This window comes from Diplotaxodon limnothrissa, linkage group LG23, assembly GCF_057381915.1.
Source record: "Diplotaxodon limnothrissa isolate DT_005_m linkage group LG23, D_limnothrissa_male_GT1.1, whole genome shotgun sequence".
NCBI classification, from domain to species: domain Eukaryota; kingdom Metazoa; phylum Chordata; class Actinopteri; order Cichliformes; family Cichlidae; genus Diplotaxodon; species Diplotaxodon limnothrissa.
The window spans coordinates 26318849-26390452 of NC_140617.1; the positions used below are offsets into that span (position 1 = coordinate 26318849).

At 40.2% G+C, this 71604-nt stretch overlaps 3 protein-coding genes across 8 annotated transcripts in view; 1 reads left to right on the forward strand and 2 right to left on the reverse strand.

The window, feature by feature from the left end:
- The window catches only part of stat1a (signal transducer and activator of transcription 1a), a 17679-nt gene extending 2720 nt beyond the window's left edge, over positions 1 to 14959 (forward strand). Inside the window, exons 2-25 of one of the 5 annotated variants that reach the window (XM_085347983.1) lie at positions 551 to 681; positions 1432 to 1576; positions 1662 to 1757; positions 3353 to 3439; positions 3526 to 3604; positions 3982 to 4073; positions 4252 to 4403; positions 4852 to 5010; positions 5116 to 5208; positions 5623 to 5682; positions 5774 to 5794; positions 5891 to 5981; positions 6109 to 6150; positions 6816 to 6905; positions 7002 to 7100; positions 7193 to 7328; positions 7574 to 7629; positions 10429 to 10526; positions 10615 to 10754; positions 11000 to 11188; positions 11274 to 11349; positions 11430 to 11526; positions 13686 to 13736; positions 14672 to 14959. In XM_085347983.1, coding sequence (XP_085204109.1) covers positions 554 to 681; positions 1432 to 1576; positions 1662 to 1757; positions 3353 to 3439; positions 3526 to 3604; positions 3982 to 4073; positions 4252 to 4403; positions 4852 to 5010; positions 5116 to 5208; positions 5623 to 5682; positions 5774 to 5794; positions 5891 to 5981; positions 6109 to 6150; positions 6816 to 6905; positions 7002 to 7100; positions 7193 to 7328; positions 7574 to 7629; positions 10429 to 10526; positions 10615 to 10754; positions 11000 to 11188; positions 11274 to 11349; positions 11430 to 11526; positions 13686 to 13736; positions 14672 to 14704 — 2310 coding nt within the window. In that variant the 5' untranslated portion in view covers positions 551 to 553 and the 3' untranslated portion in view covers positions 14705 to 14959. Of the gene's footprint in view, positions 1 to 550; positions 682 to 1431; positions 1577 to 1661; positions 1758 to 3352; positions 3440 to 3525; positions 3605 to 3981; positions 4074 to 4251; positions 4404 to 4851; positions 5011 to 5115; positions 5209 to 5622; positions 5683 to 5773; positions 5795 to 5890; positions 5982 to 6108; positions 6151 to 6815; positions 6906 to 7001; positions 7101 to 7192; positions 7329 to 7573; positions 7630 to 10428; positions 10527 to 10614; positions 10755 to 10999; positions 11189 to 11273; positions 11350 to 11429; positions 13433 to 13685; positions 13737 to 14671 lie in introns of those variants that run through there. The other 4 variants (XM_085347984.1, XM_085347979.1, XM_085347982.1 and 1 more) reach the window with 4 other exon arrangements.
- A 2527-nt stretch (positions 14960 to 17486) lies between these two features.
- glsa (glutaminase a) lies at positions 17487 to 55555 on the reverse strand. Of its 2 annotated transcripts, none has more exons than XM_085347555.1 (18): positions 55186 to 55555; positions 44165 to 44255; positions 43058 to 43176; positions 39804 to 39933; positions 39546 to 39625; positions 39139 to 39302; positions 36042 to 36100; positions 25019 to 25051; positions 24004 to 24062; positions 23720 to 23786; positions 23385 to 23435; positions 23108 to 23284; positions 22724 to 22855; positions 22253 to 22345; positions 21547 to 21608; positions 20208 to 20284; positions 20067 to 20130; positions 17487 to 19940 (listed from the first exon to the last, which is right to left on the reverse strand). In XM_085347555.1, the coding sequence occupies exons 1-18, from the start codon at positions 55437 to 55439 to the stop codon at positions 19796 to 19798; spliced, it is 1857 nt and encodes a 618-aa protein (XP_085203681.1). In that variant the 5' UTR covers positions 55440 to 55555; the 3' UTR covers positions 17487 to 19795. The 2 variants fall into 2 exon arrangements, with proteins under 2 accessions (XP_085203681.1, XP_085203680.1); XM_085347554.1 differs by having other exon boundaries at positions 44165 to 44261.
- A 9745-nt stretch (positions 55556 to 65300) lies between these two features.
- The window catches only part of LOC146608211 (NGFI-A-binding protein 1-like), a 20065-nt gene continuing 13761 nt past the window's right edge, over positions 65301 to 71604 (reverse strand). The window contains exons 7-9 of the mRNA XM_085347795.1: positions 70485 to 70656; positions 65601 to 65753; positions 65301 to 65377 (exon numbers count right to left, since the gene is read on the reverse strand). Of these exons, the coding sequence (XP_085203921.1) occupies positions 65301 to 65377; positions 65601 to 65753; positions 70485 to 70656 (402 nt within the window). The remainder of the gene's footprint in view (positions 65378 to 65600; positions 65754 to 70484; positions 70657 to 71604) is intronic.

The window sequence follows — 71604 nt, forward strand, 5'->3', positions numbered from 1 at the left end:
GAGAGTTTATTTTATTGGCATCGCTGAGCAGGGGAAGTATGGGCTCAAAATGTGGTCATAAATATTTTGTACTTGTAAAAAAGATTTGTATGTGTAAAAAAAAAAAAAATTTGTGCATGCGTAAAAAAGATTTGTGTGTGTAAAAAAGATTTGTGTGTGGACTTAGCCCAAAAAAAACCCTGCAAGTTACAAGTATGAATTTTGACCCTATTTTTCTTCCTTTAAGCTGATTGGTCAACGTCATGTCAATCACAAATTCTGATTGGATTGTTACATTTGTGATTGACATGACATTCACCAATCAGATGAAAGGAAGAAAAATAGGGTCAAAATTCGTAGTTGTAACTTGCAGGTTTTTTTTGGCTAAGTCCACACACAAATCTTTTTTACACATACAAAATATTTATGACCACATTTTGAGCCCATAGGGAAGAGGCTATCTCACTGCTGGTCATTAGTAAGAATGCAGCTTTTAGACTCTCCCGTCTTTTGCGTAGACTGTGCCACATCGTGCAAAAAATGTCCTGACAGAGCTGCTTTCATTCACCAGAAGATGGCGCAGTGGGGCCAGCTTCAGATGCTGGACAGCAAGTACCTGGAGCAGGTGGATCAGCTGTACGATGACTCGTTCCCCATGGACATCCGTCAGTACCTGAGCAAGTGGATCGAAAGCATCGACTGGTAAGAAGTCCGAATAAAGGGCAGCGTCTTTTTTTTTTTTTTTTTTGGCAAACGTTTCTCATCGACTCGTTTGAACCATTAAAAAGTTGTTTTTATTGTAATACCTGTACTGATTTACCTGAATTTTTTTTATCTGGCATATCCCCTCCATACAATAAAAAGAGGAATAACTAACACTAAAACAAGAAAATCAAAGGTTGCAAAGTAAATCAAAGCAAAGGTTAAACTGGATGTCCTGATGGAAAAGAAAACTGTAGGTGCATTTGTATCGACATCGTAGACCAAACAGAAGCGAGCTCACACTTGTGGATCTGGATCTGGATCTATGGTCCTGCACTGGAAAACAACAGGGTCACCAAGGATATGGAAAGCTTCATGACATTGTATCCACAATGCAGGGATATCTTTGCGCATATTGAGAGTTTTGGTTCAGCTGCAAAAATTTAATTACATGTGGGGGAAAAAGTCCTCACAGCCCATAAAATCCTGGTTGTAAAAGTGCAGAAATACCTGTCCTTCATCATCATTTCAGCATCTGTTCATTAACTGTTCCATTGCTAGATTTTTATCAGACCAAAGCAAAAGTGTTTGAGCTAATGAGACTGATAATCATGGACTTCTCAATATTTGGATAAAGGTTTTGTTGAAGCACAGCATTTGCTGAAAACCAATTTGTAACCCTTTCAAGGTTAACCCCAAACTGAGCGTCTTCTGTTCATGCTACTCAAAGACTTACTGTGGTCTCCTCAGGGACACGGTGGCCATGCAGGACTCTCTGGCCACGGTTCGTTTCCACGACCTTCTCGCTCAGCTGGACGACCAACACAGCCGCTTCGCTCTGGAGAACAACTTCCTGCTGCAGCACAACATTCGCAAGATCAAGAGGAACTTGCAGGTCCGACCCTGGATTCGAAATACTTCTGTGTGAGGCAGGTTAAATTCCTTTATGTAACTAAAAGTACGAGCGGTTCTCTCTCCAGGATCGCTTCCAGGAAGATCCCGTCCACATGGCCATGATCATCTCCAGAAACCTGAAGGAGGAGCTGAAGATACTGGAGATTGCAAAGAGCACAGAGGTAAAAGCTGCAGCTCGGTTTCGTTGTTAGAACATAACTATGACAGCAGAATAACACCCGACAGATCTAAATCCTTCCGTTAATCAGACTCTGGCTTTAAATACACATTTACTTTTAGGCTCACACATCTGGGGTTTAAATTATAGACGAGTGTTCAGGATTCAAACAGCTTATAGGTGGATTACAGCCAGCTTCTGGTGCAGGTAGACCATCGTAAATCCTACCAGATGCAACTTAAAGCAAGAGAAAAGATGCTTTCAAGACAAAAATAGCTGAACAAATGATAAGAATTGTATTACTTTTCCAACTTAATGGCTGCTTGAATGCTCCAAAATCATGCTGATGCATGGTGCGTACACGTCTGCATGCTCTATGAATCAAAGCCCAATATGCACACAGGGACTGAGTTCTCATTCTTCAAAATGAAAAACCAACAGAAACAACCTCAGAATCAGCTTTTTTCTTATGTACTATAACTTTAGTGCATTAAATAAAGCTGTAAAAACCATTTCACCTTCATGCTGTTTATATTCTCTTACTCTCACAGAGTAAAAAAATAAATCATCCTTTTTTTGTTTTTTTTCCCAGTAATTTTTCATCTGCATGTTATCTTTCCACTCAAACACAGAAATTTCTATTTCACAGCCACAAGCCGTAATCAGAAGATTAAAGCAACCTTCTACTAGATCTAAAAGATAGAAAGAATTGGAAAGGATCTACTTCATTACACCCCTTATACCTATTTTTTTTTTCATGTATAAAACTGCAACGCTTGTGGGATAAATTACTTTTAATTTAAAAGGAAATACCATCTGTCCATCCATCTATCTTCTTCCGCTTATCCGGAGCCGGGTCACGGGGGCAGCAGCCCAAGCAGAGATGCCCAGGCCTCCCTCTCCTAAGCCATCCCCACCAACCTCCTCCACTTATCTGGAGGAACACCAAGGCATGCCAGCTGTGTCCTGGGTCTGCCCTGGGGCCTCTCCCGGTGGGACATGCCTGGAAAAGGAAATACTTGCCTGTGATATCCTCATTGATCCCAGAGTGATGTTTTTGGCCCTGATGAGAAACTGGCTAAAATTTGCTCCTCTGCAGACAGATCAGTGGACAAAACTATGACCCAAGTGAAACGTCTACAAGTCAGAACACTTGTCAAATACCTGAAAAGTCTGAACACCTTAAAACTACAGCAAGTGTTCCTTCTTTATTTAGCATGTTTTGCGATTCTGTTTTCTTCCCTCTTCTTTGTTTTTACTTTTAAATGCCTTATCTAGAAATCTGATTAAACATGAGGGTAGCAGCACGGGTTTCTGTTCATCTACACCACATACATTAAGATTGATGCAGTTTTGCTATCAAAACTACGATATACTCTGTGATAATGATGCTTAATGTTAGCTAAGGAGAGCGGATTTTGTCTTAAGATTGAGACACTTGGAGTGGGTGTAATCTTGATCTGATTTCGTTGTTTAGCAGAACTTTAACCTCTATGTCTAAATTAATACCTGAATTCAGTTTCACTTTTCAAGGTACCGAAGAGTCTAAACCTGTTTCTGTTTCAGAGACGTTAAAATGTGTGACCTCTGTTTCGGTAGGATGAGACTGATGGGGCAGTGTCGGCCATGGTGGTGGAGAAACAGAAGCTGGACAACAAAGTGAAAGAGATGAAGCACATAGTCCAGGTAAAACTATTACGCAGCGTGTAGGTCCCAGCTCGAGGTTGGCCCGGCTCTGCTGGAAAATCTCTAACGGGCTCTTTGACTATCAGGTGGTGGATCAGAACATTAAGAACGTAGAAGACCTGCAGGACGAGTATGACTTCAAAGTCAACACACTGAAGAACAGAGGTGAGGAAATCGTCCAGGCTCAGCTGTAGAGCCAAACCCCAAAATGTGATTGCAGTGATTTGGATGGCTGAGGAAGTACTTTTGGTAATACAGTGAAGATCAACATGTCAAGGGGCAATTTGAGTTATGGAGGCAGAGAAATAATTTCAGAGAGCTGACGGAGTTTTGAGGTTTTGAGCTAAAGCGCACTTGTTGCCAAATGCGGTGATCTGATCTTAAAAAATTGGAACAAAGTAGCTCGTGTTGGTAAAATTACAGAGTGAAAGGCCTTTTCCAAACTGACATATATTAAATGCTCTTAAAAGTTCATTTAAAATTCAATCTATGTTGCTTCCAAGTTTTAATTGTGTGCATTTTTTTTCCTTCTTCCTCCACAGAGAATGAAATGAACGGCATGACGGTGAAGGACCTGGAGAAGGAGAAGATGACAGTCGGGAGGATGTGCTTTGAGCTGAAAGCCAAGCGTCAGGTGACGAGAAACACGACTAACATATAATCCCTTTGAGGTCACTGGGCTGTAACAATAAAGTCATTTTGATCTTATAAACTTTTTCTTTCTGAGGAGTTTTAAACGCCATAACAGGACATTTGATGTGACTGATGCGATGGACTCTTGGGTGTGGGTTTTTTTGTTTTGATTTTTTTAGGACGCTGTGCTCGGGCTGAACGAGCTGCTGAACGTCACTCAGGCCCTGCTGGCAGAGTTGATCTCCGAGGAGCTGCCCGACTGGAAGCAGCGTCAGAAGATCGCCTGCATCGGTGGCCCGCCCAACGCCTGCGTGGACCAGCTGCAGAACTGGTGAGCCGCCCTCTCCATCCCATCTCTTCCTCTTTAATCGCCTCTTTCTTCACTTCCTCTTCTGCTTAGCCATCAATCTTAGTGTCTTTTTCATTCTTCCACCTATATTTAATATTTCCCTCACCTTCCTCATCGTAATTTTTCCATCAGTTTTTTTTCATCAGTTCATTTTGATTAAACACCTGCGAGGATGTGAACCTGTTTGAGAAGAAAGGTTAAAGGGGTTTAATAAGATGTTAAAATAGTTTGATAAAAGACGTAACATGGTAGATAAACAGATGAAAGTGGTCACTAAACGATATGGAAAAATCCTAAATGGAGGAGATAAATGACTGAAAGTAAATGGAGAACCAAAAGTAATCCAGGGTCCAGTTCATGAACAGTTCTTCGGTCGACTGGGTGCTTCATCTGGTGTGTTATCTGATCTCCTGTCCTCGCCCTCCTGCAGGTTCACGGCAGTAGCGGAGAGTCTGCAGCAGGTCCGTCAGCACCTGAAGAAGCTGCAGGAGCTGGAGCAGAAGTTCACTTATGAGAACGACCCCATCACATTGAAGAAGGCTTACTTGGAAGGCCGAGCTCTGGAGCTCCTCAAAAACCTGCTGTCCAAGTATGAAACCCTTCACTCTTTATTGTTATCATTATTATTATTATCAATATTATTGCTGAGTGTTGTTATTATTGGCTGTTAACCTGGATTCTGATCTGTGTGAAGCTCTCTAGTTGTAGAGAGGCAGCCTTGCATGCCCACCCACCCACAGAGACCACTGGTGTTGAAAACAGGCGTCCAGTTTACGGTGAAACTTCGGTAAGAAGTTAAATGTGAAGTGTTTACGTGTCTTTCTGCCCTGACCACTAAATCATTTTTACATTTATATAAGTTATATAATAATTCATATAATTTCTCATTTATATAATTTCTAAAAAAATAAATAAAACAGAACCAGTTTATTACCACTCTTGGTCCTGTCATGCTTGGTATTGATCCAATACTGATACCAACATTGGTATCCATACTATCTATACATCCCTGAGCCTGGCTCTGCTGGAGGGTTCTTCCTGTTAAGAGAGAGTTCTTCATCCCACAAAATAAATAAAATAAGAATTTTTCCTTCTTTGTTTTGTACCCAAATGAAATGAAAACGCAGAAATTGCGTCAGGTGATGTTTATCTGTTGGTGAGCGTCAGCTTCCTGTTTCAGTCTCGTTTCCTTTCGGTTCAGGTTTCTGGTGAAACTGCAAGAGTTTAACTACCAGCTCAAAGTCAAGGCCCTGTTTGATAAGTAAGCAAATTCTCACCTTTGCTTTTGCCGCTTTGAATCATCATGCTGCATGTTTCCAAATATGTAACACTTTTTTTTTTTTTCTCCTCAGGGATGTTACAGAGAAGAAAGGGTACGTCTGAAATGTATTCATACACATTGAAATATATAACGTGTTATTCAGTAACGCAGCTGATTAATAGCTTTCCATTGATCATCTTTGAATCAGGTTCAGGAGGTTTAACATTTTGGGGACAAACACCAAAGTCATGAACATGGAGGAGTCCAACGGCAGTCTGGCAGCAGAGTTCAGACATTTGGTAAAATCAGTGTCTTAGTATTAAACCCACAGTATTCCCTTCCACTGGTTATATATTGTTTTTATTATTTAGGGAGATTTCTTAGACACCCTAATAGTGATGCCTTTCCAACTTAATCTCCATACAGCAACTCAAAGAACAGAAAGGACCTGGAAACAGAACAAATGACGTAAGAGCCTTTAAAACTTTATTCCATATAATACACAAACCTGCTCTGTGTGTTTGAGACTGCAGGTCACATACTGGCTGTTTTACAGTCATCATAGAGGCCTTCAATATGCAACAGACTCGTCTACCTGGATGTTTTTTCTTCCTCTTCTTTAGCTGTAGGAGCGCGCCCTCCTTCTCTGCGCTTATTCTCTTGTGTGGTGGAATATAACCATTAAATTAGTAATTCTGTCCAGGCCGAATGTCACATGAAAATCACCGTTTCAGCTTCCCACGGCATGTTAGTGCGAAAGCTTCAAAATAAAAGTTCTTTAGAAAAAACTGAAGGGATTTTATAGAACTAACAGTGGCCTAAAAAATCATTTTATATGTAATGCACACTAGAAAAAGAAAAGAATTCATTGTCCCGCATTACAGCTTACATAGCTATATGAGGAACCTTGTTCTACTTTATATGTAACCTCTGTAAATGTGACGTAAGGACAGATATGGACACATAGTTTGTTTTGTTGGAGAAAGATTGTAAACTACATTTGATGTGGTTTTACGTGTAGATTGGTGATGTGGAGTGAAGTTTAGTTACAGGAACGTTGCATGCTTCCTGCAGAGGCTTGGGGAAGGGTGTTGTGTGTTTTGGGTAAGCTGAGTGTGTCTCTGGGTGTTCAGGGTCCTCTGATCGTCACCGAGGAGCTCCACTCGCTCAGCTTTGAGTCGGAGCTGCAGCTCAACCAGTCCGGACTCGACATCAAACTTGAGGTGAGACCCGCCCTTTGTTCATGCTCAGAATTAAACTGGAGTTGATAGAGGAGATTAAACCCTGCTGCTTCCTCCTGTCGTTTTATTTATTTCTAGGCCATTTCTCTGCCCGTGGTCGTCATCTCCAACGTCTGCCAGCTACCCAGCGGCTGGGCCTCCATCCTCTGGTACAACATGCTGACCACGGAGCCCAAAGTGAGAACACGCTTTGATTTCAGTCCGCTCCTAGCACCTCCACGTACCCTCGCTTTTGTCTCTTACCAATCTCCAACTGTCATATTTTCCAGAACCTGAAGTTCTTCCTCTCCCCTCCTGCGGCGAAGTGGTCTCAGCTCTCCGAGGTGCTCAGCTGGCAGTTCTCCTCCGTCACCAAGCGAGGCCTGAACCAGGAGCAGCTCAACATGCTCGCTGATAAACTGCTCGGTGAGTCTCTGTTTTATTCATAACAGGCTTAAACCTTAACTATAACTAAAGATCTTAACCCTCAATCTGTCGTTTCTTTACTACTGATGAAATATAAGACGATCTGAGGCTCAGAAAGCTGCAGACCAAAACGAATGGCTCAAAGTCAACAAATGGCCGACTGTCACTGCTGTGCTAATAAACTTCTACCTGCAGCACACATGAATAACCTGCAGATGTTTGTACCTGGTTGTTTTTCTGTGAAGGAACCAAAGCTCAGAGGAACCCGGAGGGACTCATCCCCTGGACCAAGTTCTGCAAGGTGAGCCATAGTCTGATAAGCCTCATTTATCCAGCTGATAATGATTTCATTTATATTCAAAACCAGGAGACTCAGAGGGCAACGTAACAATCACAAAGGTTAAAACTTAAAAAAAAAATGCAATTATGGAGGTGTTGATGTAAATAGTTACCAATAAAAACAAAGTCCGTAAAGACTGTTTGATACACTGTACTGCCAAAAGTACTCACTCGCCTGCCTTCACACACACACATCAACTTGAGTGACGTCCCATTCTTAATCCATAAGGTTTGATATGATGTTGGCCCTTTGCAGCTATAACAGCTTCAGCTCTTCTGGGAAGGCTTTCCATAGGTTTAGGAGTGTTTTGAGGAATTTTTTACCATTCTTCCAGAAGCACATTTGTGAGGTCAAACTGTTGATTTGAGGACAGGACTCTGTGCAGGCCAGTCAAGTTCTTCCACACCAAGCTCACTCATCGATGTCTTCATTGACTTTACTCTGTGCACTGGTGAACAGTCATGTTGTACCAGGAAGGGACCATCCGCAAACTGTTCAAAGCTGAGAACATGATATTGTCCAACATGTCTTGATATGCTGAACCCTCTATGTTCCTTTCACTGGAACTAAGGGTCTGAGCCCAACTCCTGAAAAACAACCCACATCATAATAACCGCTCCAACAAACTTTACACTTTGCACAATGCAGTCAGACAAGTACCGTCTAGACCAGGGGTCAGCAACCTTTAACACCCAAAGAGCCATTTGGACCCGGTTTCCATGCAAAGGAAAACACTGCGAGCCACAAATACTTTTTGACATCTAAAATGAAGATAACACTGTATGTATTGTTTTTTACCTTTATGCTTTGTGTGAACAACTAAGGTGTGTTGCTTATGAAATCCATGAAGTGCTACAGAGAAAATTACATTTTATTTATGTAATGAACACATTTTGAACTCTTAAAGAAATATAACCAAAGGAAAACGATCCATGTAGCAAAGAAAAACTGTTGTGTGCCACCCTTATATCGCCTTTGGGCTTTTGGAGCGTAGCAGAGCCTTGACCTGAATTTTAAAAAATAATTGGAAAAAAGCACTACGCTACTATGCAACGGGGCGATTGTGGCTCAAGAGTTGCCGGTTCGAGCCCCGGCTCCGACAATCTCGGTCGTGGTGTCCTTGGGCAAGACACTTCACCCGTTGCCTACTGGTGGTGGTCAGAGGGCGCCAGTGTCCGGCAGCCTCGCCTCTGTCAGTGCGCTGTGGCTACAATGTAGCTGCCATCACCAGTGTGTGAATGTGTGGATGACTGAATGTAGTGTAAAGCACTTTGGGGTCCTTAGGGACTAGTAAAGCGCTATATAAATGCAGGCTATTTACTAAAAAATGAAAAATAAATATTTGCATAAATATTTATTTATTTACTTATATTTATTTTACCTGGTAAATGTGTGTGGCGGGGCGTGGTCTGCAGTGCCGCTGCATGTGAGGAGGCGGACGCACCTGAGCGGCACCCGCAATCATGCCTCGCCGCCTTAACGTCTGTGCTCTCTATGCTGTTGTGTTGGTGTGTGTCGGGCTGTGAGCTGAAAAGCTACAGCCGGCTGTATACGTACAGCAGCTGTGTGTGAAAAGTGGTCAATAAAGAGATGCTGAAAAGCATGTTCATGGAAATATCGTCAGGTCTGCCGTGGTATGTTTACAATGGAACTTCTGCTGCTGAACCTCTGCGCACAGTGAAGTGACTTTCATCTTTGCGCGGGACTGTAAGCGGTCATCTGTGAGGCGTGAGCGGTGTTTGTTTTTAACATAGTTCACGGTGGAGCTGCTGACATAATGTGGATCTGAAGATCCATAATTGACCTACCAGGGGTTGAAAGTCTCGGGAAATGCACGGCGTTTCGGCGGGTATACCGGCTTCCGCGAGTGTGACGCTATTTTGAGCGACGAAAAATAATAAAATATAATTTTATTTTTATATTTCAAAATCACAATAATCTTCCAATTTAGAACTACAAGTTTAAAAAGAACTAACACAAAAAATACACTTCAGCTAAATACTTGTCATTTATTTTCCCAAACCACGCGGAGCCGCAGTATAAGGACTGCGTCTACACCAGGTTGCCGACCCCTGGTCTAGACTGAAAACTGTGATTCTTCGCTCCAGAGAACACGTTTCCACTGCTCTAGAGTCCAGTGGTGGAGTGCTTTACACCACTGCATCTGACGCTTTACATTGGCAGTCTTTGGTGATTGACTTTGGAGAAAGTCTGCATCCCACAGCTGACTGGAATATTTAGTAGTAAGGAAATTTCATGCCTGGACTTGTTGCACAGGTGGCATCCTGTCACGATACCATGCTGGATTCATTCAGTCATTCATTCACTGAGCTCCTCAGAGCGACCCAAATGTTTGTAGAAACAGTCTGCATGCACAGGTGGTGGATTTTATCCAGTCGTGGCCATGGAAATGACTGGAACACCCGAATTTTAAGATTTGGATGGCTGAGTGAATACTTTTGGCAACATAGTGTATTTATATCAGTGTCTTCATCTATATCCATCTAACAAGTGGGTATCTTTGTCATCAGCTTCTTTTCTATTGGCCCTAAGTTTACTCCCAAATAAAGCTTTTAAAGGTTGTTTTAATGTTGAGTATAACTGACGCTTGAGCCACGTTCCCATGGCTGCAGCCTCCTCAGGCAGCTTGCTCCAAAGCCTTGACTCTGGAGCAGCTGCCTCGTGATCTGAGCCAACAAATATTCGCCTGTAATCACTTTTATTCATCGTGCACTGAACCAGACTTTGTGATTCGTCCAGCAGCAGAGCGCAAACGAGAAGGCGTTCCCTTTCTGGTTGTGGATTGAAGGTATCCTGGACCTGATCAAAAGACACCTGCTGTCCCTCTGGAACGATGGGTGAGTGGCGCTCTAGTGAAGCTGCGAGAGTCCGTGGGGGGAGAATTTAAGCGGTAAACATGAGTTTGTTTGTTTTCTCCTCCTGCAGCTGCATCATGGGATTCATCAGTAAGGAGAGGGAGAAGGCTCTGCTGACTGACAAGTGTCCGGGCACCTTCCTGCTCAGGTTCAGCGAGAGCAGCCGAGAGGGAGCCATCACCTTCACCTGGATCGAACACGACGTCCACGGTAATAAAGTCACTTCATTTGACCTTCATTTACACTTTCAACAACACAAAACTTGAAATTTTGAAGGTTTTCATGATTAAACGTCTCTAAAGATGTGGCTGACGAGACATTTTTATTTTGGGAGATTTCTCTACGACTTCAAATCAAACCACATGAACCAATAGCCTTGATGTCCTGTGCAAGAAGTAAATTTGAAGGAGGTTTAGTCCTCAGATTTAATCTCTTTGGTCTCTTTTTCCACGCAGACAAGCCGGTCTTCCACTCCGTGGAGCCGTACACGAAGAAGGAGCTTTCCGCCGTCTCGCTCCCCGACATCATCCGCACCTACAAGGTAATGGCAGCGGAAAACATCCCAGAGAACCCGCTTCGCTTCCTCTACCCCAACATACCCAAAGACAAGGCCTTTGGGAAGTACTACCCCAAACCATCAGAGGGTAAGAGCTGCTGTTACGTTTGGTTTTCGCCCATAAATACTCTGATACTCTGCAGACCTTCATCCAAGCTTCATTTACCTTCCAGCTGCTGAACCGATGGAGTTTGAGGACACGGACAAGACTGGCTACATGAAGACGGAGCTCATTTCGGTTTCAGAAGTGTAAGCAGAGAGAAACAAACGCATCACGACTAAAGAGAAAGACTTAACGTGTAATCATGGTTTGTGTCCGTGTGGTTCAGACATCCGTCCAGGCTACAGGACAACATGATGCCGATGTCTCCGGACGACTACAAGGCTCTGGAGCAGTACGTGAGCCCCAGAGACATTGACGCTGTGGTGAGTCAGCACTGTTTAAACTATAAATTTGGTATTAGCCGAGCAGTAGTAAAACTTCAAAAAAGTACAACGCAAACCAGAAATGAAGGCTGTTCACCTTCAAAGTAAAAGTTGCAATCTTTGTAACCTAGGGTGCTTGGGAAATAAAAGCGTCTGGACTTCTTTAAGTTTCCTTTAACCTCCTAGGACCCGAACTCTTCCAAAGCATGCATTTTTAATTTCTTTTTGATATTTGGGCATATTGGGGCCCGATGAATGTAAAAACAAAGAATTACCAGATTTTTTTTTTTTACCTTTTGTTTTTAAGAAAAATAAGAGCCACATATGAGGATATTCGTTTAAAATTTTGACAGAACAGTAGCAGTATAATGTCCTCGTAGGTGTATATCAGGCCCTTGTAGAGCAAAATTGAGTATTTTGGTCTAAATAACCCAAAATGTGATGTCCACATATGTGGACACCAGGTCCTAGGAGGTTAAGATGTTTCACCTCCTATCCAAGAAGCTTCTTCAGTTCTAATTGATCCTCTATCGAATCACAAAGTCCAAGGTGTGAAAACGGTGTGGGTCACAATCAGCCAAGGTGTCGGGTGTACGCCTTGTGAAGCCCAGCCCCACCCTATCATGTGATTTACTGAGGTCAGATGGCCCAGGGTGTGAGTGGGCGTTAAGGTGTCTGGGAAGGGATCTCAAAACTGGCGTATAGATGGCAGACAGTTGGCGTTGTAAACCATCGCCTCTGTTCAAAGACAGTCGTTCACAGTGGACATAGATGGCGTCTTTCACTCTCTTTTTCAAACCATCTGTCCTCTCTGTCCAAAATGTGAACATTGGCATCCTTAAAAGAGCGACCTTTGTCCTTTAGATGCAGATGAACAGCTGAGTCTTGTCCCGTGGAGGAAGTTCTTCTATGTTGTGCCATGCGTTTATGAAGTGGCTTTAAGTCCAGATGCTTTTCTTTCCAAGCTCTTTAGACTATGATGACCTGGATGACTAAGAACCTTCACAGACACTCTTTGTCACCCTTTGCCAGAGCTTTTATTTTGAAGGCAAACGATCTTGAGCAGTTGGGCAATGTCTGTAGACAAGTCCAACTGCTCACAAGGAGGTCTTTGCCAATCGGATGGGCAATACGCATTTTTCCCTAGCAACAGGTGGTTGTCAGGGACCAAATTGTCAGTACGTTTAACTGAGGCTTTAGCAATTATTTTCCCACCAACTATCACAATTCATTTCTCTCTCACAACTGGTCTGTAAGCGTGTGTGAGTGGAACTTTATTTGCTCGATCCTACATCATCACAATGACAAAATGGCGGACAAGTTAATATCACATGCTTATTGGTCATGTGTCCTCAAATCCTCAGTTTTACCCATCATCACTTGAAGTTGCTGGTTGTCATTGACTCTCTTGTCACCACCTTGCTGCTCTCTGTGTGGATGGCCCTTTCAGCACCACCTTGTGGCAGTATGCAGATTGCAGCGGGCAAGCAGGAGCCCGAGGATTTGGACTGATTCTGGTTCATCTTCACTTTCATTGTTTCCGTGTGTGTGTGTGTGTGTGTGTGTGTGTGTGTGTGTGTGTGTGTGTGTGTGTGTGTGTGTACTTACTTTTTGGTGAACGAGGTCGCCACAAAACCGAGAGGTCCTGTCAGCAAGACCATCAAGTTTGGTGCAACCAGGAGGGTGAACCTGAAGATCAAACCTCCTAAAACATGTTACTGTTGTCTTCTGTCTATGCAAAGATGCAAATTAATGGAAATTTTCTCTGCATGCTCTGAATGGGGACAATTGTCCAAAACCCATCAGCAGTGATTCCCCTCACTTGGCCATCAGTTAGAAATGATGAAGGAGCTTATTGATGGCGTCTGAAAGCAGCTGGCGCTGAATCCTTACACTCTGATGTCATTTAGAGATGAAAAGAGAGAAATTTTGAGTAATCTTTGTCTCTTTTTTTAAAAACATGGCAGTATAAATGACCTTCTGCCCCTGGAGAAACAGTTTTTGTTTTGTTTTTCCTCTTGGCACTGCATGATGTCATTGAAAAGGGACTTCCTTTTATGGACACCAGTTTCTAGTGTTGGGACAGGCTCCAGCCCCCCTTTACTGCATCAGCTGTTCCTGTTGTCTATCCCTCTACAATGTTTCTGTCTGTCTTCTAGGTCTGCTTTCAGGCCAACAATCTGCTGGATCTCGAAGACTTTGACCATCAGGTAGATGCAGCTTCAGCGTTGCGCTGCTATGTGTTAAAGTTTAGTCGGTGTAGCTTTGACACACCTGCTGCATGTTGCCATACTAATGTTTAAACTCCCTCAAGTGTTTAGTACATCATCCTCACTTGTGTGGGCCGCCCAGGTAGATTAAGTTTATTTCCTTTTTTTTTTTCTTCTTTAAAAGAAAATCCATCTGACAGGACAACACGGTCCATGATTTGGACAGCCCTCCTCGTTCTTATTTTCAAAGTTTAGGGTCCAGCATGATTTTGGAAGGGTTTCTAAAGATTTTAACATTTATTTGGCAGTTTAGCAGTCAAGACTTGATCGGAAGGCGAGAGGGTGCAAGGAAAGATGAAGCAAAGGATTGCTGGTCGACCAAACCCAAGCTTTCAGCTATAAGGCATGCGTGCCTGCTAACCAGTAAACTAAACTGCACCACTGGTTTTTAGACTGGCTTCTGACATGCCAATTTCTGATATGACTTTGAACTGGTTTCTGACCCTTTTTTGACATGAGTTTTGACTGTTTTCATTTTTATTTGAGTCGGTAGCTGCGCTTGGTCTCAGTATTGTATTTTTTCACGTAATCCAGTCTGCCTCTGTGATGTTGAGCTCTGTACTGTGTGATTTAGACCACTGGCTACAGGACACATTGTTCTTCATGTAGCTGAGAATATTTCCCAGATGTATTTTGGCCTAAATTGTCTCAATTTTGTTGAAATGAGAACATTGATAATAAAAGCATGAAGCTCTTCTTCCTTGCTAACCCTGTTACCCTGTAACTGCCAGCACGTTTTGTGTTTTTCTGTTTTCTCTGTAATATTGTAGGTTCTTTACCTTACAATATAAAGCGCCTTGAGGGAACTGTTGTTGTGATTTGGAATTATATTAAAAATAAAAAAATTAAATCAAATTTTACTTATTTCTTTTCAGATGAGTGCAGCAGACTTTCGAGATGGAAACTGAAGGGAGGTCATATTCCTTTGACCTTCATTCTTCTCCTTGTACTGTACTTTTCACCAGAGGTCATCAGGTTATGTACTCGACTCTTAGATTCCTGTATGATTTTGACAGCACGGTCACCTTTCAGAAACAGGAGAAAATTTTCTCCTTTTTATTTGTACATAGTGTTTCTTTTTGATTAACTGTGAACTTTAAAGCCCTCAGTATCCTCTGCTGTAAAACTGTAGCATTTAAAACGTTTCTGCTTGCTTCATGAGAAATGATCATCATAAATGACTGTTTGGATTCATTTTATCAGTATAATAAATGCTTGTATTAAAATGAGTCAGTCATGCTTTGTTTTTAAGGTATAAAAACCTACTCTTTCACTCACCCCCTCCCTGATCCTGTTGTGAGGTTTCTTCCTGTTTAAAGGGAGTTCTTCTTCCCCACCATCGCATCATTTGATGGTTAGGGTTCTTTCAGTAATACTGTCTGATCTTTACCTTTATAATAAAAAGCATTAAAACAACAGTTGCTATAAAATTATATAAAAAGTATAAAATTAAGTTAACCTCCTAGCACCTAGCGTCCACATGTGGACATCACATTCTGGGTTTTTGCTCTACAGGGGCCTGATATCCACTTACGAGGACGTTATGCTGCCACTGTTCTATCAAAATTTAAAACAAATGTCCTCTTATGTGGATCTCATTTTTGTCAGAAACAAAAATCAGGTTAAAAAAATAAATAAAAAATTCTGCTAATTGTTTGTTTTTTACATTCTTCAGGTCCCAATCAGCCCAAAGAGCAAAGAGAAATCAAAAAGGCATGCCATGAAAGAGTTCGGGTCTTCGGAGGTTAAACTGAACTAACACACTGTTAAGGTTACAGGTTTCACACTGATATTTTTCTGCTGCTTCTAAACTGGGCCAAGTAACATCAGTATAACGATTGATACATGTACTGTCAACAGAGCAACTGATTTTACAAAGATGAGAGTTTAAACAATGCAGACCAAAAACACAGATGCTGCAGTGTGAGAGGAAAAGCATTGTGAGGTAACATACTATTCAAAGGATGTTCTTCAAAAGTTTTGGCCAGTAAGGCTGGAAAAGATCTAATACATTAATAAAGTTTAGACTTTGTGAAGGCAGGAAGTGAGTTGAGACTCACAGCTCTATCACTGAGATGCAGGAGAATCTGAATTATTTCAATAAATTCATTTAAAAAAAAAAAGGATGGTTTTCAATTTTTAGTCTTTCAGCTGCTTCGGCGCTATGTACAGTAGCGCTCAGAGTAAAGAAAATAAAAACAATTCAAATACGCTTAGTCTACCTGCAAAGTACAAACAGATATCCTCTTTTAGGGTCATACAGTCCCAGTCAAAAGTTTAAGACTCGAAAAATGGCAGAAAAAATCATATTTTGCATGGTTGGATCTTAACAAGGTTCCAGGTAGAGCTTCAATATGCAACAAGAAGAAATGGAGTGAGACTAAACATTTTTTAATTGGTCTTAAACTTTTGTTTAGTAATGTTTAAAGAACAATAACTGTTGAACTGTTTACAGCCAACAGGTGGAAAAAAGTCACAGAGCAAAATTGTGTTTTAGAAAACAAATTTCACAACACAAAGACTTTAGACCTTCCTGGCGTTGACACACAGAGGTCAGAGGGATCTTCCAGGAGTGGCGATGCTGGTCATTTAATTTCAAACCTGTTGCTCTGGAGTGAGTTACTGTATCTAGATAAGATGAAATCCTGACTACTGGCCTCAGGTGTCTGCCACCATGTTTCAAACTGGTTTTAAAATCTATTTCTTCCATTATTCTGAACTGGTTCTAGACTGGGACAGTTGCTGTGAATTTAAAGATCAAAGTTTAGTCTAGTTGTACACAAAAATGTTTCCTACAAGCTAAATATTCTCCAGCCCAAAGTCAAGAGTGCTGCGGCTGACTTAAAAACCAAAGAAATCTCATGGGGCCCATCCAATCTTAACCTTCACTCTAACCAAAATACATCACTTTTACTTTCTCTTGTATTTCACTGAAAATTGTATTTAAAAACAAACCACACATAAAATACTAAAACTACTCAGTCATAAGTGTTACCAGGTGAGACATGAGTAATATCACCAACAGCTACCATACTGCCTGTAAATACATTTATATAAATATGTTACTGTACATACTCGAGTAATGCCAAAAGTTGAAGTCTTTGAATATCAGGAAAATAAATCTGTTTGATCAAATACAAACAGGTGAAGTTTTATATTTTAAGACCTACTGCTCTCTTATTTAATTTCAGCCAGTTAAACGTCAGTTTTATATCATCACATTAAAGGTACTTTTTTCTTTTCTTTACACATTTACAGAGTTTTAGCACTTTTTGTCGTCTTCGGTCATTCGCAGTGTTTGCCGGTTATTCCGAGCTTTCACTGGCTGTGGGTTCAACCTCGGGCCTGTCAGTGACTTTTAGAGGCTTGAAAAGTGAAGCACAAAAGGGTTGATCTGCTTTTCATCTGACCAAGCCTTCACCTGCTGTGAAAGGAAGTAAAAAGCCTACTCACTGAGTTATCAAGGAAAAGAAATACTGAAATCCTCTTGACGTTTTCCCTTTTTTTTTTTTTAGGTGGAATAAAGAAAAAAGCGTGTGGTAGCTCTTGTATCGCCTGAGCCATCTTTTCAGACGAGAGAAGAGATATTAAAACGTGACGATGGAGATGGTCGTGGGTTTAACCAGCATCATGGCGGTGAAGGAACCTCCTAAATCATTCATATAAAACTCAAACAGCCAGCTGGTTTTTCTATGTTTTTATTCTGTGAATAAATATCTGGGCCGCCTGCATTTGCTCAGTGAGCTGCAGCAGCTTTACATACACATGAAGAAGAAACAGAACGACACCAAACACGTTACATTCAGAATACTTTGGACTTGGATTTGGATCAGTTCACCTCATCCTACAATCACGTCATCTTATTGCTACTAGTGTCAAAAATATTGGTGTTTTGTGCTTCCTTTAAGTTCCTTTTTTAATTTGAAATGTAAACTGGATGAACTGATCCAAACCCGAGGAAAAAACAAAAACTGTTTGTGGATTTTCTAAGTTGTGGATTACATTACAGACTGGTTCAGTTTGTTTGCTCAAAAAGAAGTAAAAACAGTCAAGCGTGCTTCAGACACACAAAAACACATCTGCTTTTCAAGTATGACTGCTCCTCCAAAATAAAAGCCTTTAAATTTGAACAGCAGAAAATGAGAGGATCAACAAAGGAAGCAGTTCACTGGTTGTTAAACGAATGCTGGATGTTTTTAATTCCAACTTTAACTAGCTTAAAATGCAGGATTAATTAAGATGTAGATCCGAGGACTTACATGTGGAATTTTCACGTCTACAGCAGGAAAGAAAAAAATAAAGTACTCAAGCAGTTTCTTTTAATTCTCCATTTAAATAACACTGCATTTAAATGTTGTTTGGGGGGATTTTACAATTTGTGCCTAGAAACTACAGAGGCTGTCGTCAGACACTGGTAGAATTACCAATAAAGTTTTAAAAAGAAGTTCAATGAGGAGAAAGATTAAGAACCATCTATAAGATATATAGATGATTTATGAAGTCAAAAGAAAAGTAAGGTGAAACTGTCGAGTTGCTCTGTGTTATCTTAATCCTAGAGAACGTACAGGTTGCTAGGGAAACATGCGTATTCATTTTAAGGTCGATTACAAAGACTAGTGTAGCAAAAACCTCGCTTTAGTGGCTAACAGGCTGCTGCATTTGTGCAGTTTGTATGGAAGACTCCAACTTGTCTGACACTTGCCAACTGCTCACTGAGTGGTAGAGAAATTATGAAGACTGAGAACGGACCTCTGCAGACCGGTCGGCATCTTCGATGCCAACAACAGGCGATCACAGCAACCTGCTGACTATCAGAGCAACACAGTCTTTGCAACCAATTTCAACTCAGCGACAAGTCTCTAGGTCTCTATTAGCGAGACCTTAAAATGTTTAAACTGATTAAAATGTGACGCTTTCTGTTTTCAAACAAGGCCACTAAAGGATTTGTGATAATAACTAGAATAGTAAGAGTAGTAGTAGCAACTTTCACAGTACTCCTTAGTTACTTTAAAGCAACTCACAGGGACCAATCAACTCACTGTTTATGCCACATACTGAAATACACTAGACAGACTTTCAAAATAAAAGTATTGAAATATCTCCATTGCTGAGTGCATCCATTTTCTGCTGTGACTTCTTTAAACTAAGACAAAGTGTAAGAAAAACATTTTCTTGCATGTTTACAGTCATTCACTCTCCCTGCAGGAGCCCTGGCAGTGTCGCGTCTGATATGCAGAAACGCTTTCAATGGTCAGGAGACGAAGTAGGAACTGAACTTTGGCTGGCTTGCTAAAGTAAATAAAAGAAAAGAAGGGTGAAAATTCCAGTTTTAGTGAAAAAACAACAACAATAAAAACAAAAAACCCTTTAACTCATCTGTCGCCACATTAAAAAACTGCTTACGAAAAAAAATAAGAAGAAGAATTTTATGGTTCAAATACTATCCAAAAGTTTGACTGAAACACACACTGTCATCAAATCTGAACCCATCACCACACGAGACCGATCGACTACACATTTTTACACCTATTTACAGAGACTCGCCGTCCTCGGTTAATATACACAAACACTACAGTAATGTACAGTTTATCTTACATCGATTATCACAAACGCACATCAAAAAGTGTTTGGGGGGGAGGAGTTACATTCCATAACAAAGGTTTTATACTGCTGCTGCTTCCTGTTGCTGATGTTCAGAATAAAAAGAACCGTCAACGTAAAAGCTGAAACACGGAAAATAAGAGTACTTCCACACTCAGAGTACACACACGCGATACAAAAACCCAACGACACCTAAAGAGAACATGATGACGAGCATTTACACTCGGAGGGAGGCGGCTGCTGCGCTAACAGATACTGTAAAGGTTTGTTTTCAGTTATTTCAGCGATGAGTCTACTTGCGATCTTTCCAGTTTTTTGTCTAAAGCACCGCCTGATCTCTTCCCCTCGCCGGCGGAGGCAAGCGCCCGGCCTCACACGCCTGAGCAGCGCATTCTCCATCACAGCAGCCCGTCCAGGTTCTCTTCGTTCTTCTTGGCCGTGCTGCCTTCCTGATGGGTGTACTGATTGTGGTAATCGCGGAGGATGGTGACGACGTCATGGTGGCCGAAGTGCACGGCCTCATCCATCGGCGTGTTCCCCCACCTGCACCAGACACGAAGAACTTTAAACACAAATCCACCTCGTTTCATTTAACACATCTGGCTCAAAGAAATTTTTTTACATGTATTTATTAAAAAGATAACTAAAGTAAAGTGTGGTCTCGGTTACCTGTCTTTGGGAACTGGGTTGACCTTGCAGGCCTCCAGCAGGAAGCGGACCACCTCAGCATGTCCTGAAACACACAAACATCGGGTCAGCTGACCGAACAGAGTAATTGCCATGACGACAACCTGACTGTACGCATTTCACCTTCAGCGGCGGCCACGTGCAGCGCTGTCCTCGAGTCGTAGTCCCTCTGCTCCATGTCCATGGAGGACAGCGCAAACCTGCACAAAGACAGAACAGCCAAGCAGGAAGGAAGGAGTGAGAGCCATGTGGAAACAACCAGACTAATTTGGACTTGGTTCAATCATGTGGGTTTCTTTAAGTTTCAAGCTCTTTGCGATGGTGCTGAAGGTAAATTACCTAAAGACTAGAAGTGATGTTTGCAGACTAAACTGGGGGGGAAAAGCCATCTAGTGGCTGACATCTTCATATCAGACCTCTACCTCCTTTTCCTTGGTGGACATGCTGCACCTCAGCTGTTCAGAAGAGACTCAAAACAGGCAAAGATGTCTTTCCCTTTTTGCAAACTCCCTGATTTTGGCTTCCCACAACTGCATGACTATTACTGACTGATATTTAAAATGCAGGCTCTGCCAATGAAAATGCAAAGAGCTAATTTAAGCGGTCCCTAAATCAGTACTGATGGTGTGTCCCCATGTGCTAATCACAGCCTTCCCCTGCACTGAGCAGCTTGAAGTTTACAGGACTAGTCTGAAGACAGACAGGCACACAACAAAAAATAAATGTGGATACAATAGATGGTGTGGGCTACTCCCACTAAGCAGTTCCGATTTAATGCGAGTGATGTTAAATAATAAAAACATTGCAATGATTTCTAACGCGATCTGTTCAACATCAGTTCAGATGTCCCATAAAAGCGAGGCTGTATCCATCCAGCTCTCAACTGAAATGGACTGAAATCAACCAATCACTTTCCACTTGGCCATAGACAACTATCCAGTAAACATGATTCGCTAGTTTCAGGAAAATGATCAGTTTACTAAAGATACATTATCCCCCTCCAAAGTGTCAAAATCCTGCAGTGTTTGCAGAACATCACAGCAGAAAAAGAGGAACCGTCAAGTAGTTTTATTCACATCCATCGTGGGAACCCAATGAATGGAATGAAAGACTTTATATTATTAGCCTGCAAAGATTAATTTAGAAATGTTAACTTACAGGAACGTAGCAGAATGTAAAGATGAGAGCAGGACCCTGCTGATTTAAATTGGTGCCAAGTTTTAGTGCAGTTTTTTTCCCCCAAACCAACAAGTCAAATAATCCAATTGGTGTGCCTGGGCCCAAGTGATGTAGATGCTGTCATCAGATGGTGAGCGCTCAAGTCTACACGGAGGTTTGTGTACCTGCCTGTTATCTGTGTGTGGTGGCCAAAAATCATATATGAAATTAAAATCAAATGAATGTCTCCGTGCTGTCCAACGGTCCTGAGTGTTACTGACACTAAACCTGAGAGCTGGCGTACCTCCTGAGAGCTGACACGTCTCCTGTGTAAGCAGCAAACAGCAGGTTGATGACAGACTTCACCTGAAACACGAGAAAACAAAGCAGAGACCGTGATGCTATAATAATGCATCATAGCTTAGTGTTACTGTGTTTTTGAAATATGGTAGAACTGAAAAATCTAATATTTGTTGTTTTTCATGTGGTTTAATGTACAGTGAAAGACACCAATGATCAGGTTGTGTAAAGCTGGAAAATAACACAGCTGATGCAGTAATCTTCCAGCAGATGGCGCTGTGGATTAAGCTTCCACAAACAAGGAGGGTAATCTGCCTTTTATGGTGACACTTAGAGTCAAAATCAACACAAACTGCTCTAAACCGCAGAAAATAATCAAAATAATTACATCAATGATCTCTGTTGGTGCGTTAAAAGGAACTTCCGCTTATGTTAGTTATGTTGCAGTGCAGTCTGGGTAGTGATGTCTGGTGATTTCTGATCAGTCTTTTTCAATCTGAACCCCACAGTAATGTAACTCAGACATTACTCACTGTGAAGAAGATCACAGCACACAAGCTAACAGCAGCTTTAATGGCTCAAAATATGCATCAAACATTCAGGATTTTAACACCGCACTCCAGCAGAAGGACATTTACAGCGTGTAAAGGTCAAAATAGTCGAGGTTGTGAAAATGGAGAAGGATGAAGGCTGATGGTGCTGGCGCTCACCCTCTGGTCTCCTCCCTCCCTGCGAGGATCCAGCTTCTTTGCAAAGTGCCTCAGGTTGTCATAGTTGTGGAAGTTACACAGGGAAACCAAATCCTAAAAGGAGAAAACATGACCCAAATATTAAAAAAGAATAATAAAAGTATCTTAGGGTGAGATAAAGGAGATAAAGGATTATTTTGAACTTTGAACTACTGGTGGTGGTCAGAGGGCCCGGTGGCGTCTGTGTCCGGCAGCCTCGCCTCTGTCAGTGCGCCCCAGGGCAGCTGTGGCTACAATGTAGCTTGCTATCGCCAGTGTGTGAATGTGTGTGTGAATGTGTGTGTGAATGGGTGAATGACTGAATGTAGTGTAAAGCGCTTTGGGGTCCTTAAGGACTAGAAAAGCGCTTCACAAATGCAGGCCATTTACCATTTTGAATCATGCAAAGCTACTCAAGCATAGTCCAGGAAATGACTTTAAAGATGATGTTACCGTGCAGAACTGGATGCCTCTGACGCTGTTGCCCAGCTTGTCGAGCGGAGGAGACCAACACATGATGCCCATCACGTTGGGAACGACCAGCAGGATCCCGCCAGCCACACCCGATTTAGCCGGCAGACCAACCTGAGGCAGAAAGAGAGAATGTGTGATGTGAGATTACCTGTTAAAAGTGTGGCTCACATCTTTCTTAAAGTAACCAACAGATCCCAACCCCCCCCCAAAAAACCATTACAGTAGAGCACTGTATTTTCAATTGTCTCAGTTATAGGAAACCCTGCAATTGTAGATTGCAGATTTTTAAAGTTCTGGTGCAAAACGGGAAAACAGGGAGATGGTAGCAGGTTGAACATGAGATCAGGACGAGGAGATACTGACGTGAAAAGCAAACTGTCCCGAGAAGTCATACATGCCGCAGGAGTGCATCAGACTCAGGGTGTTTCGCACAGACTCAGGGCTCAGCACACGCTCGCCCGTGATTGGACAGAAACCGCCGTTGGCCAGAGTTGCCGCCATAACGCTGGCACTCTCACAGGTCACCTCGATGGAGCACAACTGATTGAGAAACAAAGATTCGTGAATGATTGGATCACAATGACAAACAAAAATCCTGTCCCATTAGTGATTCCACTGCATCAGGATGAGCTCTACTCACCTGGAAGTAGAAGTCCAGGATGGACGTCATGTCCGTCCCCTCTGGAAAACACTGTTAAAGATAAAAACACTTTAAAATGGGAACTCATAACACACCTGCTGCTTTTCTTCAAACAGAAAAAAGGAAAACCAAGAGACATCAAAGGATAAACCAGGTGATAAACTGATTAATTACTGGAACAGAAATCCTAATATTTATGCAGAAATACCAAAAATAAAATTCAAAATACAAAAGCTAAGAATGAAATCACAAATATAGTGTGTTCACAAAAGGAAGAAAAGCTTCCTTTTAAACAACAAAATCCCGTCTCAGTTGTCAGCAGCATCTAATCTCACCTTCTTCTCCTTCAGGTAGTAGCCAATGGCGAAGTTTCTGTCTCCAGACTCACGCTCTGACTGGAAACTGAGCCACACAGAGAGAGGAGAGAGGTTTATTTCATGATGCGACTCAGATCCTGTTACATGAACTCAAACTGAACCAGGAAGTTGCTGCGAGACCTGAGATCCACCTCAGAGATGCAGAACTGTTTTGTAAACAAGAAATCTGTCAAAGACATTAAAGTGCTTCATTTCATCTAAACATGGAAAATCTGTTTTATTTCTAACTCTGCTGCACTCACGTGGCATTGCTGAAGCCCACATACTCGTTTCCTGCCAGCTTGTTCATGAAGTTCATGACCTGCAGAGCAGAAGAGCAGATTCAGAGTAAACACGCAACACAAACACAAGACTACGAAGAAGGCTCAAGGACACTGAGCATACATATAAAAAAATAAATAAATAATAATGATAATGCAGAGCAGCTGACGCTAAAGTTAAAATTGAAAGAATAAAACTGAAACTTCTACAAATAAGTCACAATTGCTGGCATTAACACTTACTCAATTTAAGAAAACAAATATACAAATTTGGGTAGAAAATCATTGTTGTAACTTCATCAGTTATACATGAAATTACAACAATACAATTAAAATATCCAAAATAAACTTATAATTTTAGTACAAAATCATAAACTTAAATCTAAATTTTAACCAAAATATTGCAATTTGGAATATAATACTGAAATTATACAACTAAAATAATACTTAAAAAAGTAAAACTTTCACAATAAAATCATCCTTTACAGTTTAAAGATTACATTTTAAAGACAAAGGGATATTCAAAGTATTCAAAAAATAAGAGTAATTGTAATTTTAAATAGTCTAAATATTAAGAATATTAAATATTAAGATTTAAACCAAACTTTTGAGACTACAAAGTAAAAACGTTATGATTAAAGTAAAAACTATGTCAAGACTAAAGACAACAGAAAAGTTAATTAAATAAAAATGTTTAATGAATAATGTCGTATAAAACAACAATATATAAAAATAAAATTCAAATTTGACAAATGTCAATGAAATTTTGAGTGTGAAGCTAAAATTTCAAGAATAAAATTGAAAATAAAGTAGAAATATTCACAATTAGAATCAAATTTTTGAGAATAAAAACAATTTTAAAGTGTAAGTGTTGAAGAAAAAGGTATAATTCCAAGAATAATGTAGCCCTGACATTTTTTTTTATATAACTTCAGTTTGGAAACTTCTCCTTCAGTCAATATTTAAATATTCAATAAATCTTCCCAATAGTACTCACATAATCAAATTTCTCAGCGTTGCTTGCCCCTTGCTGTAACACAAACAGAACCAATCAAAATATTCATAAAACAAAAACTGCAGTAATAAAAGCATGAAAAACGGTCACCCGTGTGACGACATTAGCACTATCACGTATGATCCACGTCTCTATGAAATTAAGCTACGGCAGGAAAACAGTGCAGGTTTACATCACTACTCATGTGACCAGTTAAAAAGGCCATTCAGGCATGACGTCAGATGAATTAAGATTAGGGGTGGGAGACTAGCTGGAGATGGAGGTGAACGAAAATTGTTAAATCCACTCTGGGGCTTCTGCTTTTTTGAATAGAGAATTAAATAAAAGGTTCATTTAAATAAGTGACTTAAGAGCACAGCTACTGATTACTACAGGCGTGTTTACTGTATGGTTACGTGATTAGACTTTAAGGTGCAATCACACTGCGAGCCACAAAATTAAGTTCATATTTATCAATCTGCTGCTTCTACAGCTTTCTGTAGTCATTTACAGTAACTGGTGCGTTGGTGTGGCGTGGACGATGGGGAATTGTGTGAAATATTACGTTTCTTTAACACTGAAGCCTTTTTTTTGCATTTCTTTTCACTGGAAGTGAAAAGAAATGCAAAGAGATTCAGTGATTTCCAATCACTGAATCTCTACAAACCAGATGTTTGTAAAGAAGACTTCATTACAGTTTGTGTTGATCTCAGAGTATTACAGAGTCACCAGATCATCTAGATTTGGTTTGTCGAGGTATATTTGAATGAATTATGTATCACAGTATGTTTGTATCATTTAAGTTTTTCTTCTACTTGGATTGAAGTATGAGAAACAACAGCAGAGTCATTTTAAAGACGTCTGCTTTATAAAATATAATTTCACTCCTTGATCATTTTAGTCCCTAAAATAAGGGGTTATGGGTTAAAGGCTCCGGTTTACAGGTCAAAGTCAAAGAAAACTTCTGGTGCATTGTGGGAAATGTAGGAGCCACTGTATTTTAAGCCCAACAGTTGCTTCAGCCTTTCTGAGGCCAACATTTCTTTGTCCTACCTGTTTACAGATTTTATTGATAATTACGATAACTGACAAATACAGATGTTGATGTGGAATGAAACCTTACTTATTTTACACCTAATGTCATTTAAATTGTTTCAACTCTACTCGATTCTATTTGAGTCCTTTCATTAAATCATGTTTCCCTACATTTTTTATTATTATTACAGTAAAATTATAAACATTTCCAGAAATATTTATACAGTTGATCCAGATCAAGTTACGGAGCACTAATGTATTTAAACCTATAAATAAGAACCAAATTTAAAACTTTACTAAACACTGCAGAACTTCATCATTATTACTATAATACAGCAGTAGATGTAGATGGAGTGAGTGACTGTTATCTCTCAGATAACAGACTCAGTCATGTGGTTCGCAGTGTGAACTCACCTCCTTCGATTTAAATCAGACAAAAACCAAAACTTTGGCCAAATGTGACAAGAACAACAAAGCCTGAAGCACGGGGAACGTTACTGCCTTTATTCAACAGCCTGAGCATGAATTCTCATTTTCAGATCATGTAACAGTCTCCCTGAAAGCTGCTGCTCTACTTTTAAACTGCACCTCAGATATTTATAATTACTGCTGCCTGCAGAGTTTTTCTGGGCTCCAGCTTCACCTTTACTCTTTCATTTTGCTTTCCCAAAGTGATGCATGAATCTGCTGTGACCTCAGGTGAAAATCAAAGGTGGGACCCGGGGGTCCTGATCCCCTATTTCTAGGAAGACAGTGTTGTCCTCCCCAGTGCATCACTCTAAATATGACTGTATAAGGTTAAATAATATTATATGAGGCACCGAAAGCCCTCGTGTTAATTACACATGCAAAACAATAGATCTACATAAGTTCAGTCCAGTGCCTACTAGTGGTGCAACGGATCCAAAATCTCACGGTTCGGATCGGATCATGGTTTTAAGCTACGGATCGGCTCAATTTTAGGATCAGCAAAACAAAACAAAACAAAAAAAACAACCCAAAAAGACAAATTTAACGCGCCATTTACTTATTTAAGTATTTTTTGCCTATTAAAAAACATTCAACTCAAGACTCATTCCACGCAATTATATAAAAACTAATTAAGCTCACGAAGCTTGCCGTTGCCATGGAGATCCACCCATTTGTAGTTAGGGCAACAGAAGACACCTGGGACAGTTCAGCCATAACTTTAGACTTTTCCTGTTCATACATGCTTGGAACGATCTTGTCACTGAAGTGGATGCGCAACAGGATATCATGCAAGCACGTTCATCACAGTTTAAACCCCTTGTTTTGCACAACGGAATACGGCCTCACGTCTGCAGCTAAACACCCCAGTAGCTTTTGTAATAGCTTTATCCTGGACGGACTGTATGGAACGCCAGGACTGCCATAATGAATTAATTAAATACACCATTAAATAATTAATTAAATGTGTCAATAATTAATTAAAATTGGAATTAATTAATTAAATAAATAGTTATGACACATGTAATTAATTAATTATTGACACATTTAATTAATTATTTATGTATTTCACATTTTAATTAATTATTGACACATTTAATTAATTAATTATTGACACATTTAATTAATTATTTATGTATTTCACATTTTAATTAATTATTGACACATTTAATTAATTATTTAATGATATATTTATTTATTTCATTTTGGCAGTCCTGGCGCCTGGCTCTCGTCATGAAATAATTTTATCTGTCAGCCTCACCCATCAAACTCAGGGGGCGGGGTTAACGCTGCCCATGCAGCTTCTCTAACATTTGATTGGTTGCCGTGCAAAGTAAGTCAAAACAGGTCGATCCTAGATAATCGATTGCTTGTGTAGACTTGGGGCAGCCAGTTATCCCAGAATGCAGATCAAATCACAGGCAGCAATGGTGGTGGTGTAGTTTTAAAATACCCCGTTTTTCTGTCACCAGCTACACTTTTAACAGTGTTTTAGCCGCGAATGTCGCGCCTATGTCTGGTCAGGTTGTCAACATAGAACATGCTTGCAAAAGTGCTCAGATGTTTTCAGAGATTTCACTAGCTCTGCTAACAGTTAGCATGCAGAGCGCACCGAGGGGGTACGTTAACCGGTTTGTTTACATATTCCACTCTCCGTGTTCCACATGTTGCATTCGCGATTCTCATTTTCACCGAACGATCGTCTCTTTCCGCCTGGTCTTGTGTCTCTGTGCTTCTGTAACATAAAGAACGAGCTGACATTTTTCTCACGAAACCAGCGATCAGCTCAGCAGACCCTCAGTTTACCTGCATGCATCCTCCTCCTCATCTGTCAGCTGTTTAACACCTGCTGCTAATTCAAGAAACACGCCTAGTTACCTGGTGATAGTCACAGTTTAACTGGGCAGCCGGTGCTCGATATAACGCAATGTCAGCGCATTTTTCTGCACAAGATAAGTAAATATAGTATTTTCCCCGAGCGCAGAGCTGCTGGAGCTTGTTTCCTTACAGAGCACTTTATACGCGAGCCAGCTTTATCAGCGGCTGATGTCCAATCACCGGCACACAGCTTTCAAACCTCAGCTGAGTTTTAGCTCTCAGTGGTTAAACGCTGGACTTCATTCACTCAGGTTCTATCTGTCGGGTCACGTTTACTTCGCTGTTTTATTTACAACTGAGCAAATCGGTTTGGCTGAGGTTAAAGTTACGTTTCATAACTGCATAGTTTCACAGACGTTTAATGGTTCACTGGCACATGTGTTAGACTGAACTATCATCTAAATATCATCTGTTTTTTAATAGTTATTCAACTGTATTCTAAGCACCAGCTGTCTGTTAGAATGTGATTTTTTCTCTCTCTCTGTTGGCAGAGGTATAAAAATGCGCAGGAAAATCTGACATGCATGGCGAACACGATATTTAGGGAGGAATAAACACACATCAAACATAAATGAACCATTTGCCTGTCTCCATAATTGAGAGCATTTTCTCTTCTTATGTCAACACTCTCTCTCTTTTTTTTTGCTTTTTTTTTGCTTTTTCGGTCATGTTATGTTTACCTGTCAAAGGCTTGTTACAAACTATGAAACACATTGTGCAGACTTCTGGATGTTAGAAGAAAACTAATACTGCTCATGAATGAGACTAAAGGCAGGAAGGTGTCCTTTAAAACTAAACATGTTAATAGGACCTCCCTGTTTATATCATAGTTTATGATATAGCACGTGTATTTCAGTAATAGCCTGCTGAGGCCACTATACGTGCTGGCCTCATATCAAATGTGAAGGCAGACTGAGTCTATGTTTGACGTTTTTTATATCTAATCTTCCTTTTCAAACATTTAAACAGCAGCGAGTCTGCAGCTGAGGGAATACAAACTCAAATTGTCGGAACAGGTTTGCTCGTTTCTTGGATTCATTTGGTGATTTATTAAATGTATAACTGTTATTCTAATCTGCTGCTGAGTCTCTTACACTTTTCTTTATGCTGTATATTTTCACGTCTCTGGAATAGTTGGCAGTTACATAGTCAGCTGGGAAACTTTGTGTTAACTCATGGAGCTGAGGATATCGTGGATATGCTGACCTCGCTGCGTGGTGTACAGAGCGAGGTCAGCATGATTAATATTCACAATAAAAATATTAGCCGAACATCATGAAGTCTGTATGTGTTTCATAGTGTCGAACAACCTTTGTACAGTTAAAGCCAGCAGTTACTACATGACGGAAACACCAACGTTATCTCTTTTATGTGTTTATACACAGGTCACGCTGATTACTGAACAAAAACCCAAAGATCAGATGTTAAACAGATTTATTTGCTCTCTCTCCTCCTTAAACATGTTTTTAATGTTAGTTATAATTCAGAATTGGCGACTGAAACACGAAGGACACATAAGAACATCAGGAAATAAAACACCGATAAATATAACCTCAGTAAAAGAAGTCAGCGGGGGTTACTACAGCTGTGTACCGGGGCCTGCGCTTTGTTGGTGGGATTGCTTGCGAGGCGAGCGGGTCTATCCCACGCTTTGCCGTGAGACTGGGCAGACATCTCCGAAATCATCGAAACACTTTTGCAAAGAGGCTGTATCTTGACAAACCGACCAGACACATGAAGATTAAACCACTACATTCTCGGCTAAAAAAATATTAAAACGGTATTTGGTAACACACAAACAGGGTTTTTCAAAGCTCAGTTCTGTTAGCTTCCACATGCCGGTTGTTGTGTGCTAGAAACAATGGCCACCAGGCCAAAGCAATGGTTTTGACTCGATCAGCGTTAACCCCGCTCCCTGAGTTTGATGGGTGAGGCTGACAGATAAAATTATTTCATGATGAGAGCCAGGCGCCAAGACTGCCAAAATGAAATAAATAAATATATCATTAAATAATTAATTAAATGTGTCAATAATTAATTAAATGTGTCAATAATTAATTAAAATGTGAAATACATAAATAATTAATTAAATATGTCAATAATTAATTAATTAAATGTGTCAATAATTAATTAAAACGTGAAATACATAAATAATTAATTAAATGTGTCAATAATTAATTAATTACATATATCATAACTATTTATTTAATTAATTAATTCCAATTTTAATTAATTATTGCCACATTTAATTAATTATTTAATGGTGTATTTAATTAATTCATTATGGCAGTCCTGGCGTTCCATAGGACTGGGCAGCAAAGGGCTGCTTAAACGCCGCAAACTCCTCTGCTTCTCCACCTGGACCGCTAGCGCTGGCCATAACTATGGCTTGACAGACTGACCACGCACACCATACACATACTTTTTTTCTTCTTTTTCGAATCACGTGCGCGCCGAACCGTGGAGTGGGATCGGTTCGGATTACGGATCAACAGTGATCCGTTGCACCACTAGTGCCTACCAATCCCTAACTCTCTGACATCGTGAACAAATGATTGCTTCTGTAAATAAACAAGTGATAAAAAGAAATAAATAAATCCAGTTAGGCACTCTGGAGATGGCTGTGAAAACATAACTCACTCTGGAGTTATATTGTCCTTGTTGCTCATGACAAATCATCACTCTAGGGCTGCTCGATTATGGCAAAAATGATAATCACGATTATTTTCACTGAAATTGAGATCACGATTATTTGACGATATTTATTTAACCCTTTAAGACCTACTATAGAACCAAGTCCACCAGAGCTTATATTATTTTTTTTACATGCTGTAGTGCCATTTGTGGGAGCATTTCAAGTTGCTATACATCAATACAACTGTTATAGCCCATATTTTAATAATATGTATGCATTAAGTCCATAGTAATTACATAAATTGCAAAAAAGTGCAATAAACTACAAAAAAAATTGAAATCGCTTTTGTTTTGTTTACATATATTTCTACTTGGAGAAATTTAAGAGGTTTATCCCTCAAAACTTTAAATACAATAAAGTTGCAAAAAATAGTTTCCCACCACAGGAAATTTATTTTGAGTGTCTTCATAGTTTTATTTTGGAGATACAGCAATTTTTATATACTGCAGGAAAAACAAAAAACAATCCTATGATGCAAATTTGCAAAGAAAACAGCATGTGCATCATTTCACTGTGGGAAGTGTTACGAACAGCTGATAGGAACGGCAAAGCGTGTTTCTGGAATATTATGTTTTTGTTCCTGCAAGCGCTTTTTATGCAATTTTTGCAAAGCTATATGTGGAACGAAACCGTGACCGAGGACAAGCTGATGGCATCAGATGTAAGTACAACTCCTCCGGTTTCATATGCAAAACAAATTATTGCGCTAGCTTACACGGTTCAGGTTCTACAGGGATTTAAAAATAGTTACACAAAACGGAGCGTGCTGCTCTGACCGGCTTTAAAGGGTTAACAATGACTTTAAAAAAAATAATATAAAATAGTGTGCAACACCACTGAAGTTTTTTTTTTTTTAAACTCTCTTTTCAACCAACGGCAGTCACTCTCCAAATAACTTCTGCTTAGCTTTCCGAGCTTCCCTCGGGTCCTCTTAATCAGCGGTCTCCAACCTTTTTTGCGCCACGGACCGGTTTATGCCCGACAATATTTTCACGGACCGGCCTTTAAGGTGTCGCGGATAAATGAGGGAGGGGCTAATAATCGGCTCAGTCATTTTTAATGATCGTTGAAAGCCCAGATCGTAATCGTGATTAAAATTCGATTAATTGAGCAGCCCTACATCACTCTCAGAGAATTAAAACGGTGACTCTTCCTGCTTTTCTCTAACATATGATGGAGCTCTTAATCTGCCGCCAGAAAAGTTTCTCAAACTGACGGACCACACTTTTGAATAAAGACAGCAAAACATCCCCATGAATTTACGAGCATCGCCACTAACACGACTTATTCTTTCATACCGATTACTAAAGACAAACAAATTGCTTGAAAAGAAACATATGCACAAAAAAAGAGCTCCCTCTCCAGAGAAGAATGGAGTATGATATAAAACCAGTGTTTGTGCCAGAGCTGCACTGTTTATAATCCAGGTGTATAAACAGTTTGGTTTTTTTGAGGGGGGAGGGGAAATGCAGGCGGAAAAGTATAAAAAGCAACATTAAAACATTCATAGACAGCCATGTGGAGGCTAAAGCTTCTCACAAATCCAGATCAAATAAGGGAAAAAATAATTAAAAAGGAAAAATTACCAACGTCATTGACCTGAGGCTGTGTGGTCATAATTTCCCAAAGATCCTAATGCTGTAAAATATGCAACAACACATAAAACCACACAACGGGCCTTGAAAAGGTACATCACAAAGGAGAGCGTTTAAAGTGATTTAAACAGTGATTGGCTGGGACTCAAGAAAGCTGATTTTACATCTTGTGGGAATGATTATCAGAAGTGGAAAAGTTCACCTTTTTCCTCTGCTGACGACATACATTATGTCCACTCAGCTGGATATTCATTTGCAACAATCATCTTCATACAATGTTTCTACCAAAAGAGATACACGAGATGATTCATCATAACATTACCAACATAAAATGTTTCTTTTTAAGGATGGAAAGCTGGGCTGTTTATCCGGTTGTTCAGTCTGACGTCACTAGCCGTGTCTGGGTCTAAACTCCGCTGCAGGTCCATATATCAAATGATCACTGTGGCATTACTGAGAGTTGAAAAACTGTCTAAAGTCTTTCATCTTTAATAAAATGATCAGCGTTCTGCTCTACCAGGTGTAACAATTGAGTTTAACATCCAGGCATCCATGAAAACGGAATTTATGACATTTAACGGAGTTAGAAGTTACCAGGAAGTTAGCTCGCTAGCTTCTATCTAAATACAATATAGCATGTCCTGACTGCGGGGTTTTGGAAACAAATTAAAACGTACAGCTCTGCTTTCACTTCCAACATAAATGAAGACAGAAAACTAAACAGCAGTGACGTTTGTAGGGTTACTGAAGTTTGGCTAGCTGGTATATAATGATGTGCTACGTGACCGCTAGCGACATAGCTATGTTAGCATAATATAAACAAGCTAATTTTTTTCCACTCGATAAAAGTTAACGTGAGTGTTCTCGGTGGTCAGGAACAAATGTAATCGCATGGCAGGATGCTGTAAAAGGACCAAACTTCAGCCAGGAGAACAACTGAGATAATCCATCCACAATAGGTCAAGGGTCAACAGTGATCACTGACTGTTTTAGGAGCTTTTTGAGATCAAATAGAAGAAAATACATAACATTAAACATGTTAACAACACAAAAGCCATATTAAACGCAGACTACTTTAGACCCGGAAGTAGGATTCGTCGCGTCATCACTGAACAACCGGATAGTGTTGGAGGGAGGAGATTTGGATAAGGAAATCAGGAATAGAATAGCTGACCTCTCTCACACTTAAAACTATTAAATAACTGGGTCATAACGAAATGACAAACTTAAAGAACTCAGTTTAATTTTTTTATAGATATGATTTTCTTTTTCTGTGGATTCCTGTAGATGAATCCTAAATCCTTCCTCCCTCGAGAGTAAACCGCCTACAGTGTGACTCATAAGGACCTTTTCAATATAAAAGCATAATGATGGAGACAAAGAATTACTAACCCTGATGTAATATAATCCTTTCCCTAAATCTTCTACATTTCACAGTCCAGTCGATGTGTTAACATCATTTTGGAGTTGTGCTGCTGTTTTTAAACAAATGATGAAGCAGTGTTAGTTTATGGAAATCTTTTCAAACAAACCTTTATGAAAAGAGACGGTACGATAGTGGAAAGCACAGCGGCTTTATTTTCCTTTTGTTGAGTTAATTGTGCAATTTTTTTGCTCTTCTCTAACATCAAGTCTGAGGCTGAAAACTGCTGTGATTTTGCTCTTTTAGGATAAGGAGGAGTTCTGGGCGGGTTCTTGCTGTCAGGGTAAAATAGATTAGAGATTTTTGTATTGGGTGTTATGGGCAGCAAATTTTCTTCTTACAGCTAGTTGAGGAGTTTGCCGTGTTTTGAGTTTGTAAGTCATATCTCTACATCTCCAAGATAAAAACTGCAGAGAACACAAGAGTATCCGCGTTTCTTCTCAGCAGTCGGCACGTAGAGCTCTGCAACATCACAAACTCACTTTCATGTAGTTTTCTTTTTACTTCCCTCTAGTATCAGATCTGGGACATAACATACTGAAATGTTAAAAATACAACCATCAGTGGAAACACTTTTCTGCCTACAAGTGGCTGAATCAGTTCTTCCCTTTACTTTAATATTGTATCTGGGGCCTCGCAGAGCTGGCAGAAATAGGAGCTTTGGCACATTTAGAGTTGTTGCTCAGCACCAGGTTTAGAGGGCAATCACTTTTTCCCCTTAATAACAAACACCTTCATTTAAAAACTGCATTTTGTGTTTAATTGTGTCATCTGTGGTTAACATTTAAATTTGTTTGATGATCTAAAACATTTACGTGTGACAAACATACAAAACAATAGATAATCAGGAACAGGACAAACACTTTTTCACAGTGTTGGGTCAAAATCTGATGGTAACAAAGGCTGCTGTGTTATCCTGCAAGTCAGCTATTACAGTTTGAGGAGTTTGACCTCAGATGTGTTCTCACTCAGCTGCCTGTCCTTGATCTGAATAGCTGTACTGTTTCTGGAGATAAACATGCATAAAACTTGCCCTTACCCTGTATCTCCCTCATTACATTTGCTCAGTTTTGACCTGCTAATTTATAAACCACTGCACTGTTAGCAGCCTCACTCTGTCTATTTCTATTTTCTGTGTAATGGAAATGCTTCTTCACCTTTTCAGCCATTTTGTTGCAATACTGTATTTGTTTTAGTAAGCCAGACATTTTTGGCTGCTTTAACCATTTTCCAGCTTTTGGGAAAAATAAAGTATGCAATGCTGTTTCCTACAAGCACTCCAACATGTTCACTTCCAGGATTTGCCTGAAGATTTTCCAACTTGTTTGATTTTGCGTTCCATCTCTCTCTTATTGAATGTAATTAAACTCCTCTCTAAAAAGCCCTCCTGGACTCATCCTCACCGGCCAAATGAGGAAGGAGTTTTTAATTTTGATTCAATCAGCAGGTGGTGCTCTTGTATTCACCGCAGCTCCCTGTGCGTCTGTACGCAGGTGAGAGGAGGATATTTAATGAAACTCTCGGGTAATAGAAGAGTTCTATGATTAAATGTGGTGGAGCTGACCTGCTCTCCAGCTCCACCCACTCTGTGGAGTGTGTGTGCGCAGGATCTCCGAGCGATGCCGCTTTCAACCAAATCCCCTTTCAGCATGATTATCTATAACCTTAATCTCCCTGTATACACTAATCTGGCGGAAACACGTTCTGCACACGATTATAATTTTATTCCATTCAATTTCTCTCCAACTATTTTACTCCCTGCTCCAGTCAGACATCCAGAAAAATCATCTTTAGGGGAGTAAAACGTAAATCTACATATGTGGATTTATAAAACGAAAACGAAGCAAAAATCACAGGGGCCTCAAATCAAATTTACGGGGTTGTGATTGAACATTTGCTTCCACAGTGAATATATGTAGAATAAAAGCTTACCTTAATGAGGGAGGTGCAGACAATAGCACCAGCATTAACCATGGGGTTGTGTGGTTTATCTGCAGGACAGGAAATAGAAGTTAATAAGAGCAGGTTTTAGCAAGCTAATGCTACAGGAACACCTTCACTGAGCACATCACAGCCACATACTACTCTGTTGTATATAAGCTGATAGAGTCCACAGTTTATTATTCCGTATTATATTGTTTGATGTTCTTTTTAAAAATTGGCCACTCTGCTGATGGAAGTCCTGCTCATGTTTCTGATTAGCCAGATACTGCAAGCTCCGCCTCTTTGTTCTACAAGCCCTTGGAAAAGCAACTTGGGAACACAGTAATTTGTGACTTACTGTTTACTTTCTCAAAAAGTATACAGTAAAAGAAAAAGAAGGGAAGCCTTTTTGTGCCAGAGATCAAAACACAAGTGAATAATCTACTGAGTGAACTAAAAAAACATATAGGGCACAATTACAACTAGGGCTGGGCCATATTATACCGTTCACGGTAATACCGGTATAATGTTAGGCAACGATAGGAAAATGAAATATCGCGATAGAATGGGAGTAAAACGCGCATGCGCAGTGCCTTTGTTTTCATACGCACATGGCCGATTGTTGAGTGAAACAGATGAACCAGAATTGGTTTGTAAAAATGGTGCAACTTCCGTGATGTGGAACTGGTTTGGTGTTTGTCCGTCAGATACACGACAAAGCACATTTTTTTGCAGAACATGCAAGCGGCCGTTCTAAGATGCTCTTAAATCTGGGAGTAATCTGGGTCCTAAACTCCGTATGCTTCAGGTCAAACAACACTGCAGCATCACTTAGAGTTAAAAACTGTCTAAATTCTTTCATCTTTAATAAAACGATCAGCATTGCTGCTTTACCAGGTGTAACTATAAAGTTTAACTTCCAGGCATCCATGAAAACAAAAGTTATTACATTTAACGGAGTTAGAAGTTAGCAGGAAGCTAGCGGAAGTTAGCTCGCTAGTTTCGCTAGTTACCTAAGCATGATATTGCATGTTCTGACTGAGAGATTTCTGAAAAAATTCAAACGTACAGCTCTGCTATCACTTCCAACATAAATGAAGACAGGAAACTAAACAGCAGTGACGTTTGTAGGGTTACTGAAGTTTGGCTAGCTGGTATATAATGATGTGCTACGTGATCGCTAGCGACACAGCTATGTTAGCATAACATAAACAGTGAAGCTGGAGGACGAACACTAACACTTTTCCACTTATAAAAGTTAACGTGAAGGTTCTTCATGGTTAGAGACAAATGCAATCGCATGGCAGGATGCTGTAAACGGACCAAACTTCAGTCAGGAGAACAACTGAGATAATCCATCCACAATACGAGGTTAGTCATTAATATACTGCAACAACATGGGAATAGAGCAGCTGCCAGAGAATTCAACATTAATGAATCAATGGTACAGAAGTGGAGGAAGCAAGAAGAATGAGTTTAATAAAGTTTGATTTATCTGACTGCTTTGTTTCGCTTAATGTGCCTTATAATCCCGTGCACCTTATGGTCCGAAAAATGCGTACTGCACACTGCAGTTTAATGTTGCAAAGCACCTCTTTTTAACTTCAGTGGATATTATACATGGTTATGCTCAGGATATGTCAGCCCATTTCTACTGGAAATGCCTTTTGGTTAAACTTTCAGCAAGGAATTTGCATTTGCACTGTTACATTTTTATAAAGCTTTAATGTACATAAAAACCAGCTTCTTGTTTAAGTGAAAATAAATGGAAGGTTGTCTTTTTGCGCTAGTAATGTTGTGGAGTTGTATTTTGTCTCGCATCAATTATATCGTCGGTTATATCGTTATCGCAAATTTTCAAATATATATCGTGATAAATATTTTTGGCCATATTGCCCTGCTCTAATTACAACACTTCCCCTCTGAGTTGTAATCGTCGTAAGCAACAGGAAGAGCCATGTTTCCTTCTTTTCACTTTTTTTAAAGGGAAAATAAACAGCTGGAATATCTGTGCCACCACCGACTTCTCTGCTCGGTTTGATAACAACAAAGAGGAAACCTGGAAACGTTCTCACACCAGTTTCCGCTCAGAGAAGCTACAGACACAATAAAACCCAACTCTATTCAGGTTGAACAAAAACTGCTAACCGTATTTGTATTCAACATATGACATTACTTCACTTCACCAAGTTACTGCTCTTTAACATTTCGACATGGTGAGTATTGCAGCAACATGTGTTCCAATGTATAAGCTTTGTTCAACTGCAAATAAAATCCTCAAAGTTAAACTTTGTCAACATCTCTTATCCAAGCAAACAAAACCAGAATAATCTCACAGATATAAAACCAGAGACAGACATAAAAAAACAAAAAAACAAACATATGAACAAGGAATGGAAGGAGTGTTTTAAACATGTGATATGTGCAAAGTACAAACACACAACAACAGTCAACATATGGCTTCCCTAAACACTCCCGGTTGAGCACCTAAACACGCCATTAAATCTAAAATAAATTCAAACTTATTCACTCATTTCTTGGTTTTTTTAAATTGATTAAAAGCATATGCTTCACAATGATTCAACCAAAACCCCAAATCTCCATGACATTAATGCCCACGATAGGTGAACGTAACCTTCTGACCACAGCTGTATGAGGATTACTCTGAACTGTGCAAGATGCAAAGTTACTCAAGTAGAGTCCAGAAATAAAGTGTTTTTTTGAGCTCATAAGGCCCACTGTGCTCGAAGAACAAATGACCTGCTCTATATTGAGATAACTGATATCGCCTGACATCCTCGGTGTATTTCAGACCTGTGGGAAACCACGCTCTGATTCCCCTGCACTGCAGGACTGATACTAAAAGAGCGCCTCTGTGTCTCGGCTGCTCCGTTCTGCCTGCTTTTTAAGGAACCACATGCCAACAGCTTGTTGTTTTTCAAGTTTTTTCTGTCTCCGTTACACACTGCCCACTTTGTTTTATCCAACTACGCTCCTTAACAATTTATCATGGTGCCATGGAAACCAGGCCACGTGAATGGCTCCTCTTACAGAGACTGCATGCACCTGTGCGCCATGTGAAGGTCTGAAGTGACCGATTCCTCACCGTCCTCGTTCAGGAAGAGCTTGTTGAAGCGCAGGCCACTGGGCTCTTTGCCGATGAAGCGATGTACGTACTCAGTGCCGTGGTCGTGAACGGCGATGGCGTATTTCAGCGGCTTCACGCAGGACTGCAGACAGAAGGGAACTTTGGTGTCGCCGACAGTGTGCCTGCGAAAGACACAAGTGTATCACTTATACACTTATACCTTCAAACTCTTAAGGTGTATGTTAGTAGTTTTTCAGAGTCAGAGGAAATAGAAAATCTCTCTAAATCTACGTAATGATAAGTCTGGCTTTTACCACATCCCCATTTTCTCATATCTGACAGCCACTTGTGAAAAATACATTTACTACAAAGCTTCTGGTGAAGAAACCATCCTCTGTAGGTTCTTCTACACGTAGTCAGAATACCTCTGTCCGTCGACTGTGCACAGGGCGACGGCCCACAGGTCTGGGCTGAAGCGTGCCAGCTGGGGAATATAGTCTGCCACCTACAGGGTGAAGAAACAATGAGGTTTAATCTGACCTATTCCTCACTCCCAACCATCTTGTCCTGGCTGTTATTTAATGTCACAAAGTATTCGACAAACAGACAAATGACTCACAATGTTAAAACTGGTCTATAAGGAACGGTTAGATACAGTTCTACTCAGCTCTGCTCTCACTGACCTGCCCTCCAGACATTTTTTTGGCGTTTTCGTACAGCTCGTCGATGTGAGCAGAGAAGGACTGGAAGTCTGGAATAACAAACTTCTTCCTGAAGGCCTGGGTGAGCAAAACGATGTTGCTCTGGACACATCTGAGGCAGGAAAGAGAAATATTTAGGCTGAGGAGTACAGAATGTCCTTATTGACCTTTATGACTGCTTCAAATCCTCTGAGTCTTTAATGACAAGTATGGAGCTAGTTAATGGACACAAAGCGACCGTGGCTCAGGGGGCTGGGAATTGCATCTGTAACCGGAAGGTCGCCGGTTCGATCCCTGGGCTCTCTGTCCTGGTCGTTGTGTCCTTGGGCAAGACACTTTACCCTACCGCCTACTGGTGTTGGCCAGAGGGGCCGATGGCGCGATATGGCAGCCTCGCTTCTGTCAGTCTGCCCCAGGGCAGCTGTGGCTACAACTGTAGCTGCCTCCACCAGTGTGTGAATGTGAGAGTGAATGAATAGTGGTATTGTAAAGCGCTTTGGGTGCCTTGAAAAGCGCTATATAAATCCAATCCATTATTATTATAAAGCTTTTAACCCTAGAACACTATCGCTATAAATAGTAACACGATCACTAATGCCGGGTGATTTTTACCCGATATAATATAACCAATGAAAGGTAATCAAATATATCAAAATATGACAACACATGACAAATTAGAGTGGTCTTCTTTTACTTTAAACTGTGCCATGTCTAACAAAATGAAAAATAAGACTCCTAAAACAAAATAATGACTCTGGAAAGCTGGTCTTTGGTCCACCCATTCCTGGGACATTTGAGACTTCCCTGGTGATGGCACAGGCTCCTCGACACGCAAACAGCTGCAGGAGAGTGAAATCATATAAATGTATTTTCTCGGGTGTAAATCACCCAGCGATAGTGTTCTAGGGTTAAGGTCACGCATTACTAAATATAACATTAGATATAATTAGGGAATGTTCTGATTTTTGAACACTAGATAAGACTAAATACAGTGAGTCTGCGCTCCCTCGCTCAGCTCGTTTCCTCTTAATAACACCTAAACTTGAGGAGTCTGAGTAGAGAGTATAGCCGTGTATGCGTCACAATTCATCCTGCTGCTTCTGTCAGCAGGCATATCATCAATAAACACCAGTGGTCTGGTTCTACTGGGAGCCATACATGCCCATAACCATAACACTACCTCCACCATGTTTGACAGATATGCTTCAGACCAGGAGCCGTTTCTTTGGTTCAAGCTCATTTTGGTTTCATCTCTCTAAAACATTTGTTTCCAGATCTGTGGAGTCTCTTTCAGATATTCTCTGGTAAAGTCTAATCTGGCCTTGCTTTTTTTGAGTGTAACCAGTGGTTTGCATCTTTTTATAAACCTTATAAAAGGCTGACGGGCTTGTCAGTCAATTGTCCAAGTACTTTTGAGGATCTAAAAATTGTAAAAAAAAAGAATTGTGTAAAAAAAGAAAAAGTCTAATTTATAAAAAAGAGTTAATAAAATACTTTTATTAAATCCCTCGAGTTAAAGCTGAAAGTGTGCATTTCAAAGACCGACTGTGGTGCTGGTGTACAGACGGGCCTGACTATATTTGCTTTTCTGGTTCAAAGCTTCTATTTCCAGGCTAAAATTTTCCAGTAAGCGTTCTGGGAGAGCTGTATCCTCAGCTCGACTCGGCCGACTCTGTTGACCTTTCGCTGCGGCTGCTGTAGTTTTAGGAAAAGATCCCCACTTGTTCCCTCGCAGCATGGAATTAAAATTACACAATAAAAGAAAATAGGTACTCCTTTTCCCAACATGTTCTGTACTCTAGATCACCCCTAAAGCAGCATGGTCTGGCTTTTTTTTACCACTTATAGATTTTGTCCTGGGCGTTTTATGCGAGCGATTATGGATGCAGACCTCGTAGTAAACACAGCTCCACGTAACAAGGCGGTGAGATAGAAGCTCTCCGTTAGCAGAGAGATTTACAGCTTGGCTATCTTACTGCATCCGAGCGGTCTAATCCCTGCAGAGAAAACACACGCTACACTCCACCGCCCGCTCACGTGCTTCCCTCTGAGAGGTTCTATAAATAAGCCCAGGGCGCGGAAGTGATGGACGCCAGCCAGGAGCGCCGGCTCGGGGTCTGTTCAGTGAGGATTTTTTGCTCCCCGGTGAGCCATCATATGCCTGATCTCACCAAGCTGCCACCCAGTTCTGTCTCACTGTCGTTTCCTCCGGGAGGGTGGTGGGGGTCACACAGCAGTGATCCAATGACACAAGGGGGTGAGGGTGGAGGTGGGGATGTCATTTTACTCCACATATCTTTCTTTCCTCTCCAGCTGTGTTTCAACAACCGGTTTGGGTGGCTAAAAATGTTCTGATTACCAAATAAACATGAATTTGAAGGTCGTGTGATGGCCCCCTGCAGACCCAAGTCAGCAACATCCACCATCACAGAACATATCGGCCGTGATCGAGTGCAGTTGTATTCTCTGAGCACTGCCGTTTTTCCTGTTCCTCAGTCCTCGGGTCAAAGTAAAGTCATGTGGAAAAGGAGGCAGGAGGTAAACTTGTGGACTTTTCAAGTGCACCATCATTCTGAGTTAGATTACAAGGAACATTGTTAAGTTTTTTATGCAAAGTGGAAACTAAAAACACCTTGTTTTTCTTCCCCCTTTCAGAATAAGCAGCCAGTGTCAAAATTAAACCTCCAAACACTGAAACACAATCAGATTGCGCCAAATCTACTCCAAATCTTCACCTATGAATCTCCTAATTATCAATTTGATTTCCAGTTATTGAAGTCTACCAGTTTCCCTGAGCAGATTTTTCTGGGTGATGAAAACCTGAAGATGAGGTTGCTGACGTGCAAAGCGAGGGATGATGAATGATTAACGGCAAGCGGTGACCCTGTTCTGCTGCAGGGACAAGCAGAGGACTCTAACCAGCTTTAATAATTCTTGTGATGAAACATTGATGCTGGTCATAAAGGTGGGACAGCAGGCAGGGTATTAAACACGGGATACACAAAATCTATAAATATATATAAAGAATATCCATATAGTCTCAATAATGCAAGGTTCTGTCTTCTTATACATAACATTAAAATCCAACATCTGGCTTTTGACTCAAACTGCACATCTGGATCTTTTATTAAATTTTACGGAGCCAATTAGGCTGCAGTTTGTTAAATGAGAGTGCAGAAAACTCCTGCTCGAGCATATCAATCCATCGTTGCTCAGTAAATTAAAGACAGGCATACTTTTTGAAGAGGTGTCGGTCCAGCGCTCCATCTGAGGTTGTCTTCAAGGTCACCTTCAGCATCTCCATACATTCTTTCAGCCGGGGGTCTCCCGTGCGAAGACCTGTGGCCTTAAGAGCCTGTGCGAGGAGAGGAGAGAGACACCAGGATTAAGACAGCCTGACAACAAAATCAATAAAGCTGCGAGCTGTGATTCCTCCAGAGCCTGGCAGGAGGAGCTCATAATTCAGAAAGCTACAGGGCTGAATCACTGCCAACAAGTCAGTAATTTATGTGTGACATGCATTTATTTAGCTGCTATGCTGTAAATGCTTTTTGTCGTACATTTTATGAAAGTCTTTTTTCAGTTAAGTCACCACAGCATTATTTATCCATTTGTAAACATTGTGTGGATTTCCCATCTTCTTTTCACCTTCATAACTGATTCAATTCAGTTGTATTTATATAGCTCCAAATCACAACAACAGCTGCCTCAGGGCGCTTCATATTGTAAAGGCCTTACAATAATACAGAGAAAACCCTAACAATCATGACTCCCTACGAACAATGAGTGGGAAAGAAAAACTGAATTTTAAACGGAAGAAACCTCCAGCAGAACCGGGCTAAGCGAGGAGTGGCCATCTGCCGCAGCTGGATGGGCTGCAGCGAAGACGATAACCACAACATCTAGTTAGTAGTTTTTATAGGTCATTTATCCAGGGGAGGAACTGTTGTATAAAACCACCCCGAAGTTCCTGTTTCAAGCTGGTTTTAAACTGGTTTCCAACACTGCAGAATGGTATTACACCACTGTACTTTCACTCCAAGAGAAATTTAGACTACATTGATATCTTCAAAAAGTTTGTGTGATTCTAAGCCAACACCTGATTTCACTTCTAAGATCTATCCAAATCTGCACAATGTTTAATGACTTAATCTTCTCCATTATTCCCCTAATGAAGTTTAATAATAAGTGAGATCTGCTCTGTTACTCTGTCTCCATTCCTGTGGGCGATTTGGGGCCATTTTCTCTTGTGTAATTTATTTCTAGTAATATTTCTATTTAACAAAAGGTTCCGACACCATAAATATCCAACTCTCAGACATATCACTGCTGTGATAACTCACTGTGGTAAATTTGTGTGCAGGGATTTTTTCTTGGCCCTCTGCGATGGTGTAGAACAGCAGATCCTCCAGGCTGGGCAGGATGCCCGCCTTTCTTCTCCTGCAGGAAGCAAAAATAAACAGGCAGAGACAGAAAGGTGAGAAAAATAACTCCACAGTGAGGAGCTGTGGTGGAAATGTGGACATACAGGAGGAGGGGGGGAGGGGGGGGGGGGCTGCAGCAGAGGGAGAAGAAAACGCTTTTTCACTGCAGGGAGAAGCAGTGAGTAATAACAGTAAGGAAAACACGGCCTCAGCTTGCCTTACCTCAGCATTAAAACCTGTGGAAAAGTATACCTCCATACTTTTAGTAACATACTTTTCCAGGAGGTTAATATGCTACTTTGAGGCCACAGGAATTGTTAATTGTACCTTGCTTGAATACCAGCCAGGAATGTGTTTGAAAAGCTCCCAGCATGCAAGCTAACGAAACCCAAGATTTAACGATTTAACCAAGTTTACACAGAATTTAACCAAAAACGCTTCAAACCAAGAAGAGAATTTAGTGCTAAATTTCTGTCCTAGTTTTAAGTTTGGAGACTGCAGCACAACAAAAACTACCAACACTTCATGACAGACAACCCTTACAGGCCTCGTCATTCACACTGTGTGAGGTGGCAGTGTCGGTGCAATCAGCTGGATAAAAGCACAGTCTGGGATGTGATGACTGGGCCTTAACTGTTGCAGCTGGGACAGGGAGACTAGCCAAGGCCTCCGGCATGCTGACGGTGTTCAGTGGCTGGAAGAAAACCCAAAAAACAAACAAAAAAAACAACCCCACACACGCAACCAGAGTGATGGGTTAGCACTCGACGTGGCAGCTAAAACCCTACGTCAGACCTGCAGCGTCACCAGAGCTCCATTTTTATCCTTCAGAGCTGAGTAAGCAGCAAATAAAGAAATAAATGACAAATAGACAGTGATGGGGTCCAATACTAGTCCCACACCAGAGGAACTACAGTTATTGTAAATACTTAAATATTAACAACAACATTTGGTTAGTCGTCCTTTACAGTTAATTGGCTCAGATTTGAAACATTATCTTACTAAATTTTTAATGTAAATGGAAGATTATAGTTTAAACAAAAGCAAATCTATGATCATTAAAGATTTTTTTAATGTTTCTATTTGTATTAGTTTGTGTATTATAACTGTCTGATTTTATATTTGATATGGTGCGTCTTAAAAGCCTAACCAGGGACAAGGTCTTAGCTGTGGCTACAAGTCAGTTTTTTGGCACTTTGGTCAGAGAGCTTTTAGTAAAAGGTAAAAATCATCACAGTTAACCGATTCTGCTCATGTCCATCTCCATGTTTTTTAATTCTTGGTCTTTACCAGAGCAGCTCTGGATGATTCATAGTTCAAAATAATCCTTCTTTAAATTATACTGCAGCCCCTCAGTTCCCCCTCCGTCTAAAACAAGCTTTTTTAGCTCCTCCCCTTTTTAGACAACTTTCTTCTGACTTCCTGTCCCTCTCAAATATAAGGTTCTGGACAGGAGGTGGGTGGGATTCTGTGCTCAGATGGCCTTATTAAGGGTTATCCTCTCTGAGAGAGCCACGAGTAGAAAAAACTACCTGAGTGTGAAACATCGCACACGTGACCGAAATCAGAGCAGAAAATGTCCACTTCAAGGAAACCTGAGTATCTAGCACAGTTTCCTGGCTGGTATTCGGAGCAGAGTGTCCACAGGAAGTCGTCTCTGGGAGGAAGGTTAGTAGCGTGTCAGGAGGCAGACGGGACGAACGGTTCACAGCAGGCTCTCTGCTATGATTCATACCAACACCAAATTGGATTTGTACAAAGCTCTGGGTGCTCACGATGACCTGCAATGCATCATGGGGGTGGCTTGGTGCTAGGAGAGGATGTCTGAAGGTCAAACTTGAGTTGGCAGGCGGCTCCTCTCAGCAGCCAACCAGAAATAAAGAAAAGGAGCCAAGTTTGGATACATGAGAGCAGAAATGTACCAGATTATAATTTCAGCATCAGCAGTTTCCTCTGGAATCATGCAGCAGCAGCAACCATCAGAACATTACAACATCTAATAGAGGAAATGGACAATTAACAGAAGCTTTCACTCTCAGCTTCTTGCGCTCACTCTTTGTCTCCATCGAATGCAACATTTGATGGAGACAACATGTCACATTACCATTAGCATAAAAGCTTCCAATCAGTGTCTACTCCACTCTGTGTGCAAGGAGGGGCACTCACAGTAAAGGAGAAACCAGAGACTTTATTTAAGCAACAGTGCTTTTTACTTCAAGCTGCTGAACTGAACTGAATTCCTGAAACTAAAGTTTGTCCTTCCAACTAAAATAAAAAGGATTTCCTCCTGATAATTTCTATTTATCGATGTACTATATTCAAAAGGGGAGAAAATCAATGTTTCTTTGTCGAGTCTCGTGTGGTTTTAAATATAAAAGAATGATTCCCAGTCTTTTTCCTCAGGGTAAGGAGTACAGCTTATTATTTACATGGGTGTGGGAAGTAAAAAAGGCTGGATTGGAGCATCTCTGACATACATACATAGCTCCTGAATATGTGAGAAACACAGAGTGACTTAGACTGAAATAACAGACGTGAACGGGGGTTTTCCTGAGCACCACTGCTGCAGAAACCAAGAGAGGAAACACTGGCAGCGAGTTGAAGTCAGATTTATAGCTTTTGTGCCAAGTTCCACTCAGGGTGAAAAGTCAGGGAGTCTCAGCGAGGAGTACATATAGTTTAAAAGTGTGTCTGTTTGAATAGAATACATTAGGTTGCACCTCTCAGAGGAATACCGCCTCATACTTGAAAATCGGACTCCTTAACAGTTCCTTAGGAAGAAGCTCTGACTTTCCAGCATCAGTGGAACGCAGCAGTAACACTACAAACAGTTCACACGCTGTCTGGGTTAGCATGTCGGGGTCGCTGCATCGTGCTCCACCTCTCACCGCATTAATGCAGGCTGCTGGTGAGGAAGGAATACACATCAGAGAGTGTGTGATTGAGGAAGAGGAGGAAGACAGGATGGAAGGATGGAGGGTGAGGTAGAATAGAGAGGGACTGAAGCGCACCCACTGGGAGGAAGTGAGGTCATGTCTAAGTAAAAGCAGTTGTTGGCTTTCCGTAGAAAACCTCTACTTCTACTGGATTTTATTTTGAAAAACTTTTGAAAAAGAGACTAAAACGACAAAATAGAAAGATACTTACAAATGCAAAACAAGAAGATCAACAACAGGGAGACAGAGAGAGTGAAGAGGGATAACACTGAATTAGTAACAGTGGCATTAAACTGAAACAGTAACAGCGAGCACACATATGATCAGCACAGAGCACGTCTTCAGATCATGCTGCAAGAAATAAAACAGAAGCTGTGACATTAAATGTAGCGTTTCACAGTGAATCACATTAAAAACATGCAGCATTGAAATGCACTATGAGACATACAAACGAATAGTATAATCTGAAATGACTACTATGACTGAGTACTACTACTACCACTATACTTTTTTCCCACCACTGAAACAGATGAGGCCCAGCCGGCTTGGGAGCCAGAGGTCTCAGCTCTAATCGAAAGCAAACAGCCATTTCCACATAAATAAACATTTGGCCTAAAACTGAAACAGAAATGGCTGCTGGTGGATTTTAACCGTGTAACACTTGAAATGAACATGACACTGTAACCAAATAATAGTGAAGTAAGAGGGCCCTTCTTGAGTGAGAGACTTCCCCTGTGGGAGCATCATTAACACAGGCAGGTTAGAGGTGGACACTGGAACATCTGGATGGTCTCATTAATCTACCTCAGCTGGTCTCATTAGTACTCTCGCTCACGCTCTCCCTCCCCCTCCTCTCGCTCTGTTTGCTTTTAAAGGTCAACGCGAACAGAAGTTGAAACAGCAGCAGCCACTCCACAAAACTCTCTCCTGCACTGCAGATGAGTGAGCCTCTTCCAGAAGAGTCATCGAAACGGCATCCAACTGAACTGAGGCAGGAATCTGGAGACGTTTCCTTCACACGTGACCTTTCTGTGCCTAGACCCCCACAGGATCAGTATTTTACCTGGCACTACTAACACAAATGCTTCAAACCTTTTTCATCAATGCTAAGGCAGCTGTTTAAACATATGCAACTCACCCACATTATGTTTTAAAATGTTTTAAAAACCCTGCAAATTAACAAGAATTTACTGGCAAATTTGTGAGAAAAAATCTAATTAAAATTTATGACAAAGAAACTGCCAGATATGCGGGGAAAAGGCAGAAAAATTATGCACCACCATGGCTCACCTGAATAAGCAGGTGAGCTCTCTGCCTGCTCTCCTGTCACCTCACTGAACTATCCTGCCTAAAAAAGGCTAAAAATTCAAAGACATGTCTATATCTAAGTTTTACAAGAAAAATTAGGAGCATTTATCAAACCAAAATTTGCAAGAAACTCACAAAATTATGAGGAAAAAAATATATTTATATTTTATATATAAATATTTCCTCTGAATTTCACCCTCACATTACATTGTTTTCTTCAACCAGGCCCTAACACTAATACACCACCATTGTAGTCTCCCTCTGAGCCCACCATCAGATGGTGCGACTCCCTTGAAGTCGGGGCCTGAGGTGTTCGCACTGACAGGCGGAGGTCTCTGTGTGAATTGAGCCGTCAGTATCTGCTGCATTTATTTAATCTGATCGATGGCGCTGGTTTCACCGCCTCACAGGCATCATGACAAATTGTTGCTGGTGGGTTGGAGAGGGCGGAGGCAGACATTAGACTGGAAGCGCTGAGAGAGAGGTGGCGCTGCACGAATCGATCTATGCGACTGACTCATCTGCTCGAGGCCCTGACATCTGCTGGGCGGCACGCCAGCTCACGGTGCTTAAAATAAATAAATAATTAAAAAGCGAAGACTGCATACTGCTCTGAGCCCTTACTAGCTGAAGCACAGCCTCAGAGCCCTCAGAGTCAGCGTGCAGCTCAGGCTGAGCCTGTCTGTCTTTTCTTTTCAGACTTCAGTGTTTGAAAGCAACAAACACCAGGATGTACATCTTATGTGTTGAACTCTAACAAAACAATCCAACAACCTGACTGAAGAAACCCTGACTAATAAATATGTAATACTGTTATGTCTTAATAAACAGCTGTGGGGTGGTCGTGTAAGAAGGTGGTCTGCATGTCGAAGTATCCTCAGGTGAGACACTGAGTCGCCCCAGATGCATCCATCAGAGTGAATGCGTGCACGAATATTTCATGTTGCAAGCTAAACATAGGACAGCAACCTGTTTACATCTACAAAAAAGAAGAAAAAAAAAAGCTTGCTTCCTGGATGTATTAAGGTTTTTCTTGAGGGTGATTGCCTTCTAACAGGAGACCTGTGCAACCTTTCTGCAAACAGCTGCAGTCTGACTTGGACTATTTCAATCACTCTCAGAGAGAGCGCAAATAATTGCCGTCTAGTTTTTAAATGCCGACAGATGCCGTTGCCATTCATCTGGACCAGTCTTTGTGAATGAGCACAACTCGACTGGTTGTATTCTGGTTATCGGAGGGCTAAAATGTAAGACAGCAACAGATATGTGATTTTCCATGATTTATCAGTTCATTGCCATTTTGTCAGAAACAGTTTGCCAGTAATTTCATTTAGAAGTGAGATAACTTTATCTTACTGTATAAAACAGATACTGACTGAGGTTAATTTGAGGACATAATTTGGAGAGCAAAACAGTGATAAATCACAGCGTGTGTTTCTGCAGTAGTCAGCATATCACAAAAAGTTAAATATCGCATATCATGTGGGGTGTCTGGTGACTCCCACCTGCAGTATTTTAGTTCAGAATGTGAATAAAAACATTCTAGAATTGAAGAAAAAGCTGGCGATGTTGTAGTTTAGGCCTACAGAGGGGCAGAGTCACAAACGAGACAGACTGTAGTCACAATCAAAAACTTTGCAGGTAAAAAGCCAAACTGAGTCCTTAATCAAACTGCCTGATCAGCAACAAAACAACAGATATTACAGATTAAACTACAGATCTTTACATTTTTATGGTTTGCTGGATGTTGGAGACTGCTATTTAATGACCCACAAGAACCCTGAAATGCTGAAAAACTAACCCAATAATCAATCCCTATTATGGAAATAAACTGATGAGTGTGGCTATGTGAAGGTTTTACAATGTGTTTTGTGGGAGTATTGCTGGAGGATTTTTAGACTTTCTTTGCATATCTTCTTATATTACTCTCTTTTATAAGGTTTTATATTATACAGGATATTTAATATTGTGTGTAGCTGTCCAGGAACTGCAGATGGAAATCACCTGGAAGCTAAATGTGCTGTCTATATACGATCCCTGACACATAAACAAAGCTCCTTTAAGCTGCCTAATAGAGAAAAGTCACTGAGTTCCTCAAAAGCATTGAGTTTTTCAGGAAGACGATGAACCTGCTTGCTCACCAAGATTCACGCTGCAGATAAAATTCACACAGTGATCTTCACAGAACAAGCAAAGCTTGGCTCAGACTTGGATTAACCTCCAGGGGAGGCACGCTAGTGCTGACAACCAGTCAGCTGAGCAGAGCGACGGCCTGAACGCCGCCGGTAGCTTCAGCAAATTGTCTGTGAACAGAAACAAGTGGGGCAACTCTGTCCTGCAGGGGCAATGAGGCATTTTATGATTATGGAAGCTCTCTAAGGAGACAGGCTGGTGTCAGAGCTGCTCCGAGGGGAAGAAATGATCGGCCAGCTGGTTATCATGCTGGATCTTCAGCAACTATGTGTATCTTTATATATTTTCTTAATGAGTTGCCTCTAAAAATAATGAAATTATAAACCCTCCACTGTGGCTGTCCTGCAGCCCCCTCTCCTGATGGTAGAGTTAATTTATACTCAAAATTCTGACACTCATATTTTCATTCACTGTATTTGTACGGAGGTCCAAAAGAGAGCAAATGTAAATTAAAATTAGGGCTGCTCAATTAATCGAATTTTAATCACGATTACGATCTGGGCTTTCAACGATCATTAAAAATGACTGAGCCGATTATTAGCCCCTCCCTCGTTTATCCGCGACACCTTAAAGGCCGGTCCCTGAAAATATTGTCGGGCATAAACCGGTCCGTGGTGCAAAAAAGGTTGGAGACCGCTGATTAAGAGGACCCGAGGGAAGCTCTGAAAGCTAAGCAGAAGTTATTTGGAGAGGAGAGTGACTGCTGTTGGTTGAAAAGAGAAGTAAAAAAAAAAAAAACTTCAGTGGTGTTGCACACTATTTTATATTATTTTTTTAAAGTCATTGTTAACCCTTTAAAGCCGGTCAGAGCAGCACGCTCCGTTTTGTGTAACTATTTTTAAATCCCTGTAGAACCTGAACCGTGTAAGCTAGCGCAATAATTTGTTTTGCATATGAAACCGGAGGAGTTGTACTTACATCTGATGCCATCAGCTTGTCCTTGGTCACGGTTTCCTTCCACATAAAGCTTTGCAAAAATTGCATAAAAAGCGCTTGCAGGAACAAAACATAATATTCCAGAAACACGCTTTGCCGATCCGACCAGCTGTTCGTAACACTTCCCACAGTGAAACAGACGTCAGCGCGAACTGTGCATGTCCGCCATTTCCTGGCCGAAACCGGAAGTGACGTCATTTTCGCTGAAATGTAGTTTTTTTTTTACTTGTAGGCCTTAAAAACCTATACTGGTCATGTTTGACTTTTCTGAATAGTTGCTGGGATGCTTAGAACTCGAATTGCACAGCTGGAAATAGTTTATTTTGATGCTGTTTTCTTTGCAAATTTGCATCATAGGATTGTTTTTTTTGTTTTTCCTGCAGTATATAAAAATTGGTGTATCTCCAAAATAAAACTATGAAGACACTCAAAATAAATTTCCTGTTGTTGTAAACTATTTTTTGCAACTTTTTTTGTATTTAAAGTTTTGAGGGATAAACCTCTTAAATTTCTCCAAGTAGAAATATATGTAAAAAAACAAAAATGATTTTCAATTTTTTTGTAGTTTATTGCACTTTTTTGCAATTAATGTAGTTACTATGGACTTAATGCATACATATTATTAAAATATGGGCTATAACAGTTGTATAGCAACTTGAAATACTCCAACAAATGGCACTACAACATGTAAAAAAATAATATAAGCTCTGGCGGACTTGGTTCTATAGTAGGTCTTAAAGGGTTAAATAAATATCGTCAAATAATCGCGATCTCAATTTCAGTGAAAATAATCGTGATTATCATTTTTGCCATAATCGAGCAGCCCTAATTAAAATTACACAAAATTCAATTAATATGCTGCTACATGAAAACACAGCACCTCATCTCTGTACTGCTTTTTATCTCCAAGATTTTTCTATTTTTTTTTTTTAGTCTGTATTTTCTTTTATGTTTTTTCTATTTATTTACTTATGTATTTGATGGACAGTAAGCTAACTTTTAGTATAGCTGAATTTCATGATTTTAAAGAAAGATGATTCATGACAGTGTATATCTGTGGAGGAACCAGTTACGTAAATAAACAAAAAAACATAATACACTTCAAAAATCATCCAGAATTTAATTTATTTAATTCTAATTTATACTATTTTTGATACAACTAATTAGGACTTATTCATTTTTTTTATTTCTATATTTGGAAGATTGTTGTTTTTTTTCCAACTGGCACACATACTTTTTTTTTTTAATTCTGTATTTTACTTTGACATTTTTCTGTCCATTTCAGCATCATTATAGAAATTACGGGACGCTCACCTGTTTGGTCTCATAACAGAAATAAAAACTGACATCCATAATAAATCTATTGAATTTTTTTCATATAGCGCCAAATCACAACAACAGTCATCTTAATAAGCTTTTATATTGTAAGGTAAAGACCCTATAATAATAGAGAGAAACCACAAAAACTAGATAACCCCTTGCCTTTGGCAACAGTGGGAAGGAAAAACTCCCTTTTAACAGGAAGGACCTCCAGCAGAACCAGCATGACCAGATGGGAGTCAGGGGATGAAGACGGGACAAAGACACACTTTCGGAGAAAGAGACATTCAGGAAAAGGAAAGGAAACAAAAGGAAAAGAAAGAGCTCCTCAGACTGGAAGCTGGTTCCACAGAAAGAGGGGCCTGAAAGCAGAAGGCTCTGCCTCCAACTTTACTTTTAAATACTCTAGGAACCACAAGTAAATCTGCAGTCTGTGAGAAAAGTGCTCTACTGTGGTGATATGATACTATGAGGTCTCTAAGATAAGACAAGGCCTAAATATTCAAGACCTTGTGTGTGAGGAGCAGCATTTCACATTTGATTCCGGATCTTACAAGAAGTCTGTGCCAAGAAACCAACCAACGTTAATGAAATGCCAAGAAGACTGGTCAAATATCAGCCACAATTATACCAGGAGCTTGTTGATGGCTACCACCCAATCAAGGTGCAACATGCTAAGAAACATTTAGTGGGAGTGTATGTATATATTTGAGCCTGTATGTATACTTTTAACCCTGTGTGGATTAGAGAAAATCCCAAATAAATACAAACTTGTGCACAAAATTCTCGTTTTCTAAAGTTATTAAAGATGTATGCTGTACGATCGTTCCACCCTAGAACATGTCCACAACTATATATGTGTTAAACATTTAACATGGCAAAAACTGATTTTAACTTGTGTCTATGTTTTCATTATTTTATCTTTATTTTATTTTGATTCATTGTGCTATTTTTTTTGCTATTAGTAACGTAACAGATTAATTTATTGTTATTATTAATGTTATTTATGATTTATACTGATTTATGATTTATTCTACTTATTTTGTATTTATGTCGGTAGTTAGAGGCATTTAAAATAAAACTTTGTTTCAGCCACTGAATAAACATTTTTTGGCATCCATAAGGGACAATTTCAGGTTAGTATCTCTATCTTTTTACTTACTCTGAAATACCTGGAAGTTGTGGCTTGGCTCTACCCAGCAGTTTGTTTATGTATATATATATAGTTTTTTTTCTCCCCCCCCCAGAGGCAGAAACAAGCCTCTATACTTTAGACTTGCTTTACTTTGCCTCTCATCATGTGGCATACACTGTGCTTTATAATTAATGATATAAGTGTATTAATTCAGGTCAGTAGCTGCACTCTTATGGAAGCAATAGTGGGTGACCTTCAATATGCATGGAGCTGATGCTCGGTGTGGAGTGGAGATTCAAACATTAACCAGCTTCAGTTGTCCTTAATTTTTCGTTTAAACTGACCCGGCTGGGTAACCTGGTGCCGGCTGATGCCTTCCTGAGTCTGGATGGATGAAGGCATCAGCCTCCAGCAGCTGGTCACGATATCAGGCTTGCCCCACTGCATGTGCTTCCATTCTCGGACACGTCTCAAATTTACTTCCTTTCCACCAGTTTCCATTGAGTACATTCTGACTAATCGCCACCCGCTTAGAGCAAGTTAATGCCACAAAACATCCTTAAGGTTCATACTGGAACTACTAAGTCATCTTAGATATATTAAACTTGTCCGATAATGGCTGCTGGATTTACCTCCATCGCTACCTACCGGAGCTCTCCACTGGCCTGAGCCTGTAGGTGGGCGCACTATCACCGGTCACTTGCACCCATAATCCCCCTCATCTACAGCCCCTGACCTGCACAGTTCCCCGGCAAACTCAACCCTCCTTGCCAGCCTTTAGCAGGCTGAGCTAAACGAGCATCCGAGCTAGCAGCTAGCCACTTCGCGTGATGCGCGTTAGACCCTTCGCACCAAACTACGTTGTAAAAAACCTAAATTCAAATAACGTCCCTTTTTGTGCAAGTGTTATACATAAAGTGATTAATTTTTAAATACAACGAGAAATTAGACGCATTTCTTAAATTCCGCGTACTTTCTGTAAGTAAAACTGGTTTATTTTTTTAAATGAGAAGCCTCAAGGTAAAGGCACCTTGATGTCATGATTGTTTACCGCCCCATTAAAAATGCTCCTTTTTTTCTATTGAGTTCGTCCTACTGTTAACGTTACTCACTTCTCTGTTGAAGAGTCCTTGCCGGTGGAGTCATTGGAGCAAAAGCCTCTCAATGCGTGCTTCCTGGCCAAGTGCTGAGGGGCTCTCCAGCCAGAAAACCGCCCTCTACCCGGTGACCGTCCATCAGGACTCAGGGTGCTGAAGCAGGCGGCGGGAGCAGGTGCTGCTTTAACGCCGACCCTACGTGTGAGCGGCCGCTTCAGCTGAGTCTGGAATAACTCCTTGAGCGTTACTGTAGACCGAAGATGTAACATTTCAGCCCTGTGGTACAGACGAACTGTGCAGTGGAGTTACTATAGAACCGCGTGGAGGGATCGTAGAGGTCGGTTCCCGGTGAGAGCGCCGCTTTATCGGTCGTGTAACGGTTCTCCCACTGACTCAACAGCGGAAAAAAGCTCCCCAGCGGGATACAACCAACCTTATCCACCGCGTGAGCTGTGATTGGACGGACTTGACCCATGGGCGCACCTAATTGGTGAGAAGTCCTAACAGTCCCGCCCACGGTTGTGAATCGTGTTTTGGTCCCGTTATCTCCATCACTTCCCGTAATTAGCGAATAAGTTTATGTTATTTATAAGTATTTGCCCATTTTTGTATGTTTTTAGGCACAGTTTCGATATTTTTGTCTTTATAAACACAATAAATAACGAAAACAATCATATTTTTGAATTTACTACATTTAATGGCTGTTTTTAATCTATTATAGTTAATCCTTTTAGCTCTTTTACTTTAAAGGGCCACTATATTGTATTACGTCACGTTTTTACAAAGCATTTCATTGTATTTTATTTACATTTATTATTGTTTATTCAATTAATTTCCTATTTTATTGTTTTACTACACGTTTTCTATTTATTTGAACTGCTTTATGTTAAGCATGATACATTTTAGACCTATTTGTTCATGTTATTTTTATTTTTTACTGGCCCACTCTTCTTTATCCACGTAGGCTTCTTTTTCATGTAGGCTTTGTTTGTGGCTGCTGTAGCACAGACATAACTTTTGGGGAGACAGAAAGTATATGTTTTATCATACAATGGAATCCAGTTTTAGTTAAGTAGAAAAAAACTAATTATCGGATGAGTCACAAGTACGTAGTCTGCATTCATTTTAAGTTAAATGCACATTTTGCACTCTTAGTTGTAGAAATGTTATTATTTGTGCCACACGAATGCTGGAAATCACATAACACATATACAAGAATTTAAGAATAAACACAATATAAGTGAAGTAATATCATAAACATCACTATATTGAAATAGTTTAAGCCTAATATTTCCTGACTGACTCATGTGCATGAGTCTTCATGCTTGGCCTGCAGAAATCATGTGCAGATGATTCAAATAAACAAGTTTGCACAGCTATATAACTCACACTGCTGTGCAGAAATCTTGAGTCACCCCTCATTTCTTTATACTTTGGTAGGAAAATAGGAAGTGATTTATTGAAGCATGTGCAAACATACATGTAAATACAGTATATAAGGCAAAATCAGAGATTGTACAAGTAATGAGTTTGAAAGTCAATATTTGGTGTGACCATCTTTATTCTTCAGTACAGTCTGAACTCTCTTAGGCAGCTTTCTTGCCATGTCTTTAAGTAGGAGTAGTTCTCCAGGCTTCTTGAAGGACATTCAAAGCTCTTCTTTGGATGTTTCTGCCTTTTGTTCTGTTCTCTGTCAACATGATCCCACACTGCTTCAATAATGTTGAGGTCCGGGCTATACTACGCCTGATACCTCTGCTTTTGTGCCCCACTTCTCCATTTTCCTCAAATTTTTTAAGAACACACTACACACTATGCAGACATAAAACAAGTTCTCAGATTAATATTTCTTTGGGAATCACCTCATTGGTGCAAAAAATAGCATTTTAAGCTGTCAAACTGTGTGTGTGTTTTTGGTTCAGTGTTAAATGGCTTAACCAACAAACAAACAAACACAGAAACAAAACATTCTGGACCGGACTGAAAACGAGCGAAGCAAACGTTACTGAGTTTATGTTAAAATATTCTGCTTCTCCCTTTTTTTAAGCTTCCTATTCATTCAGCTGAGTTACAGTCACACTCTCCACCAGTTGTCCATGCCTGTAACCTGTAATAAATAAAAATGAAAACTAGACTTCTATAAAAAATATCATAAAATGCAACTATAAAACATTACAGGGATACAAGTAGAACTTTAAAACAATAAAAACAAATAAACAAAAATAAGGAAACACACCCTGGAAGAGACCTGAGATATAAAAGTGATTAAATGAATATTAAAGCATCAGGTCTCTGCACAGTGGTGAGGAAAAAAGAGGCTTAAAGCAGCCCTGTGCAGGACTGTCACTGATGCGTTGTGCTGCTCTGCCACCTTGTGGTTCAATTTGGTGTTGCACACATTCAGGGCTTTCTCTGCAGACTGTCGCCTTGTGTGTGTGTGTGTGTGTGTGTGTGTGTGTGTGTGTGTGTGTGTGTGTGTGTGTGTGTCCTTGAAAAAAAACATCTACAGCGCCATCTCCCGGTTAGAAAGTGATGTGAGACTATCTTACAGGCGTGTAGGAGCCTCTTTCCATTCATGAAGTGACAGATTTGATAGAAATCTGGGAACCACATGCACACTCTGCAGAAAAAACACAGAAAAACACATCAGAAATTTCCCAAACAGTGTCACACTCAGGTCTAATTCAATCTGCAGAGCTCAGTGTACCAGATTACAGATTATCAGCCTGTTCCTCCTGAGTCAGGCAGCATTTTAATGCTCGTTTTGACCTCCTTTGCGGCCTGCGTGGGTGGAGCTCGACGCCCATCACTAAATAATGACCTACACCGCAGATTACTCACCGGAAAGTGTTTGCTTTACTTTTCTCAAACTTTTTTTTTTTACATTTTTTTTTTATCTGACTCTATCTTGCTAAACTCCACCCACCCGGAGAGCCAAAAGAGGATAAAACAAACACATTAGAGCTGACTAATAAAGCCTCCAGTGCACTTGAACATGAAACATTCATGAATTTGGCCTTAAAATCTGATTTCCATGTCATCAGAAGCAAAGGGGACTTCCGACCAATTGCACGCAGAGGGTTTTTACTTGACAGGAATCAACATTTTTACGTTAAAAAAAAAACCTTTTTATGCAGATTTGAGCTAAAGTAGATGATCTGACTGTGGCTGAGGAGGTTTGTCAGCAAGTAGCGGCAGATGAATACCTGCTGTTTTACTGCTGTTCATTTGGACTATATAAGACATCTTTTGGTGTCCACATACTTTTGCAGCCCTTGCACAATCGTGAGCTTCTAAAAATAAAATCAGTGGGATTAAATGTGCCCCAACATGTCCCAGACCATGTGCACATTTCTGACAGAGGATTCGTTCTAAGCTAAGAGGTTTGAACATACAAGCTCGCTGATGACCTCCTACTTACTGTAAAACCAAAGAATATAAAGAACTTCAGTCTTTTAATGGTACAATCTGCTTGTAATATGCTTGTTTGTGTTACAACAGCTTCTTATAGTCTCCTATTTTATTTCTCTTAAAACATTAAAAAAAACTCGTGCGAAATAAGGCACACTCTCTTTAAGTTACAAGATTGTACCAACGCAGGACATCATGAAAATACTCCTTAGCGGGACTTAAAATGAGATAAATACAACCTCAAATGAGCAACAGCACATGACATAGTACACTGTGTCATTATTTATTTAACAGAAACTGAGCCAAAATACACTAACAGTCCTGTGAAAACCCATAGTACCTCTATAAAGCAGATGTTTTGCTAGTTTGATTAGTTTGATTTGGGCACCTTGCAGTCACTGAGTCCAGACCTGAACCTGACTGAAATGCTGTGGTGTGGATTTAAGAGAGCTGTGCATGAACTTCAATGACCTGAAGCAATGTCCTAAAGAAGAGCGGGCTAAAACTCCTCCACACTGATCAAGTGTAAAGTTACTGCTGTGAAAGGTACTTCTACAAGCTGCTGAATCATGGGGTGCACTTAGTTTTTCACACAGTTTCTGCATTTTTGTTTGTTTTATGAGATAAATAATGTCTAAACATGTCTTATGTCATATGTTGCTGTTCACATTGAGGCTGTATTTACCTGATTTTCAGACCAGCTTATTCATGTGTATCTTTTCCATGTTCATGATCAAACCGAGTCAAACGTTCACTCTTGGTAAAAGTTACATACTGATGTGTTTACATTGACTCTAGTGTGACCCTGACGGCTGGGAAATTGCATTAAAGGGGAGGGGAAGCAAGAAAGACTGGAGACAGTCCTGCTTTGCTTTTCTTCACTTCATCTAGTCATTTAAAAACTACAAACAACTTATTTTAAAGCCTGGCTTCGTGTCTCTTTCTTTCTCTGCTATATTGCATAAAAATTTAAAAAAGCAACTCCAGGACTCATGAAAACTTGCCAACTCAAAGCAGCCCTCAAAGTTTAAGCTGCGTTTTCTCTGCATGTGGCATTAAAACCAGAAGACAAAGGAAGAAAAGAGAGGAAGGGAAGGAAGGAAGCGAGGAAGGAGGGGAGACAAACATCCCTAACGAAGCTGCAGGGAGGAGAGGCGATAATTCACCAACACCCACACCTCAAAAGCAGTCGGATTCCTGCTCCTTTCAAAATGAGGGTGATGGGTGCACTCGGCAGATCCCTCCCACGCCGCTTAGCGGCTGGCTTCCGCCCACCGCCCGTGGAGCCGCCCACCTCCTGCCGTTGCCGCGGCAACACATCATCATCATCATCATCATGAGCAGTGACTTGCACTGGAGGAGGAGGTGGAAGGACAGGGAGGGGAGGGGTGGTTGTTTGAGCAGGGCTGCCACTGTGAGCAGCAAAACGGCGTGGGTGTTCATGAGCTGAGTTATTCTCCTGAGAAAATCTGTCCACGTGTGTGTGTGTCTGTGTGCGTGCGCGTGGAGAGACAGAGGGGGAGGAGAGAGGGAGAGGATGATGGGAGGTATGCGAAAAGGACCTGCGTCAGAGTGAGTCATCGGCCGGTTTCACAATGTGTTGATGTGACGCTGATGCAAATGGTCGGCGCAGGGATTCATCTCTATTAACCAAAATAAATAAAAAGAAGTTGAAGAAGAAAACAAACACAAGAAGAAGAAGAAGAAGGAGGAGAACAAGAGAATTCTTTAGAGGTGTCTCGGTGGCACCTGGAGGACGAGCGCTCCTCACGGCTCGAGTTCTCGAGTAGCTTTCGGAGCTCCGCCCTGCAGCGGGAAGCTAATATGTAATCACACTAAACATTGTTATCACTAAATGTTAGGTTTGTTACTATGACTACAACCTGTTATTGGAGGACCACAAAGAGCTTTCTGCCTCATTAGTCACATACCTTCTTATTCTGCCTTAAGCAATGGCTCAAAATGCTGTTTTTGGTGTGTGCGTGAACATGCCAAAGTTTCTTAAGAGGGCTTATTTTTTTAAGTATGCTTCTTTTTAATTACCAGGAGTTTCAGTTTCACTCAGAGGCGACCATATTTGGGCAAGAGGGCGGTTCAGTTTCCTCTGATTAGGACAATGTTTACCATAAACTCATGAGGAAAGCATTTACTGAGGTCACAGATTAAGAGAAAAGCAGTGTTTTTTTCATCATAGACTTCTATGCAATCAGACTTACAGAGGAGTCGCCCCCTGCTGGCCATTGGAAAGAATGCAGGTTAAAGGTACTGTTTATCATTACCCTACTAACCTTTCACCACCAGGGGCCAGCATTTTGCCACTACTGAGTGTTTCAGATGTGTGCTCCTTTAAACTTTTAATATTTCTTTTCAGCTACTCCACATTTACTAAAGAGGGTCTGCGGTTATAAATAAGGATGTGTTCTTAATGAGTTACTTGTTATGGACCGGCCAAACAGGTCACTGTGCTCCCTGAACTGAATTCTGATCCACTTTTGGAACTAAAAATATCAAACCAAGTGATACGATTTGGTAATGAAAGTGTTAAAAACTCAAACTCGACTGCACTATAGTACCCAAGCTTAAATTAATTTTTGGATAAACAGTATCTTAGCGCAGTGATTCCAAAAGTGTAGGCCGGGACTCCCTGTTGGGTGGTGAAGATTTGGTGGGGCCCATGGGATTTTGGGGTTTTTAAGTGGGCTGGTGAAGGATATAAAAGTGGCAGCATTCATCTCTACTATTTTTTTTGTTGTTCTTGTTCTTTTATGTTTTTATTTAAAAGAAAGAACCAAAGTGAGTTGCTCTGGTGCTGACCCCGTGACTCATCGCACTGCCTTGTGGTTCTGAGTGGTATTGCATGAAATTGCAGCCTTGCCCTTTTTTAACAACAGTTGATATCGCTTCAACGCACCACATGGAAGCTGTTACCTTGAACTAATTTTAGAACCTTTTAAACTATTTTCAAACATTGCAATAAACAATAAGAACCTTTCAAAAATAATAGTAAAAATTTTATTTAATTTTAAAGGTCAGCAGTATTTCAGGCGCAACAAGTAACGGAGGCATTGTGATATACTTTGAGTATTATGGCTGACAATAAGCTCAAGTTTTGGGCCAACATCAGTTTTTTTTTTCAAGGGAATTCAGCAAGTCTCTGGCAAATGGGCAGACGATCAGTTATAATAGTGAAGTCCCAGGACCATCCCACAGATGCAGGCATACCTTTCACGATCAGGTTCAAACCGGATTTGGACGACATTGATCACAGAACTCGCCACACAATAGAGTTCAAAAAAATAAAGTTTAATGTTTATGTGCTGTATAACAAATAAAATATATTAGTGTTTAAAAAACAGGTGCATAACTAGGTGAAGCCTAATCTATCACTTTACAATAAACAGTGAGGAGAAGGGTGATCAGTGAGACGGCAGCTCAGACATGCGACAGTCACGCCAACCAGGCCAGTGTTTGAGCCGATCGGGCTGGGAAAAAACAAAATAAAACAAAAAATTCCCAAGCGATATATATATGTATATATATATATAATTTTTTTTTTTACAAGCCCAAGTCTTTGCTAGTTAAAACAAAACCACCTCATGGAGTTTTTGTGAAAGGAGAATGATGTCTTTAAATACAAACATGGTGCTCTGTGCACTAAAAGCGAGACAACACAAACATTTCCCACCCTGATGACAGACATACAGTTACTGAGCACAAAAAAGATGAATCCATATAAATGCAAATAGACTTATTACTTACATAAATATTGCATTGGCCTGTCGTTACGCCGAGTGAGACTAAAACTATCTGTAGAGGGGGGCAGGGTAAGAGTCTGACCAAAAACTGTCTGGACGTCATCATCATCATCATCTCGGACCAAACAGACATATTTACACAATGTGGCGAACACGTAAAAACACAGCGAACACTTAATTGTTATGTATCTACCTCTAAACAGCAAAAACACATTTGAAATATGCACCGATGGCCATCACAGGTGGATTAAACACTGTTAAGAGCTAAGGCTAACAACATTATCATCATGTAAAGCATGTTTTTTATATACCAGACAGGTTCACGTGGTTGTATTTTTTTTCCTCAGTGACACTTAAAAGATTTCTTTTTCTTTGTTTTTAAATGTTTTTGCTCTACATACATAAACATTGTATTGACACCAAAATCTACAGCAGAGTTACACTCGACAAAGGAAAAACCCTGGTTTGAGAGATTAGGCTAGCACTATTTGTTATCACGGTACTATTTACAGACCCAGGCTGCTGCTCCACGCACAGCAGCGGCAAACAGGAGTTTTCCTTCCCCCCCAGCTGCTGTTGAAATTAAAATAAAAAAACAAAACCTGCAAACCTGCAAGATTTTAATTCTGTCTTCAGAAAATTTTTCCTTAACCCATGGGGCTGCTGGGAGCTTGTTGGATCTGTTCTAAAAAACCTCACAGACATCTTTTTATTCCTGAAATACTCCCTGTTTGCAGATGCGTGGTTTTGGTTCAACAGCAGTGTTTTGCTAAATTACAAAGTGAAATGAACCAATTAGCTCGGCCTCTGGCATGCCAGCCCAGCCATTCTGCCAAGACGGATGACAGAGGTCCCCTGGTGCTACTCCACAACAGCTCTTGTACATCCTCTTTTTAAATTACCTCCCATCCCATAAATATACACAAGACAAGAGCGAGGCAGGGAGGATTAATCCCACCTCGCCAGTTTCCCAATTTGAAGTGAACGATAAAAAAATGAAAAACACAATAAACAAATAGGAACTGCTACAGGGGCTGTATCTTAACTCAGTCTCCCTACAGTACTTACACCTTTGTTTCAAGTTACAGTATGCAGACACCTACGTTAGGATTGGGAGAGTGACGGAGGCTCAAAAGATGACACAAGCTAAACGCAGCTAAAATAAAAAAAATAAATACATTTAAAAAAAAAAACAACTTCTTGTTATTCTAAAAAGTTAAGCTTTGCTTCTAAAGTCATGAAAAAAAATCTACCTTTATCACTTTTATCTTAAAATGCTACTTTAACATATTTTACAATAAAAAAAGTTATGTTTTCATGTTTGGTCATTTTTAGACTTTAGAAGGTTTATGGATGTCTTGTTAGCTTCTGTTTAGTATTACACTGATTTAGAGACACCCTGTATGTGTGTTGCTTTGAGCTAAATGCTAGTATTAGCAACTAAAGTGGTCACAGTGACATTAAGCCACCATCTTGCTAAAAAGCACTAAATACAAAAGCAGCTGAACGTGATGGGAAGGAGCTAAGTGTAATTTATGTCATGAACAACAAAAACGTTTGTCTCAAAATTTGTGCTACTTTATCTCCTTGTTATAGAGCTTTTTTTTTGACTTTATTCAGACTGCAAATGTCAAGAGATAAAATCTCTTCAGCATGACCTGGGTCTAACCCAGGGCTTCATTCCAGGAGGATGTGCCTAAAACACTTTACCTAGAAGTCCAAGAGCTATCCAGGTCAAATGAACCAGCTCAATTCGCTCTTTTCGCTACTCTGAGCTCCCCCCAATTGATTGAGCTCCTTTGGCCCTCACCAGAACATAGGTGAGGGCAGGAACATAGATCTGCCGGCTGAATAGAAGCGTGGTGTTTCTTCTTTTTTTTCTTCTCTTGTTGCTAGTCAGACTTTCTAAAAACTAAACTGCAAATGTCAAAAAAATTAACTAGCTGTGTAGATGTGCCCCCTTATTCATCTTCTGGGGAGTATGAATGTCAAAATTTGATGCTAGTCCAGAGATATTGACCAAAGTAGGTAACTGACTGACTCACTGAAATTCCGATTCCTACATATACTGAATAAAATACTCAGACACGACACATAAAATATTTAGCTATTTATCCTGAGTTTTGGCACAGATGTCATCGCCTTTAAATATTACTTTTATAAAGCGTTAACAACAATGAGGTGAGATTAGCCCAAAATTAGCTTTTGAAAGTCTACTTAAATCCCTCATTTTAAGGAACCTCCAAATGGGGTGTGGCCCTGTTTGGAATAATCAAATTTCATGAGTTTTTATTTTCCAAATTCTGAACAGATTTGAGCTAGCAGCCTGAACAAGGCCTGAGATTCGTCCTCTGGGAACCACGAATGTCTTTTCCAATTCATTTAGACTATAGAAAGTTTTCAAAAACATGGTTGTTAAATATTTAATAAATAAATGCCAAATCTGATAACATTCTCTTTCAGATTTGGGAAATATAAAGTGTTATCAAGAAGCTAAACTTACAGCACCATGGCAAAAGTTTTCCAGAAATTAGCTTTTTCCCCCATCTTTGAATCTACGCGTGAGTTAAGATTCAGCCCCAGCATCACAGCCTGCACTCTGGCTGTCCAAAAAAAGCAGGAAAACCAACACCAAGGCAGAGGTAAAGAGGACACAAATGTCTGCAACAGATTACTCTTAAATTACAGGTACATCTAATGTGTACAACTAATCAACAGACAAAGACCAGAGAGCACTGAAGAACTTCTCAAAATGCTCTTTAGGTGCTTTGGCAGATACCTTTGAAAACAAAGAAACAAACATACTAAATCAAAGAAAAATAAATGCTATTCATGAGGCAACATTGGTTGTTAAGGCTCTACTGTGTCTGTGCTTGCTTAGTATCTATTGATGGATAGTAACTGCATACTGTCAAGTGTGAGTAGAATGAAGTGGGGGGGGGTCGAATGGTGAGGCGGGAGGCACTATGTGGAGTCTTCAGGCTCTGACTTGATGGTCTTCTTCTCTGCGTTCGTGGACGCCCGCTGTGACGTTCCATTTTCTGAAGGAAAAAGGAGAATGTCATCAGCAAAGAGCTTCATAATAACAAACAAGTCCTGCAGAGCGGTTACTGTAAAACACTTTTGTTGTATGTATCCTTCCATGAGCTTAAATCTTGTCCAAAGTGTCTTTGAGTAAGGCACAGCCTTTTAACTTCCTGCTCATTTGAAAAATCATTACATTTTTTGTATGAATATCATTTCAGGTTAGTCGCCATCACTAACCTATTGCTGGTGTTTTGGTCTCATCTGTGTTGCTGTTGTTGCTGTTGATGTGGTTGTGATGGCGCTTCAGTTCATTGGCTAGCTGCTTGCCCAGTGGGAGGTCGCCTTCCTGCATGTTCTGACTTACCACCCGCAAGTTTATTGGTCGTTCATCTGGAAAAAGTAAAAAATAAAGGCAAAAACAGTTAGCTTTCCCAATCAGTTTCTCAAAGAAAAGTGAGCTAAAGAACCTTTAAAGTACCTTAAACAGTTTTTTATAACTGCCCTCTTCGCCACTATTTTCACCAGGAATTTCAGGGAATAACAACCAATAGTGACATAAAAAATATTCAGTAAGCAACAGCCCAGTACAAAATGAAAATTTCACCTACTATCTCTGAGATTAAGCTAAAGTAAATCCACTGGGATAGAAGTCAACATCAGCCCAGATGTTTGATGTAACACCAGCTTTGTTTTACATGTTCAATATTCCCAGTGGCAACAAAATGAGTGTGTTTGTGTGTGTGTTAAGCTGCTGATCCCTCATGTTTGCCTTTTATTCCCCCTGAGAGACAAAAAAGAAACAAAGACGGAGGAGAAAAGGGTGGATGAGGGGAAGCTGTGACAGTATTTTCTACCACATTCGACTGCTCGTGCCCAATGCAGCTGTTATTTAGTTGTTTATATGCACATTAGCCTCCTGTCTTGGGATTGTTTTGCTGATATTTTATCATGTATAAGGTATGAATTTTACACACAATACAAAGAAATGTGACATTAGAGCCAGATGACTTTGTCATTTTTGTAGCTATTTGCTAATAGTGCAGCTTTCAATCACACAACATGTGCTGTACTAAAAGATATGGCCTTTCATATATTTCCTGCTTTCTAAAGTTTCCATGCACTTTTTCCAAAAAAGGAGATAGAGTTCTGTTTTTGGGATAAAATTATTCAATTAAGCTGAAATAGATATAAAGGTCCTTTTCTTTTCTTTGGAGGGTAGACGAGCTTTAATAAGAAGAAGGTAAGCGAGGCGTCGTAAAGATTTACTTCTGTCTGAGCCTGTTCAGCTGGACTTCATATGAAGTGTTTACACTGTCTGTGTAATCTCCGATGACTGTATAAAAAAGGCACTGCATAAACTTAGAGGACAGTGACACTGCAGCTTTTCACTTTCATTTTTAAGGCGGTGTCACACATAGTGTGTAAAATAATACATTTGCTGTTACAACTAACATATTCAGGTTTAAATAGTTTATCCAGAGACATTATAAACAGTGGTGTTTGATGTAATCACAGTACATTAGAGTAAACTGTAAGCTACCTGACAGGATCATTAAATGTTCATCATCATAAATCTCCATCTCTGCCTGTCTGATTGTCTTCCTCACTTCTCTGTATGTGTCATTTCTCTCTCTTTTTGTCATGTTTCTTAAAAAAAAGTAAGTCTGACATTTATTTCTTCAGCATGTTGAGGATGTCCGCCTCTCGGCCTGTGACGGCTGTACCCCCTGATCATGAGACCCTAAATTAAATAAGCTGTTAAGAAAATGAATGCATGTTTCCGAAAATGTTTCACAATAAAAGCTTTGTTAAGCAACCAAATGTACTTTATACACTATTTGTACAATGCTGAGTTTGTACAAACAGTGTAATGCAGTGACTCTAACAAAGTCATTTACTAAAATTAACTAATTGATTAATATAACATCACTGTTTGATTACCAAATAAATATGCAGTAGACTGAGGTTAATTATACCCTTATAATGAGGTCTGCTATTATAACATGACATGACATACAGACTTCCTAGTTTTGGTTATTTTAGCTCTGCTAGAAAAAGTATATTTCGCAGACCAGCAGCTGCTCCAAGTGTTGCTTTTAGCCTGACTTTGCAAGGATGCCATGTTTCATCTAACCTTCCAGAAAATCTGCAAAATATCTAAAAATATCCAGATGTTTTAGCTCAAACGGTCAGAAGCTGCAGTTATTTTCTTTCTTCTTTTCAAATTAGGTGAAACAGACTTGCCTTATTGGCCATACAAGTCTCTATTGCTCTTATGGAAATTTAAGGAGCTGGGTGCCATTAAATTATTGTGTAGGAAGATGATGAAATTAAAAGAGCTGCAGTCAAATCTCAAATGATGGAAAGCCAGGATGGACGCTGCATGTACCCCATGATTTAATCCTTAAGCCTCTACAGATAAATCAACTGTTTTATTGAAAGCCAACTTTTTAAAAACTATCTCAGCATCCACGCTGTTTAAAATTCCCAGCATTAACACTCAACATTTCTTATTGTTTTTCATTTTAAAAAATGCAAAAGAAGAGGTGCTTCTACTGAGCAGTTTGTTGTTAAATTTCAGGGTTTTATCCCAGTGGAATAAAACATAAAGGGGCAGAGAACGAGAGAATAAAAAGGAAACCTGCAGGAGAAGAAAAATGACAGAAGGGGGGAAGAAGAAGAAAATAAGAAAGGAGAGCAGAGAAGAAGAGGGGGAGGAGAGAGAGAGAGAAGTAAACAGCGAGAGAGAGATAGAGACGCCCCCCTCCAGGCAACAATCGTTGCCTGGAGGGGGGCGGGCGTGATAATTACAGGTGCATTGTGGGATTTGTGGGAACAGCGATATAATGAGCTGTCGGGAGTGGGTGAGGGAGGAAAAGGATAAAAATGAGATGAGGCCCGGAGGAGAAGTAAGATCCTGAATAATGATGCACCCCCCCCCCAACCACCTCTCTGTTTGAGAAATCGGAGTGGGAGCAAATGGAGATGAAGAAAAAATACAAAATAAAAGGTGACAGCTGCCACGGCGGCCGGGTGTGGAAAATCAGCACCTATAGGTGTTGTTTCCATCCACGCATCCTGTGACATTTATGACATGAAGCATGTCTGCAAATTACTTGGTGCACTCCAAGAATGTCGGCCTCTATTCAGCTTAAAGACCAACAAAGAGCAAAGATTTGGCTCAAAAACAAAACCCCAGCTGGGTGTTTTCTCTTGACTGGACACAAGGGGCAGCAGTGAGTCACTAAAACAAAACAAAAACAAGAAAAGATGCTAATAATGCTTAGACAAGCCAAAAAAGGGATATGTTTTTTCTAGACTCAAGCTTTTTGATCTCTGCTCATTAATCACAAAAAACTGACTGGGCGCCAGTTTAGCTCAGTGCGTTGAGCGGATGACCACATGCCATATGACTGAGAGCGGCCGGGTTCAACTCCTGAGATGTTTAACAAAAAAAACGGACTGATTTATATTATATATTTGGTGATGTGACCAGAAACTTTAAAAATATAAAAAGACGAGACGACAGAAACCCACTTAAACCATTTTTTTGAGTGTTGATTTTGCACAGTTTGTCCACCAGAGGTCCGGTGCAACTTAGGGTAAGCATGTGCTTGGATTGCAACAAACACAACAGCTGATCCATGCAAAGTCGATAAGAGCAAAAACCTGAATATCACATATTAAATCACTACACTGTTATCAGTTTTAAAAATCTGAAAATTAGCCAGGCAACTTTTGTTCAGTTATGTTTCAAAACGAAAATATTAAAATTACCAAGGAAAGACGTGCTGGGTGCTTTCTTTTAACTGGACACAGGGGGCAACATTGAGCCAACTATAACAATCGCGCAGGAATCTAAAAAGACTCGAACACGCCACACAAATATGAGGTTTATGTTTTGCTGAAAACAGATGTGAGTGACTTAACATGTTATTAAACTATTAGTATATTATTAAATTATATTTTTTAGCTCATAGACAGAAAAAATGCCCAGCATAGTCTCCATTTATTGGAGATTATCATACACTAAACATATAAACTACCAAGGAAGCTACAAAGGAAAAAAGCAAGGAAAAAAAAACACTAGGTGTTTTCTCTTGATTAGACACAGGGGGCACCAGTGAGCCAGCCACAACCAACAAAAGATACTAAAAATACTTGAAAAAGCCAAACAAATATAGAGTTTTTAATTTACTGGAAATCAGTTCTGGGTGTTTTTATATTAAAGGTTTGTTTTTGGCTGGATCTTCTTTTAGTGGATGCAGCCATAGATTTAAAAAAAAAAGAACATTTCCAGTGAATGGCAAGGGGTAAAAACAATCAGGTCAAAGTTACTTACTCTGAGATTTACTCCTTTTGCTTCCAACTGTGATTAAGACCAACAACAACTAGCAAAAGGTGCTAAAAATACTGCAACAGAGTGGAGATTTATGCTTTTGCTGAAGCCGTCATGGGCAGTTTTGCATAAAAAAAGCTTTTCTTCCGCTAATATGTGACAGAAAAACAGATTTATGGTTTACTGGAAGCGGTTTGGGGCTCTTTTTTTTAATATTCCTGAGTTTCAGTTTGCTTTCAGAGTTGCATCTAACCTCATTATTCAGTCAGGATCGTCTTTCGCACGTCCTGGGAGATTTATTACTAGATAATAATATGCTTCAAGAGAAATGTTTGGTAAACTTCACAGAAACATTTAAATGCCAGAGTCCTTTAACTTTATGATCACACCTTAAACGTTGGATTGACTGGTTTGGAGTCAAAAGTATTTTCTCCTTGCACAAACCAAAGCGAGGCATCATAAAAATTTTAAAAGACTCCACCTTTTTAAATTCCTTTGTTGTGTAATTTTAATTGTGTTGTTATCGGCTGTACTGACAAGTATGACCTCTTACTGAGGAGGTGTGCCTGTTGCGACCAGAAATGTTTTGATAAGTTCAGGTTTCCGCTGATAAGCATCAAAGACGGCGGGATTTCATGAGGGCCGTGGGTGGTTTTTATCTTCATCCCTTTTTAAAATGTAGCCTCATTTCCATGTCACATTTGAATTCATTCCTTATGTTTTTGTAATAGTACATATCTAACAGTGGGGGTGAAACACGCCTCTGTTAACGGCCGCCCTACCTTGGCTGTCTCTGCTGGCGTCAACGGCTGCGTTTCCGTTGGTGTTCTGTGCATTGTTGAGGTACTTTAAGGCGGCGGGGGGGATCCTCCAGTCCAGAGCCTGGAGTCGTTCCTGGACAGCGGCATCCTGCAGGATCTCCATCTGCCTCGCCAGCAGACGCTCCAATTGCATCTGGTGGACACAAACAAAGAGCAGTCAGATATGAACTGTGGGTAAAAATATCTTCTGCAGTCTCTCGATCAGGGGTCTCCAACTCCAGTCCTCGAGAGCTACTGTTCTACTACTGTCCTTACTCCAACACAGTTGAATCAGATGGTGGAATTACCTCTTCAGCATGCCATCAAGTTTGGCAAAGGCCTGGTAACAAGCTATTCATGTGATTCAGGTGTGTTGGAACAAGGATGCATCTAAAAGCTGCAGGACAGTAGCAATCGAGGATTGAAGTTGGAGACCCCTGTGCTAGATGTTAGAAAATACAAGCTTTCATATGAAGATGTGACTTTCATCTGTGGACTCTCAGTAAGACTGTGATAAATGGATCTGCTGAGACATTATAGGTAGATAAAAAAGTGGATTCTGAGCTTTACTGGTCTTTAACAGGTAAAAATACAAACTAGTACGGTCCAGAGGTGCACGTAAAGACGACCTTGAACGTGAGAACAAAAAAATTTAAATCCAGTTCTTGGTTTAAAAATCTTCAAAGAAACTTTTAATCAAGTACCAACCACAATGTGGACTTTGTTCCAATGTTATAAAATAAACAAAAGAGGAATTCAATGCACCTTTAAGAAATAAAGGACATTTTAAGTGCAAATTACTTGTAACTGTTGGATTAGGATTACAAGTAATCTCTAAAACAAAAAAGAAACAGTGTTAAATCCAATAGATTTGGGCCTCATTCTTAAATTTTAGACCTTTCATAATTAAACATAATTAGCCTTTTTACATTTTAAAATATAATCAAAGTATCAGTTTAAGTTTAAATCTTCATTAAAGTAGGAGTTAACGCATAATGGCAGGAATTTTTCACTATAAATTTGACCTTCAGTTATTGCTAATACCAACTACAGAAATAATGACTCAAGTAAATACAGTGACACTCAGACCGTTGGGGAAAAG

Coding starts and splice junctions, on each gene's coding strand:
- glsa (XM_085347554.1), bottom strand. CDS start 55,439: ATGTTACATCTTCGGTCTACAGTAACGCTCAAGGAGTTATTCCAGACT. Junction 44,262..55,185: donor AAGGACTCTTCAACAGAGAA/GTGAGTAACGTT, acceptor TGCTTCCTGCAG/GAGAAGAAAGGCGGGCATCC. Junction 39,934..43,057: donor GACCGACACCTCTTCAAAAA/GTATGCCTGTCT, acceptor TTCCTGCCTCAG/ATGTGTCCAGAGCAACATCG.